We start from the raw sequence: 63,535 nt of genomic DNA on the forward strand, positions 1-63,535 counted from the left end.
GTCATGTCTATACTGCAGTCATGCTGGCATTCTTTTATTTTAAACATTTTTTACATGGATACCAGGGAGTTGTGTAACACACGGGGAGACGGCTCGGGCAACTGTTACGCTAAGTCATGTGGCTTTCGATCCCAGGCTGCCCAATACAGTCGCCCGGCGTGGGGTACGGCCGATTTATACACACTTGCACATGGCATCGCTCAGGGTCAGCAGGTCAAGGCCGTGATTGCGAGTTGCATAGACCACGGATCACGTAGTGCTTTCTAATCCGGGGTCGACATTTATTTTAAATCGTTATAGCTGGTAAAATACGGTAAAAGTACAGTTGAACATCGATTATCCGGCCTTCTCTGGGCAGACAACTTTCAGGCGGTGTTCAGATAAGGCAAATGTTCTGGATAAGAAAAAACTGTCACTCACACACTTTCAGTGGTTATTACTAGCCGCACGACCTTTTTACTTTTTACTTTTCAAAATTTTCGTATTTTTTGAATGGCTCACTACGTGCACAGTGCGTACTCTACGGCACGTGCGCCCAAAAAAACTGTTACGGATAATCGAATGGTCGGATAGTCGATGTGCGGATAATCGATGTTCAACTGTAGTTTCTCTTGGCATTCCACTTTTCTTGCACCGTTGAGCCAGTAGCGTTGCATGGTTTATTAGTGACTGTCTTGCATGACTATGGCTTTGCACACCCTGCATATATAGAGTGTCTTGCAATGCATGACCATGGCTTCACATACCCTGCATGATATAGAGTGGTATAGAGTGTCTTGCATGACTATGGCTTTACCCACCCCGGCGTATGTGTATGCAGAGTGTCAACAATCACCCCAAGGAGGAGGTCAAGGCAAAGATACATGTGAAGGGTGGATTCCTGGGCCTGGGCAGCTGGGTGGATCGCTGCAAGGATGCGCCAGGGACCGATGACACCACGTGTGGCTACGCCTTCAACGGCACCAGTGGCGAGCGCATACGAGACAGCCAGGCGAGTACCTCTGCAATGCCAGCATGATGCATGCACTTGACCTTCTTGAACCTCTGCAATGTCGGCATGCGCTTGACTCTGAGGCCTCGTTTACACGACAACGATTGAAAAACGTTTTTGTCAAAAACGTTTTCAAAAGAATACGCTTCCACAGATGTTGATAAGAGCGTTTACACGACAACGCTGAAAAACGTTTCAAACGAAAAACGGCTTCAAAGTGTTTTTCAATCGTTTTCGTTCCGTTTCGTTCTCGTGTAAACGGCAAAAACGTTTTACTAGTACGAGCCTTGTACTCAAAACATGCCGCAGCCAGCCTGCGCCAGGCCAACTTATTGCACATCACCATTGCGTGCCGAAAAACATGTTGCAGTATACGCGATTATCGTTTTCGTGTAAACAGCAAAAACGTTTCGAAAACGATTGAAAAACGTTTTTCAATCGTTGTCGTGTAAATGAGGCCTGAGTTGAGCTTCATGTATCTCTGCAATGCCGGAATGCTTGACAGGCGCGTACGCAGGGTCACCTCTAGGGGGTTTCCAAGCGAATCGCAAACACTGACTCGTTTTAACCCTTTCTAAAGAGCCCTACAAAATTTTCAAAATTATGCATTTTTTCGTGTTCTTTTTGGATCATAACTTCAGTTCTATTCATTATCTTAGGCTTCCTGGAAGTGGAAAGGTAGACCTACCAGGGAGAAAATGAGTTTGACCATGATAGCCAGGACTCAGTACAGCCATCTACATATCCAGTGCTATGTGCGATAGCGGTAGAGTGCAGCGACGGTGCGAAAAAATGCCCCAAACTGCACTGGGCTTCGGCGCGAAGGCCCAAACGCGTCCTGCTCCAGCGATTTCGTTTTCTTGATCGCAGAGTTTCGATTCTTTTGCTGTGTACTCTTGAAAATATCACACGTGAAGCCCCTGCAAATTTGAGCAAGTCAGCGTGACGAAAAGTCTCAAATTCTCGATACTCGAGAGTCGCACTGCGCGCTTTTGAAATTGCAAGATCGCGGCTCAACTTACGAACGATTTATCTCAAGAGACATTGCTCTCAGCGCGTCGTAAATAGGTTCAACCGATAGCTGAGAGTTTTCTATTCGATCTGGATATTTGGATCGTTGGATTTGAGCGAGATTTGACTGAGTTACGATCTGTTGAAGTTTTGCATTCTTGCCAGATCGATCGTGAGCCCTACCAAAATATGCCCAAAACCGTTGCTCGTTTGGAACATTTGGGGGGTTCCGGGCAACGGGAACCCCCCCCCCCCCCTCCCCCCCTGCGTACGCGCCTGCTTGACTTTCATGAACCTCTGCAATGCATGCGCTTGAGCTTCATGAATCTCTGCAATGCCGGCATGCTTGACCTTCACGAACCTCTGCAATGCCTGCCTGCATGCGCTTGAGCTTCATGAACACTTTTTCCGATTTGTCCCCTTGGACTCCTTCTATCTACGCACACAGTTCTTTAAGGGTCGTCCATAATAATTATTATCGAACTTTTTTCACAAAACGAAATAATTTCGTTATGGGGTGGGAGGGGGTTGACCAATTTCGTTTCAGAAAACATTGATACATATGCATGCCCATAGGAGCAGTTACACACTTGCAACTTTTGTTGTATTATGCATGCATATGTCAAATTTTTTACGTTCTGAGGGGGAGGGAGGGGTTGGGTCTAAACTAAAATAATTCGTTTGGTGAAAAACGTTCGATAATTACGGACGGCCCCTTAACGCCTGTCATGGCAGAGATTTTCACACAAGAGCGCGGGAACATCCCGAGGACAAGTTCAGCTCCAACCATGTTGCAATGGAATATTTAAAAGCTCGGATGGCCGAAATCACAGTCTGACGTGCGGTTCATCCTCCAAATGTCAGCAAAGATGAGAACGTTGGGCCTGAAATTGCAGGTTGGGGTTGCAGCTTAGACCCCGGTACTTCGGCACGAGCTACCTTTTAATTGAAAATGCATGTGGTGCAGACCAAGCTGAATAACTGTTAGTGGCAGTTAGGCATCGGCAGCTAATGTTAGCATTATAAGTAGCTCAATATGCTTGTTTTAGTAAACTAGTAAACTAGCACTGCCGAGCACTAAAGCGGCATATCTGCAGCAAACTGGCATATTGGCATATTGGCATATTGGCATATTGGCATATTGGCATATTGGCATATTGGCTACTTTTGCTGTCAACTACTTTAAAATAGTCAAACAAAAAACTGGTCACACTCGCAGTCTGCAGTCGGCTGTGACTGAGGTGTGGTGTCTCCTGCGTCATCTGAATGCCCCCACCTATTCCCAGCTACTGTAGCTGTATCCAGAACTACAGTGCGCTCTACGTGTACCTGTAGGTCAACGTGGCATGTTTATCCATTTACAAGGAGAACATCTCGCAACAATGAATGATGTGTTGTTGCGCCGGTCTGAAAGCTACATTTTGGAAGCCAGGTGGTTCGGGCAGCCAGTCCCCACCGCAGTAGTTACTGCACTACCTTCTAGGTTTCACTCCTAGTAAAGCTGTACTTCATTTCGAAAGAAAGTCACCTTAGTCACCTTAGTCACCTTAGTCCATTAGTCACCTTAGTCACCTTAGTCCATTAGTCACCTTAGTCACCTTAGTCCATTAGTCACCTTAGTCACCTTAGTCCATTAGTCACCTTAGTCACCTTAGTCCATTAGTCACCTTAGTCGGTCTTCCTTCCACTTTTGTTCCAGTGTCCATGATTTAGCGGGAGCGGCCAGGTATGGATGATGGCGGAGGTAGTTCTAATGGTGAAAACTTAACAAGTCATGTGAAATGGTTAAAAATGTGTCAGAGTCAGACCAATTGGATGACACTGAACCAGAAAATTTGCCAAAATCGAAAGGAGCTTGAATATCGGATTCAAGATCATGTGAACTGACCTCAAAGCCGCAGCAAACCAGGGCAAGAATGAGTCAAGGACAGTCTCCGAAGGTTGTGCAGATCAGCCCTGCCGCTAGAGTTACGGAGTTCCCTTGATAGTTTCTGACCATCTCTACTGGAAAGTTGTTTTGTGAAGTGTGTCACCTTGTAGTGATGCCAAAAAACGCATAACGACACATTGCGTCGGAGCGATATCGCCGCAGCAACTAGCAGAAGGAGAAAGCTAAGATACATCAATGAACTCGATCCGTCTCATGGAAGCCGTACCAGGATAGGGATAGTGAGCAGATAGACGACACAAGCCTCACCTTGTAGCCGCTTACAAGGGCGCTGCAGCTGCCGCTGCTTCCAATAATGTTGATCATCTGGCATGGTGGAAAGATCAAGATTACCTCGCTAATTGGCAGAAGGTTGTGAAGGTATGCTCACCATCCCACCCTCATCTACAGCTCCTGAAAGAGTATTCTTCTCCTCCTCGAGGGAGCAAAGTCATACCCAGGCCCGCCGGAAGGCGGGCGAAGTTGGTCCTGTATGGGGGGGGGGGGATCTCCCCCGGACATTTTTGAAAAATCCGGTCACAAATAGCAGAATTTGGCCCTTTCACAAGTTTTCAGAGCCAACTACAGGGAATAATTTTGCATGGATATCAATGTACAATGTATGGCCCACTATGGGTGCATATGCATACATGTACATATACATGTATTTTTAGTTTGACAGCATATTACAAGGTGGTGGAACACCATGTTCGGAAACTGTGCGCCGTACTACAACCATCCACCTTGTAATATGCTGTCAAACTAAAAAGCGTGTTTCTACAAGACAAGGTTTATCTAATACCATGTGTATGTATGTATGTATGTATGCATGATCGATATTACATGTACATGTACCCAGAATATGTTCTCCCCGGTTTTAGACGAATCTTAGTGGGTGACCTGAGCCAGACGGTTGCAAACCAACAACCTTCCAACTTGGAAGGCTCAGGTTCGGAAAGGTCCAAGAGGGGAAGGAAAGCGCAAGTTGGAGCTAGGTGTCAGGTCGCCGAATGTCTCAGTACTCCTTGTCAGTTTTGTGCCATTTTGTCGCACTCGCTGACTGTACAAGATCTGGTTACGTTGGTGGACAGTTAGTCATTACTCGTTACATTTTGTCCTCCTTTTTTCACAATAATAATAATTAACGCAATAAATAGAGTAAGCTGCGCACTCACGAAAATTTGTCCTTATACAGTAGTAAAATAGCTGTAGCATCGCGATCATCGCCTCTGGCAATGGTCATCTAACGTGTCTAAGGTGTGTACTGCCGAGGTACGGCAATAACTAATCCTGCTCGCGCTTTTCATGCTATTCTTTCTATCCCCGCGCACAGGGATACTGCTGCGCATGCAAAAGTAACGGCCAGCGTCCGTACATGCGCGGCGCTGACGCGTCGGTGCGTTGCTGGGGCCGGGGGGAGAGCGGCCGGCTGACCCCGAATCTGAAAAGAAAAAGGGCTTCAGCCCACTGCCTGCGCTTTTCCAAACTCTGGTGAGCCTGACATCACTGGCCGTACATGGTGCAGCGTGGCACGCACACACACACACACACGTGTCTTCATGCCTGCGCTTGCATACTTGCTATTGGCTATTGCTCTTCTTAGACATCTGTATTCTCCCGATAGCGAGTGACCAACAAGAGAGCTGTTGCTGTTCCGGTTGCTGTTGTTCTTGTACTTGTTCTTGTTCGTTTTTTTTCTTCAATGCAGATGCAGTGTTTGTGGCGGTGGCTGTGATGTTTCCCTATGTGTTCAGGTACCATGCATATGAGCTTCTACCAGCAATCATGAACTTCACCATTGCACTGAAAGTCACCTACAGGTCACCAAACAGTATGAAAACACAGCTGATCACCATCTCGCCAAGTCGACCCATCGGCGCTACCAGCGATCGCAAGGTTTGTGCAATAGCTAGGTCATGCATCTGATACTGGTGGTGGTGGTGGTGGTGGTGGTGGTGATGATGATGGTCGGATGATGGTCGGATGCCTCACATGCGCTCTGTGCAGAGAACCTGCAGTCTTTCGTCATTCTGAATTGAGAAGGAACGAACTGGGCATGTGTACTCAGTATCCATGGTCTTCAGAGCAATGCCGGATATAGAGTTCATGTGTTGCAGTCATAGACTCCGACAAGCAGCTAGACTGTGTGTGTGTGTGTGTGTGACTTCATGGCAGCAGCAGATCTCGTCCATGTGCGGCTACAGACAGTACTGTGGGATGCCAAAGAACGCGGGGCGGGGCGGGAGGGGGGGGGGGGTCAGTCTCCTAGGCTATAGGCCATTCCTATTTTCAATGCACTACAGCCTACTAGTATCCCCTGTCCGATCACCATGTGCATACCGGTATGCCATGGTTGTGCTTGATGAAATCCTCCTAGCCTGTTCGTTCTCCGTCGTCCGACAGTACCGTAGTACGTACATGAAGTCTTGAGGTATGCAGAACTCTGCAACTTGCCCACCTACCTAACTCAGGTCCTGTAGTGTTTTGTATTCTGCAATAGAATGATCAGCTGATCACAGATGTTTTCACTGGTACTACTGCACTGCACTAGGTTGTTGCGGAGTTCCTCGGAGACCTCGCACCTGCTGAATACTTCATCAACCTGCAGAACAAGTACTTGCTGGTACCGAACATCCGTGACAAGCTGAACGACAAGCAGGCGTTTGACCTTGGCTTGGAGCCACTGGAAGTTCTCCAAGTGAATCATGGCATGCCGTACTGGATGCTGGTGGACCGAGATCGGGTGGACTTCAGCGGCCGCTCGTGCAACAAGATTGGCGTCTCCTACACCGGCTTCAAGTTTGAGCAGCGCAGGTGCTACAGTCGGCCATACAGGTACAAACAGGTACATGTATGCTGTGAGAGTAATCTTAGTTAGACGTTGCTCATTTCCATGCTATATGGTGTATGTGCTACCCTGCCCCCCCCCCCACCCTGCCCCCACCCCCCCCCCCTTCCCCCGAGGAGAGTCATAGTGTGCACCTTTAGCAAGTGTTTGCTGTCGTCACAGTAGAGCAATACACAGTGGAGCAATACACAGTAGAGCAATACACAGTAGAGCAATACACAGTAGAGCAATACACAGTAGGGCAATACACAGTGGAGCAATACACAGTGGAGCAATACACAGTAGAGCAATACACGTTTGCGGCATGCAGTACATTTGCGTTGTCAAGAAATGTACTGCCGATTCACGAAGCATTCGTGATTTCATGTCCTCACCTGGAACATAATGAAAGACTGAGCTTGAGCACAAAATCTCAATTTCTCAATTGTGATGCTTGTAGCGTTTTGCATCTAAACTCTAGAATAATGATATTTTCCACACTGGTGCAGAGCTAGAGAGGGGTTTGCAGCAATTTAAATTCCCCATGAAAGTAGTGTATGGTCGTGGAAACAGCTGAAATGTATGATCTCTCGGGGGGGGGGGGGGGGGGCGTTAGCCACTTTACACTTACTTGAAGTGTTTGAAGTATTCCTACATAAAAGGACCTGTCAGTAACTGACTAAGAAAGAAAGGACCTGTCAGTAACTGACTAAGAAAGAAAGGACCTGTCAGTAACTGACTAAGAAAGAAAGGACCTGTCAATAACTGACTAAGAAAGAAAGGACCTGTCAATAACTGACTAAGAAAGAAAGGACCTGTCAATAACTGACTAAGAAAGAAAGGACCTGTCAGTAACTGACTAAGAAAGAAAGGACCTGTCAATAACTGACTAAGAAAGAAAGGACCTGTCAGTAACTGACTAAGAAAGAAAGGACCTGTCAATAACTGACTAAGAAAGAAAGGACCTGTCAGTAACTGACTAAGAAAGAAAGGACCTGTCAGTAACTGACTAAGAAAGAAAGGACCTGTCAATAACTGACTAAGAAAGAAAGGACCTGTCAGTAACTGACTAAGAAAGAAAGGACCTGTCAGTAACTGACTAAGAAAGAAAGGACCTGTCAATAACTGACTAAGAAAGAAAGGACCTGTCAGTAACTGACTAAGAAAGAAAGGACCTGTCAGTAACTGACTAAGAAAGAAAGGACCTGTCAGTAACTGACTAAGAAAGAAAGGACCTGTCAGTAACTGACTAAGAAAGAAAGGACCTGTCAGTAACTGACTAAGAAAGAAAGGACCTGTCAATAACTGACTAAGAAAGAAAGGACCTGTCAATAACTGACTAAGAAAGAAAGGACCTGTCAATAACTGACTAAGAAAGAAAGGACCTGTCAGTAACTGACTAAGAAAGAAAGGACCTGTCAATAACTGACTAAGAAAGAAAGGACCTGTCAGTAACTGACTAAGAAAGAAAGGACCTGTCAATAACTGACTAAGAAAGAAAGGACCTGTCAGTAACTGACTAAGAAAGAAAGGACCTGTCAGTAACTGACTAAGAAAGAAAGGACCTGTCAGTAACTGACTAAGAAAGAAAGGACCTGTCAGTAACTGACTAAGAAAGAAAGGACCTGTCAGTAACTGACTAAGAAAGAAAGGACCTGTCAATAACTGACTAAGAAAGAAAGGACCTGTCAGTAACTGACTAAGAAAGAAAGGACCTGTCAGTAACTGACTAAGAAAGAAAGGACCTGTCAGTAACTGACTAAGAAAGAAAGGACCTGTCAGTAACTGACTAAGAAAGAAAGGACCTGTCAGTAACTGACTAAGAAAGAAAGGACCTGTCAGTAACTGACTAAGAAAGAAAGGACCTGTCAGTAACTGACTAAGAAAGAAAGGACCTGTCAGTAACTGACTAAGAAAGAAAGGACCTGTCAGTAACTGACTAAGAAAGAAAGGACCTGTCAGTAACTGACTAAGAAAGAAAGGACCTGTCAGTAACTGACTAAGCCCGTATACCCCGTATAGCAAACCCCAAGTTGCCAGCTAGCTAAGCGCGGTGTACTGGTAATCTGGTACATCGGTACTGCTTTTGACGGATTCGACGACTGCCGCTCTTCTGAGCTGGACTGCTCTGTCCTGATCGAGATGCGTATGTAACACTGAGTGTGTGACCCCGTGTGTTTGCTGGCTGCGTGTTACCTGCAGCTGCCTGCACGACCAGCCGCAGGCCTTGTGGAAGCGCGATGTGGTGAGTCGTGTCTCTCATGCAATCAATATACGCTGTTAACTTAACACGGTCACATACCGTGCTGATGTGCCCACTTTGTCGCGGGAAAACATGATAACAGCTGTGCTGTTGTTGCGGGCGCGACACTTGCACAGTGCGAGCCGGGGCCACATAATAAGTACCTGTGCATGCCCAGCTCTCTCTCTCTCTCTCTCTCTCTCTCTCTCTCTCTCTTTCTCCGTCTCTCTCCCTCCCTCTCTTTCTCTTCTCTTCTCTGCTCTCTCCATCTCTATCTCTCACTGTCCCTGTCACCCTCTATGCAGGATCTAGACAGGCAGCATGGTGGCCGAGTCAGGGGCGACTTCCTGGTCAAGAACTTTGGCACCATTCAAGAGGACAAGTTTGGTGCTCTGGAAAACAACACAAACATCACCTACCTGTCCTTCCTGCCCCGGGACCGACGTGAAAGCATAGTGACTATGCAGATTGATGCCGACGATCTCATCATTATCTCCAACAGGTAGGTAGGTGCATGTAGCGGTTACATTGTAGCTACTCTCTATACACTGCGTATACTGTATTGCATAGTTGACTGCATTCTATAGTCTCCTGCTCATGCTAGCTCAGTCTGGCATCCTTGGTAACAACAGGCCCTGATCCCACTAAACCCTAATCCAAAGTGACTGTATGCTGTGCTGCTGGTGCTCAGCACTGCTGCTGCTGCTGTCGTGCTGATAATGATGATTGTGCTTATGTGAAGTCTGATTGCCTTGATCTGGAAATTTACAAAGCACTGCTGAGCAATGCCCGTTTGAAATGAATTGCTGAACGCTGTGCACAGTTTCTGTCACGGATGCATGTACTGCTTCACTGAGTTGTCCAGAGTACTGAAGTAGCCCTGCTGCTTCTGTTCCTGCTGCTGCTGCTGGTGCTGCTTCTGTTCCTGCTGCTGGTGATGGTGTTGGTGTTGGTGCTTCTGTTCCTGCTGCTGCTGCTGCTGCTGCTGCTGCTGCTGCAACCTGCATGTCACCTGACTGCCTATTCAGGAGTCCTGGACTGCTGGTCAGCGTGACGACACACAACTTTAAAAGTCGAACTCGCGACGGAATGATGATGGTGCAGATCCAAAACACCGGTTATGTCGCTGCAGAATATACGGTCAGTTCCGTAGCCAGTGGCACACCCCCAGCCAGTCATAAGTAGAGCGCAGATTGAGCATTTCACTCCTGCTACTGCAGTAGTTGAACACTCTCCTTTGCTGTTTGCAGTACGCAGAGCTCACTGACTTGGCAGTTTGAGCACTCTAGCAAGGTGCATTATGGGCCTGGCTTTGGAATTTCATTTTTCATTGCTATCAGGTTCGGCCTCATTTTTCTCTGTGCTGCGCAGATGGGTCCACAAAGGACGAAACAGCTCCGGCTGTCTGCAGATTGGGCACATGTAGAGTTACATAGGTCTTCAAAGTACTACACCCTCATACACCCTCATACACCCTCATACACCCTCATACACCTTCATACACCCTCATACACCCTCATACACCCTCATACACCCTCATACACCGGCTATGTTGAGTGGCAAAATGTGGACAACATGCTGGCGTATACAATACACATGTAACCTACATCATGGCATTGGAGTTGGGTGGTAGGTCCACAACAAAGTGCAGGTTTTTACCACTGTGGAGTAAACATTGTGTGGTCGTGCTGGTGCTGGTGCTGATGGCGTGTCTTGAACTTCTACAGTGTTTGCGTGCGGAGTTGACGTCTCATTGTGTGTGCTCATGTCCACCCAGTACATGTGCACCCAGTACATGTGCACCCAGTACATGTGCACCCAGTACATGGGAGTACATGTGAGTACATGTCCAGTGGATCAGGCACTGTCAGTTTCCTGTCAGAACTTTCCGGTAGAATAGCCAGCCGAGCAGCAAACATACACGGGCGCACGTAGCTTAGAAACACGGCCATACATGAACTGAGCTGTGCACACCGGCACACTGATCTGCAGGACGGGCGGCGGAAGAAGTTTTTGATTGGTCCGGCCACACCATCGTCCTTCATGCGTTGTGTAAGATATGCTCGGTACACATGACCTCTTCGGCAGTAAAAACACGCTGGTGGCCAAACAGTTGGTCTGGCCATGGCCTGGCCAATCGGACTAGTTCCCCCATTCCTGAACCTTTGCACACATGCTCTGATCTGTGCATACATTGACGATCTGTGCACACCATACATTGATCTAAGCCGCATACATTGATATTGGTGATCTGTGCACACATGCACTGATCTGTGCGTACAATGATGATCTGTACGTACAATGATGATCTGTATGTACAATGATGATCTGTACGTACAATGATGATCTGTGCTTACTTGTACAATGATGATCTGCGCTTGCATTGATAATCTCAGTGCACTGTCATTCTCCTTGTCCCCAGGTAAGCGTAACAAACTGCAGCGATGGCATTGCAGGTATTGCTGCCCAGGTGGCCACGGTACAGCCCGGGCAGAGCCGCATGCTCACCTTCCAGCTGCACCAGAGCATACAAGATGAACGTGTCAACTACTGCCTTGGTGAGTAAGTGCAATGTCAACTACTGCCTTGGTGAGTAGCTGGAATGCATCATGTCCGCACTGATGTGCATCATGCAGGGCCGCCGGAACCGCTCAGGCTGGTCCGGCCATGGTCGGACCACTTTCCCAGCTGCATGGTCCATGTGATTCACGCAAAACCGGTGTAAAAACTTATTCAGAGGTACATGACTGTATACTGTGGACATTGTCATGTGCTTCCAAGTACATTGTAGCTCAGAACTCCGTGACGAAGATTGAAGATTGTTCTGCAGCACGACCTCCTGAGCTTACCTGCGCCTTCCACCAAAGTAGCACCAGTCACTCCTATCAAAAATGCAGCATGCACTAGTCAACATTGGAAACGAGCGAAAACATCGCACAACACAGAAGGAGACTCGATCCAAAGAGATAAGATCGAGGAAGCCGAAACATAGAATCGTTCGTTCGATAATGAGGCAGTCGATGGGAGAGGTCGGCACGAGATCATAGTTACTAAATAGGTTAAAAAAACGTTCTTTTTTTACCTATTCCTTACAGTGCACTAGTGCACGCTACTAGTGCTCAACCTCTTGAATGCTCTTGAAGTTTAGCGTTAATTAAAAGTAAAAAAGAGGACCATAAGTTTACAATTTATCCGTTTTGTCCAACACTAACGGTTTTAAGCAGAATACTGTTGAGTCAAAAATGTGCAACAATTAGCACAAATCTCATCAGCCAGTTTTTGTGCTAATTGTTGCACATGTTTGACTCAACAGTATTCTGCTTATAACTGTTAGTGTTGGACAAAACGGATAGCTTGTAACCTTATGGTCCTCTTTTTTTTTGATTTTAATCCTTGGCTCTCCATCCGAGTTAATTAAAAGGAGCAACTTATATTCGGGAAAATAGGCAATGTGTCTAGCCACCGCCAGGGCCCATGGCTACTATTGGTGTCGGGGTCCCAACGCATCCCAACACTCAACAGTATACTATCAGTTATAGTTACATTACATTATATTACTGAAACGGAAAGCCATCTTTGTCTCCAACAAAAGCAACAACTCGCGGAGCAACCAAAGAACAACTAAACTGAAAAGAAGAACCACATGGTTCAAAACCAATACACAAACCCGGCCCGTATCGCGTATGCCAGCGACACGTGCATGAAAGCAAGTACAGAATGCAGAAAAGTAGCTTGCATGAAAAGTGCGTAGTGTTCACACCTGTATGCTCACCCGCACTACAACTCGCGTACTATACAAGGGACTAGTACTGCGCAGTAGGCACGCATTCAAATAAGCTGTAGACATGCACTGCATAAATCTCCAAGTCCTCGTACAAACTGTGGAGTGCTGCAAAGGTACAAATAAATAAATATCAAACAAATATCAATGTGCAGGTCAGCGACAGCTACAGCACAATTGTTTGCTTGTATGTGCTGGAGCATGAACTTCAGGTGAAAAGTTCATGGCTGCTACAATGTACATGTACATTCATTCTGTATTAGGGGTGAAAGTTGGCATTGAGATCCCAAGTTCGAGTACTCTGATCTTCTCCGATCGAATATTCGAGTATTCGAGTATTCTTGATACCATAAAAATCGCACGCCAAGGGCCTTAAAATCACATGTTACGACCCTGATTGAATCAATTGGCAGTCCTTTTCTCGAGTGTATTGTTTGGTGGGTCATTTGGGCTCTCTCTCTACTCGTGTACAAATGTTCACCACACACTCTGCACATCAATGTCTGCTGACTGCTGTTCTGAAACTGCAGACTCCTGTGGTAAATGCACGTACCATGTATGAGCGAGTACTCTGATATATTCCGAGTACGATTATATTTGAAAAATCCAAACGAGTATTCGAATATTCGGTATAATTGTTTCACCGAATCTGTATACATGTGTGTGTGTGTGTGTGTGTGTGTGTGTGTGTGTGTGTGTGTGTGTGTGTGTGTGTGTGTGTGTGTGTATGTGTGTGTGCGTGTGCACCATGTCTGTACGTATTCAGTCAAATTGTTTGATCAGGCACAAGCTGAAATCGACTCGAAGGCTGCCTTCTTCACCACTCTTTCGGATTGTGAGTGTCTTGGTCGGTCGGCCACCTGTGGTAAATGTGAGGTAGGTAAGCTGGCTTCAAGCCTAAGTATCAGACCTTCGCCATTACAGTACAGCACTGGTATCACATCAAACAAATCATGTGCATGTAGACTAACGGCTAGATGACAAAACCGCACAATCAAATCATTGACCTTGGGATCATTGTTTGCTTGGCCTGGGGCTGCCAATGTAAATGTACACAACATGTGTTTAATAATAATAGTCTTCCATCAGCAGTTGTTCTTGATCTTGATCTTGTTCCTGTTTCAAATATATTTTTTTAATTTTATTCCAGTGGTGGCATGTGGCCAATTTGTTGTTGTTGTTGTTGTTGTTGTTGTTGTTGTTGTTGTTGTTGTTGTTGTTGTTGTTGTTGTTGTTGTTGTTGTTGTTGTTGTTGTTGTTGTTGTTGTTGTTGTTGTTGTGGCTGGTTCAGTGTGATGGTACGAATGGAGAGAAGTACACATTGGACGTGATCGACGTTGCCACAAACCGCAGCGTGAAAGCGGCAGTGGGCATCTGCGGCTTGTCGGACGACTGGCTGCCGGACTTCTCCAACTTCACGCGCATCATGGAACAGCCGCCGCCGACCCTGTCCAGCCAGTTTCTAGCATATCTGCAGCGGTGGTATGTCCTGCTGGCAATCGGCGTGCTCGCACTCATCCTGGCCGGGGCACTGAAAATGTGCTGCGAGGGCTACTGCTTCAAGCGCGACCTGGATTCGCTGATTGTCAACAGGCTCTTCTTCGATGGTCCGCCAAGCCGGCATCGGCCACGCGAGCAGGTCTACTGGTAAGTAACCGTTAAAATAGTTTCTGTGTACCTCTCTCTCCCCTTACATAATCTGCAGACAACATGCTGTTTCGGCCTTTGTGGCCTCATCAGCTCAGAACAGAGAAAATGAGGCCGAACTTATCTGTACCTGCACATGCTCCCCAGTTTGTGCAAAGTAGATACCGGTACATGTACAGTACATGTACAGCACATGGTCATCGTGACATGTACCACCGTAGGCAAAATCTCACGGCTTTCTCTCTTTATCACTCGCCTGATTGCTGTCATTGGTGAGGCATGCTCTGGAAGTCCAGTTTCCCGCCTCACCAGCCATCTTTACCTCCTTCACGGCAAAGATTTAGTCCATCATCGCTATAGATATCTTCTCAGCTGAAGAATCTTTGTGTGTGTGTGTGTGTGTGTGTGTGTGTGTGTGTGTGTGTGTGTGTGTGTGTGTGTGTGTGTGTGTGTGTGTGTGTGTGTGTGTGTATTTCATATCGCAGTCCACATCACGACCGGCCAAAGGATATCCGTCAGATGATAGGCTTCATGTTCTTCGTCTACCTACCCGTGGCAGTGGTCATGTCCGCCATGCTCATGCTGGTGCGTGCCGTCCTGGCTCTGTATCGCCTGTACATGCAGCGTGATATGCTACAAGGCCTGGCACTGCTCTCCACGCACCTCAAGCCTCATCCACAGCATGGCGAGCCGCCTCGCTCCCACCCCACCGTGCCTGCAATGGCCCAGGATGATGATGGCGATGATGACGATGCTACTACTGCTGGCGAAGAAATACAGGGAGGGGAGGGAAGAAGACACTCGGGTGCCACACTCCTTCGCATGACGACACAGAGTGATTCGGATGGCCGGTTGGCCACGTCCGACGGGCCAGAAAACGAGATCTCTTTGAGAAACAGACGGCACCAGCGCTCTGGCCATGCTAGGTCAGAGCAGCCGTTGACGCAATCGAGCGCGCCAATACCCAATGCTGCCGAGTTTGTCCATCTCGACAATAGCAACATGCAGCATGAAAGCCAAACGCAGCCCAACTCAGACTTGGACTCAGACTCCGGCCACGGCGCTCGACAGCCGTTGTTGACACATTCCCAAACAGTGTCATCGGCAGACTCTAGCAAGCAGACATGACCATGGGAGATGAGCCACTTTTACAATATTCACATACTAGTACCCAGAAAATAATAATGAAAGACTATGATACTGGGGTCAGGACAAATGAGACAACTCCTGAACAGGGGCTGCATCGAGCAGGAGTTACAGGTCAGAAGATGCCGCAATAGCTTAGTACAAGTCATAGCTTAGTACAAGCACAGCTAGCTATGCTTGGTAGTGTGAGTGGGCCGGTGTTTCTAGACAGCCACGGTAATCAAGCCGCCATGTGGAAGTGTGAATGCTTGAGGCAAGATGAGAAATCAACACTCGCCGGTCTTTAGTGGATCACTTCTACCTTGTGACACATGTACTTGTACTTCAAAAGGAAGAAAGAAGGACTGTGCTGGTACCGGTAGTTGAAGCCACGCCGCGTCCTTCAAGAACTGATGGCTTGGCAGGTTTCTGCTCTGTAAAGCCAATTAAACATCTCATGCAGCAAACATCAGAAACACTTAGGACACTGGAAAAACCGGAGTTGAGTCCCTTCTGCTGCTGCTGCTGCTGCTGCTGCTGCTTTCATTGGTTTTCTCAGTCATCGTTTGCTTGCGAAGTCACACATTGTACTGGATGTAGTACAGTAATCCTGCAGGCATGTTACCTACAGGTTCACTGTACGTACACACAGTCTACACTGTACAAACATACAGGAGGCCATGAGATGTCAATACACTTCAGATTTCACAACCGTATGTATACTTCGAAGTATACATACTCGCTCGCTTTGCCAGTATGTGCTCATTCTATTTTCTTTGAATCGTTCCTTGCAGTGTTTCCGCACCGATGGGTGTACTTGTAGTAGGCACATGCACGCACGTACGCGCACACATATACGCACACACGCACACACACACTTTCTCTCTCTCTCTCTCTCTCTCTCTCTCTCTCTTTCTCTCTGTTGATTATTTCTGTGTCTCCGTCTCATCCATTCGTACTTCGGTGTATGCCATTGAGGGTCAAATCACGAGAGAGACATGACAAGCCCTACGTTATTGCCCAGTAAGTCAAAGGAGCTTTCCAACCCAGTTCATTTAACACCTGCAACAGCCAATTGATTTTTCTTTTCACCACGAGTTGTGGACGTAAAATGAATAATGAAGTTTCCGGTAAAGTCCGCGGCTTCCACACATGCATACGTGCTCATGACTGTACATAATATTACTTATATTAGTATAGTGTACATGTAGCTGTGCAGGCAACATCATGAACACACCCTTCGCTTGCTGATAACCTCTACCATAGAAAAACCCAAGATTGTTAGTAATGGAGGGTTGGTGGGGGTGCCAGTTAGAGGCATTGGAGTTTGCATGTTCTCACAGCAGTGGTCATGTATATGAACAACAGAAAAAATAGTTCATGCTGACCGTTTAACTTATGCATGTCATCTTGACAGACGAATGTCAACAGTCACCGGAATGTTTTTTTTTTAACGGATAAAACATAATTATAACGTGTGTAAGGGGTAGCATTGGTTATGACAACGACACAATGACAATCATGGCAATGCTATAAAGCCGAGCTGCAAGCCATATACGTACATGTAGGAGTAAGAAATACAATAATACCATAAAGACACTGGAGTATAGGGCTGAGTAAAGTTGAATGCTGATCTGATCTGATCACATAGGTGACACAGAGAGGTATATGGCAGTTATTTATGAGGCACATGGACGGGTAAAAGACATAACACATGGACATGGTGCTGTACAGGATTACAATCAGCAGCAGCAGCAGCAGCAACATCAGCAGAGGCAGCAGCAGCAACATCAGCAGCAGCAGCAACAACATCAGCAGCAGCAGCAGCAACAACATCAGCAGCAGCAGCAGCAGCAGCAACATCAGCAGGGGCAGCAACAACATCAGCAGGGGCAGCAGCAGCAGCAACATCAGCAGGGGCAGCAGCAGCAACATCAGTAGCAGCAGCAACAACATCAGCAGGGGCAGCAGCAGCAACATCAGCAGGGGCAGCAGCAGCAGCAACATCAGCAGCAGCAGCAACAACATCAGCAGGGGCAGCAGCAGCAGCAACATCACCAGCAGCAGCAACATCAGCAGCAGCAGCAGCAGCAGCGGTGGGTGGACAGAGCAAAGCGGCTAAGATCGGCAGCAGCGTCGCCCCGTCATGGTAGCAAGTGACAAGTTAGCTTGTCCTGGCCGTGGTGCCGGCCGGCAAGATTTACAGAATGGCACTCACGAGAAGTATAAGCGGGTTGCCTCTGCAGTGAGAGTTTCGTCTGGGCAGTACGGACACTTTAACCTGTCCACACACAGAAAAGAAGACAACAAAAAAAGGATTAGGGAGACAAGTGAAGCAGCTACACCACTCCGCCTGCTACACACCATCATTGCAGTTGCAATGGTTGCACATGGTGAAGCCGCAGCCAGAGGGCACTGTGATTATGAGTACAGCCTAACAGTAGAAGGACACCATCTACTCTACCTTACAATCTACTCTACCTTACAATGTGCGCATACTGTTACACGGTCTTCATTTTCATTTTCCATTTTGCAAGACATTGGGAAAGTATGGGATTCGATTTTTTCTATCTGGTCTGCAAAAGGTCTTGGATTTCTGCGGAATGTTGCATTCGTGCAGCCTGCCGATGCGTAACCCTCAGCCAACCCTCAGTACCACCAGCAGCCCTCAGTACCCTCAGCCAACCCTCAGTACCACCAGCAACCCTCAGTACCACCAGCAACCCTCAGTACCACCACCAGCAACCCTCAGTACCACCAGCAACCCTCAGTACCACCTGCAACCCTCAGTACCACCAGCAACCCTCAGGACCACCAGCAACCCTCAGTACCACCACCAACCGGTGAACCCTCAGTACCACCACCAACCCTCAGTACCACCAGCAACACACAGCAGCACACAGCACACTTACCGCATGCCGGCACGTAACTTGTCCTCGGCCTCCTTGGATATGACATGTCCGCAGCGGAGACGCATTGGCTCCGTGTTCTCGCGCCGTAAGATAGGGCAGGCAAAGAGGCTATGGAAAAGGCACCTGTCACCCAGGTCAACTTCAACCTGCCACAAGGACACACCCATACACACACCCATGCACACACAAACACACGCACGCACACACGCGTGCACACACATACGCACGTACGCACACACACACACACACACACACACACACACACACACACGCATGCATGTATGCACACACGCACACAATAACACCAACAAGAATGATGCGGAATGGGTTAACGTTATAAATACACATGTAAAAATGTTACAGTGTGCGAGACTTAGACCGAGTTTCCTGCATTCGCAGGAACACCACCACCCTCAAGGATCACGGTGCAGATGCAGCTCAGCGGTGGGAGGTGAGTAGATTGGGCCCACCGCAAAGTGACCAAAGACTGAAAATCCCATTCGCTGCATCCATGTTACCCTAAAGCAAGGCCACGCATTGCCCCCCCCCCCCCCCCCCCCTGCTGCACCCCGAGGCAAAGCGTCCTGTTCCAGTTTGCATTTTGTACTGCAGCGAATATTCAGGGTGTACGGCAAGGGGCAGGGATTCCTGGCCTGTTTTTCACAACTAGACATGCAGTTTATACTTAGGCAAATGTGTGGTGCAGGTACATGTACTGACGTGTCTAAAGTGGCAAAGGAGAGCAGCAGTGTACACTGCAGAATGCTGCAACGGGACTTTCCACCTCGCTACAAATACAGGGGGGAAAAGTAGAGCAAAGCATTCAGCATTCATGCAACGTGTTGGCTAAGATCCATGGAACAGTTAAAACTGCACACAGGAGTTGACTCCGGAGTGAACGCTACAAGAGTGCATGTAGTTTGCTGCAGTATCGCACTATATCGGCAAACCGATGTCGGGACATACCATCAGCTCGTTGCGATCCAGTTCGTCGTCCGCCTCGACTCTCAGCACTTTGGTCTTCTCCATTTTTTGGTGCATGTCGACAATGTGTGGGAATGATTTTGTGCCAGCGTATATACTGCATGGTTAAAACGATCACAGACACGCAACCGTACATTTCTTAGAGCATGACAGCAATGAGGCAAGATACCGTAAGCTATAATTGGTAAAAAAAAACTGCATGTACGCCTATTGATGGCACACTCCAGCTCTTGATTCGGCAGCCCAGTGGGTATTGCGTTGAGAGAATACTATCCGCAGCGTAAATAGAAGAGGTGTGTTATGCACATTGCACTTTGCACATTGCACACACACACACACACACACACACACACACACACACACACTCACACACACACACACACACTCACACACACACACACACACTCACACACACACACACACACACACACACACACACACACACACACTCACACACTCACACACACACACACACACACACACACACACACACACACACACACACACACACTCACACACACACTCACACACACACACTCACACACACACACACACACACACACACACACACACACACACACACACACACACACACACACACACACACACACACAAGCACATGCACATGCACATGCACAGACATTGGGCAAGACAACACACACACACAGACAGCCTTATATCACGCACTCTTAAGTTGCCCATGCTCAGAACTGCCTTTGCCGATTACACCCTCTAGCTCGCTGTGTGGATAACTCCGCCTGTTTTAAGAAACTGTTACGCCAATGTCTTGCTTTTTTACGCTAGTACTTATGACTTTCAGCTATGCAAAATTTATGCAAAAGTTGGGCACCCATCTTCTGTTGCCTCAACCATTCGTTCTATCGTGGACATGATCACCTATCCAATAGTCTATTATATTAATTATTCTTATCTTTTTACATCTTTCCCTCGAGTGGATCGATTGTTATTAGGCAATTGTCTGTTATAGCCACCACTATAAATAAAATACAATCCAATCCACACGTGCATGCACACGCACGCACACACACACACACGCGCACACGCACACACACACACACACACACACACACACACACACATGTACACACACACACACACATGTACACACACACGCGCAAATGCAAGCCACCATCCCATTCCCACCTGAAAGCAAAGACAAGTGAGAAGACACTGGAGGCTGCCGTTGCTATGTACAGATAAGAGGATACAGACAGGTTAGGCTGACACGGGCCACGAGTTGCTTACCAGGTAGACAGCGGACTATCCACGCTCTTGCCAAACAGTTGTGTAGCCACACGCAGGAATGAGTTACGCACATCATCCCAAACGGCGGGGCTCACAAAGTCTTTGTACGGAGAATTAGCAAGGCGTTGGCGATACACAAAACTACCGGCAAGACGGCGTATACCTGCACACACACACACACACACAGATACAGACACACACACACACACAGACACACCCACACATACACCCCCACACACATACATACACCCCCCCCCCCACACACACACATACGCATACGCACACACGCACGCACACACACACACACACACACACACTGACAGAGGTGATGTGATTACACAGTTGAGATGCTTTGGCAAAGTCACGGCACAGCGGCGACTGCTAGTGATGCACCACTAGCGACTCACTCTGTATACATGTACATAGCACACATAAGCGGTTCCGCAGTATACTTAGCACACATAACCGGTTCCGCAGTATTACCGGTACTTAGCACACATAACCGGTTCCGCAGTATACTTAGCACACATAAGCGGTTCCGTAATTCTGCGGACTCATCATTCAAACATACGAGTCGGATGCAGGTTTTTGAGCTCCGATGAAATGCTTCTTGTAGACCTTTTGTCATCACACACCGAATGCTGCACGCCACTATTCAAGGCATTAAAATTAAAAGTAGTTCCACATTTGTAATTTTAATGCCTTGAATAGTGGTGTGCAGCATTCCCTGGTTCACATACACCTAACGTTACTTCAAACAAAAGAAATTGAAGTACACACATGCACTGGCGGTGCACGTGCACCTACACACATGCAATGGTATGGCCTGGACTGAAGGTATGGCCGGGACTGAACTGAACTCACCTGGCTGCACTGATGACGTGTTCAGGGCCCGCTCGAACGACTGGAAGTAGTCGATGGCAACTTGCAAGTCTCCCGGCACCAGCGAGATGAAGTGCAGCGACATCAGCTTGAACTTGATCGTGTTGATCTGCTCCTTGTGTTCTCGCGGCATTTGCTGTGCGGTGGAGTTCTCAAAATCCCTAATAAGCCTGGGTCACAGCATTATAGAAGTCATACACAAAATAGGCATCAGGGTCTCCGACAGAAGAAGATACCGGTAAACAGGCTTGGTGTAGAAGGACAGATAAAGTGGCTGCTGCTGCTCCTGATTTTTTAAAGCAATATGCAGCAAGCATCTGTGCCGTTGAGCAGTGGCGTCCTCATGCTGCACAGAGGGAATGTGCCGGAAGAGCTTGCCCCCCCCCCCCCACACACACACAAAGCACATACATGTACAGTCAACTTGGCTAATAACGACTGCGGATATAACGACAATTCGCGAATAACGACTGCGGATATAACGACAATTCGCGAATAACGACTGCGGATATAACGACAATTCGCGAATAACGAGAGCAAAGTCCCATCTATAACTGTACTACCTATAATGAGACTTCGGGTATAAGGACACTTCGCGAATAAGGACACTTTTCTGATGCCCGGTCGAGTGTCGTTATACGCAAAGTTGACTGTGATACAATCATAATTATGTTTCCAAATCAAGGCCAAACCGCAGATAAAGAACTACACCGCAGATTAAGAACTACTCGCATCCATTACACTTCGGAGCTCCGGCTTCGAATGTGACAGTGTGTTTGGCCTAATTCGCTCCTAAAACCATAGCAATTCAAAGAAAATTTTCAAACTCCGCCACCATATTACTCCCGAACTCCAGACCTTCTTTGGCCTTTTTCTTTGCTCCACATGGTGGACGTTTCTTCTTCGATTTATTTTTGAGTCATTGCAGTTTGTAGTCCGATTTGTGGCGTGCCCCTTTCCGGTGACATGGATGGGGTTATGGATGATGGTACCCTGGAAAGTTCCAGTGGTGACCAGGTTCCGAGCGGCTCTGGTGCCAGTTCAGCGAGATCTGGGTCACTCAGGGCGTCTGCTCCTGAAAATTTGGCTTCTGAGGATCAGCGAGATCTTCTTGCCGCCGGGCCTCCGGCTCAGGCATTGGAGCCTTCTGTCAGTTCGGAAGATCAGCGAGATCTTACCCTGACTATGACTAAGCCTCAGGCTTTTGATCCACGTGCCGAGGTGGACACATCCGGCAAGTACCTTATACGAGCTCCGTCTGTCATCACAGACTACATAGAAACTCATTTCCGTCGTGCCCTGACGGACGAAGAGCGAAAGTCTATGCTCACGTTGCATCCGCGTCCTGCCACGGAAGCGTTGATTGCCCCCAAGATCGATGAGTCGGTAAAGAGCTGGATAGGGCACCAGCTGCCTAAAGTTGCTGATGGGAGACTTTCTTTGGTGCAGCAAGCATTGCATGTGTCGGTGGGCCCACTGACGTGCACCTGGGCTTCACTACTGGACACTGACCATGACACTGTCGAGGTGGCAGACGTAATGACCATTGTACAGCGTACACTCGTTCTGATGGGCAATGTCAATGCCTTACTCACCCAGGCACGGCAGCAGACGGTCTTGGAGGCTGGTGGCAAAGAGGTAGCCACATTAATGAAGGGTGAGATGCCTGAGAAAGGCAAATGCTTGTTTGGAGACAAGTTCACGGCGACTTTGACCGAAAAGGTCAAGGCGTCAACAGCTTTGCGGGATGCGGTTCGCCTAACTAAGCCCGCTAGTGCAGCCCCGGCAAGAGCCAGGCCGCCTTTTCGTTCCGGGGGTTTGGCGCCCAACGGGGCCGGGCCCCATTCTCACTTCAGTCGCGCTATCGCGACAGCAACCGGTCCGGGCCACCCCACAGTTCCGGCAGGGGTTATCCAGATCACGGCCGCCGATTCCGGCCTTACCCACCACGGTCCCAGCCACAGCAGCAGCAGCAGCATTCCGGCCCGCCTCCGCAGCGGAGATCAAACCCGTCGGCTTAGCAGCCCGGGGTTGTCCTGCAGATCAGCGAGAAGTTCCTGCGATAGTGCAGAATGCGCGGCTGAATCTGCACAGCCTACCGGATTCCTCTCCGGCAGGCCGAATTTGTCATGCATTGCACAATTGGAAATTAATCACACAGGACCCGTGGGTCCTAGCAGCAGTGGAAGGCTATCGCCTATCAATGAGCAGCCAGCCACACCAGGATCGGTTGCCACAGCCATACCATCTGGCACCAGCAGAGCAAACAGGATTAGACGAGCAATTCCAGAAGATGCTGTCTCTAAGAGCCATACAGAGAGCACCGCAAGAGCCAGGGATGGAGTATCTGAGCCAGCACTTTGTCATCCCAAAGTCCGACGGTCGTTGGCGGGCTGTATTCAATCTGAAAGCCCTCAACCAGCATGTGTGGACAGAGCATTTCAAGATGGAGTCACTCCATCATGCCGTCGATCTTCTCCAGCAAGGTTACTTCATGTGCAAGCTGGACCTCAAGGATGCGTTCCATTCTGTCCGCATCCACCCGTACAGCCGAAGATGGCTCCGTTTTCGCTGGCGGGAAGAGACATGGCAATACCGATGCTTGCCGTTCGGGCTCTCGGATGCCCCCCCCCCCCCCCGCACTTTCACCAAGATCCTGGCACCGGTGGCAGCATTTCTCAGATCTCTGGGAATCCTCCTAGTGGTGTATCTGGACGACTGGTTGTTCATAGCTGCCACAGCAGAGGCAGCCAAGCAATCGGTGAACGCAGCAGCATTTCTGTTGGAGCACCTGGGCTTCATCATCTCCAGGGACAAATCGATCCTGACGCCAGTGCAATCTCTGGAGTTCCTCGGCATAACAGTCAACTCGCTGTCCATGGAGTTTCATCTTCCAGATTGGAAGTACGAGGGCATACGCAAGGACTGTCGCCAAATGCTGAACAAAGGCACTGCCAGCCTCTCGGCACTACGGCATTTGCTAGGGAAGATGCAAGACGCGACAAAGGCGGTACCACTAGCGCAAGCGAGGTCCCGGATGTTGCAGTTTGTTCAGAACCAGATAACGGACGAACAGGAGATCATTGCCTTACTGGACGATGCCCAAGATGACCTCTCATGGTGGATTCACCTGACTCCAGCACAACGGTGCAGGCCAGTTCAGATCGCACCGCCCTCCCTGACTCTGACCACCGACGCATCCAACCATGGTTGGGGTGCGACGTGCAACGGCCAAGTCACAGGCGGCCCTTGGACAATCCACGACGATCGGCACATCAACTGGAAAGAGTTGAAAGCGGTCTTTCTGGGGCTGAAGACGCTGTGTCCCGACCTGACAGATCTAACGCTTCGTCTGGAGATCGACAACACCACGGCCGTAGCGTATATCAATCGGCAAGGGGGCACACACTCGTTCCCGGTGTGCCAGTTGGCGAGGGAGATCTGGGATTGGGCGTATGCTCGTCGGCTGTTCCTGGTTGCAGTGCATGTGCCGGGTGCCAGCAACACGACCGCAGATTACCTCTCCCGTCATCTACTGGTGGACAGCAGCGATTGGAAGCTGGACAGCGACCTGTTTCACTTGATTGTGACGCACGAGGGTCCACTTCTCTGCGATTTGTTCGCATCGAGACACAACAGCCAACTTCCCCAGTATGTCAGCTGGTATCCGGACCCGGACGCAGTAGCAGTGGATGCGCTTTCGCTGCCCAGCCACATGTGGGAGGACGGCTATCTCTTTCCCCCGATAGCATTAGTCAGCCGTTGTCTCCAGTTCATCCAGTACCACCAAATTGCCAATGCCGTACTAGTAGCACCAGCATGGAAGGGTCAGGCGTATTATCCCCAGCTGTTGTCCATGTTACGGAGCCACCCGTGGCGGCTGCCGGAGATACAGGATCCCGTGTTGGGTCCATTCGGCGAATCACATCCGATGGAGGCCAACCGGCTGCAACTAGCCGTCTGGCCATTATCCGGGAGGCCTTTCAGCACACGCTTCCCGTCTATGGGTTTCATCGTGGCGCTCATCAACCCAGTCCAGCTACGAGTCGGCCTGGAACATCTGGATTCGCTGGTGTCAGCGGGAATCGCTTGATCCCTTGGAAGCTGATGAAGTGCGGGTAGCCAACTTTCTAGCTTCCCAATTCGAGAGCGGCAAGCAGTATGGAACACTGAATGTCTATCGTTCAGCACTTTCGTCCGCGTTACCGGTGCGTGCAGATGAGTTGCCCATTGGCCAGTCCCCTACAGTTCGGCGCGTCATGGCCGGTGTCTATAACGAGCGCCCTCCGCAACCGCGCTACAGTGAGACCTGGTGTGTTGCATCTGTCCTGCAATACCTTGCCAGTCTTGATAATCAATCTGTCTCACTTGGCCAGCTGTCTGAGAAGCTGGTGATGCTCATCGCCCTGACCAGAGTCCCAAGAGTCTCAACGTTGCATGCACTCTCCATACAGAGTATGCATAGGAAGCCGGATGGCGTGCAGTTCATCTTGACACGCCCCACTAAGATCCAAAGGGTAGGCTCCGCACCAAAAGAGTTTGTGCTGCCTCGGTTTGCACAGGCGTCTACACTCTGCCCAGTGGTCTGTCTGGATGAGTATTTGTCCCGCACTATTTCTTTGCGGTCTGCTGCTGACATTGGGCTCTTTGTATCAACTCGCCCTCCTCATCAGGTTGTCAGCTCTGCTACGCTTGCTCGCTGGCTAAAGACCGTGCTCAAGGCAGCGGGCATCTCGAGCACATTTACAGCGCATTCAACTCGTGGTGCTTCCACAACGGCGGCTACTGTGGCAGGTGTCACGATGGCTGAGGTACTCGCCGAAGCTGATTGGAGTGGTCAGCATACTTTCATTGAGCACTATTATCGTCCCAGTTCACAGCTGTTCACGGATGCTGTCCTCTCGTCTGGCAATGAGATAACCTCTCATCATGACTCTCGTCAATCATGACTCTGTTCACTCTAGCTCTCTCTCTCTCTCTGGCTCACTTTCGTGCAATATTTGCTCTGCGGACAACTTTGGCTCAGTTGTCGCGCTTTCCTCTGCTTTGGTCTTTATGCAAGTTTGGACCATTCCTGGTATGACCCGTTCTGTTTCCATTAGGGTCCTGTGTAGTTACTAGTATATAAATATAGCACTGTCTGGTAGACTTGTTCTCTGTTGTACCTAATGGCCAACGCAGGTTGAGTTCCATCAGGCTTGTGCTCTGGGTATATCACTTTGAACATCACACTGTCACATTCGAAGCCGGAGCTCCGAAGTGTAATTGAAGATTCCGCAAGGACTGCTTGCAGTCTGATGTGGAATCTGAGTTACACGAGGAGTGGAGGCAGAGAATGTGACAGTGTGTTCCCTCCCAGTTGTCAGTGATGTCTGTGAATAGACTTATTCCCTCCCACACTGTCACATACATGTAAGTCAAGAGCTCCGAAAAAGGCCAAAGAAGGTCTGAAGTTCGGGAGTAATAATGGTGGCGGAGTTTGAAAAATTTCTTTGAATTGCTATGGTTTTAGGAGCGAATTAGGCCAAACACACTGTCACATTCTCTGCCTCCACTCCTCATGTAACTCAGATTCCACATCAGACTGCAAGCAGTCCTTGCGGAATCTTCAATTATTAACAACCTACTCAAGAGCTGGTAGAACATCATGGTCTCTCAGAGCGCCCATTATCTCGTTGATTTGGACATATTCCTTGCTGACTCCACCTTCCTGCATGTCCGCTTCCTGTATGCAAAATTCGCATTATACATATGAAGAACTCCAAATTTGAGAAAATGAGATTTTCAGCTCAGTGTAATCAAAAGGTCGAGAGGCATCACCAGGCAAAATTTCACATTCAAAATCTGACTAGAACCATTTCAAAACTGGAACCCAAATATGGATTTAATAATCGCACATAAAATGAATCCTTTTTGGCCATTATCCGAAAAGTGATGAAATGGATTCAGCGGGTTTTGCATCTCAGGTCTTCACATGTACACACACACACACACACACACACACACACACACACACACACCACACACACCACACACACACACACACACACACACACACACACACACACACACATACACACACATGCAAGAATGCACGTACAAAATATGTGTATTCCCGCATGTACGCACACACACACATGGACGTACTTGCACACACTTACACATAGACGTGCATGGACGCACTCACACACGCACATACACACACGGCAAGTAAGTGCGCTAGCAAATCGGGAAGAGAGAGAGAGAGAGAGAGAGAGAGAGAGAGAGAGAGAGAGAGAGAGAGAGAGGAGGGAGGGAGGGAGGGAGGGAGGGAGGGAGGGAGGGAGGGAGGGAGGGAGGGAGAGAGAGAGAGAGAGAGAGAGAGAGAGAGAGAGAGAGAGAGAGAGAGAGAGAGAGAGAGAGAGAGAGAGAGAGAGAGAGAGAGAGAGAGAGAGAGAGAGAGAGAGAGAGAGAGAGAGAAGGACAATACCACACTCAATAAATACATGACAAATAAATAGACAATCCGTCTAAGTTGCAAGACTGCAGAGACTGCTGGCCTTACTTCGCAGAATTGGCGGTTGATGTCCACGCGACTCTGTCGAATCAGATGTTCGCAGATACAGCGGTCCAGTAGCTTCCGTTTGTCCTTCTCGATCGGACGTGGCACGCACGCAAGAGTGAAGTCTGAAAAGAAATGCTATCAACAAGCAGATAGCATTGCACACAGAGCATCCGTACCACTATCAGACCTACTCCATCCGTACCACTATCAGACCTACTCCATCCGTACCACTATCAGACCTACTCCATCCGTACCACTATCAGACCTACTCCATCCGTACCACTATCCGACGTACTCCATCCGTACCACTATCAGACCTACTCCATCCGTACCACTATCAGACCTACTCCATCCGTACCACTATCAGACGTACTCCATCCGTACCACTATCAGACGTACTCCATCCGTACCACTATCAGACCTACTCCAGAGCTAGCTTGCACAGTGTAGTACACATGCAACGTGGCTACATGACTACAGCGCGTAGCAGAGCAGAGCCCTGCAGTGGCCAGTATGACCCTGTGAGGGGTGATGACCATGATAATGCACTGACTATTCTGACTGGTGATGATTAGGGCTGAGTCGGGTAGCATTTTCTTCGGGTATGGGGTTCGGGTAGTTTTCCACGGGTTGCACGGGTACCCGATCGGGTAATGTTTCCATGCTAACACCACAATGCACCCCTTCCCTTACACACTGGGTAGACATGCGGAGTTTTACATGAATTTGTACACGTGCACTGTACATGATGTCATCTGCGACTTCGGGTTTTCGGGTACTATTCGGTACCCGTCTACCCGTACACACCACTAGTGATAATGGTGATACAGTGACCAGTATGACTGATGACGACTATGCTACAATGACCAGTATGACTCATGATAACCATGCTGCAATGAGTCATTGACGAGTAGGACTGATGATGACGACGCTTAAGCGGGATTCACAGAAGCTTTTTTGCGATGCGACGCGATCTGCGACGGACGCGTGCGATGCGAACTCGCGAAATACCATTCACAGAAGAAGTCAGTGATGCGACAACATCTTGCTGATTTGGCTACGTCACCATGATATTTGCGCGGTTTGATACAACTTGTACAAATTTATAGGCAACTCTTGAACCTTTGTACAACTTTGCTGTAGAAAAGGTCAAAATCGTACGCCAAATCGCTTGTCGCATCGCATCGCATCGCAAAAGTTGAGCCAAGCTCACCTTCTGCGATGGCCTGCGATGGCCCAGTTGCGGCAGTTGCGTGGGGTGCGACGTGGCTGCGATTTGGGGTTTTCCCGGTTTCGCGGCTGTCGCATCGCGTGTCGCATCGCAAAAAAGCTTCTGTGAATCCCGCTTTATTCAGTTAGAGTGGATCAGTGGTAAGTACAAAGCCACTTGAGGAAGAGGAGCAACTGAATACATGCAATCCTGGCTGTATACAAAGGTAGGCAGTACTGCTGCAGCAATGGCGCTCCATGAACACAGCATGCAGTCAGCAATGGTGCTAGGTGAACAGTTGAACACAAAGTGCAAGTCTGTTCACAACTGGTGGCAACAGAGGGAAGCAAGTTTCTTGATTTAGTGTGGGCTGATGATCGCCTTCCAGTGTATGCTACAGTGTAGTCCTAGCTCTCTGCACCTCGCCAGCACTTCCACATGCACCCACCTGTCAGGTGTGCAGCATGCCTGCTCAGTTTCAATTGCCCCACACTCTAAAGTCTAAAGTTCTCTCTAAACACATGTTACAGTCAAGCTTCATAGTACGTTGTCTTCAGAGTAGAGTATTTCATACTGCACATGTACATGTATATCTTCCCGAATGGCTAAACCTACCCTAAACCTACCCTAAACCTACCCTAAACCTACCCTAAACCTACCCTAAACCTACCCTAAACCTACCCTAAAAGCAACCCTAAAAGCAACCCTAAAAGCAAGCAAGCACAACCCCGTGGGGGACTATTCTAACAGCCCAATTCTGTCACAAAAGTAAAGAACAGAGCACAGCAAGGGGAGAAAAAACCCCAGAGAGGACAGATTACATAGAACTGCTGTGGGTACCTTGTCCACGGCCTTTCCGGTCTTGGAGATTTCGCCGTGGTATTTCTTGTGACTCTGCGCACAGCCTTCGCTGGCTTTGCGTGCATTTTGTTGTAGTGACGCCATGTCCTCGGCACTGACATCCTGCGCTGTGCGGCGGAGAGCGCGTTGACACGATCGAATGATGGACAGAGAACACAGCAAGCAGCATGACCCATTGCACACGCACAGCAGGTAGAGTACAATAGAGCCTCAGCAGACATGACTCAAGCACCAACATGTCCTCACTCGGGATACATTTGCAATGCAGTCCCATAAGTTTCAACTAAGTATTGTAACCGTAAACGCATACTTCTGCCAAGATACATGCAGTATTACAGGAAAAGACGTGCCCTCCACCTGGAATGTTTTTCTGAATTCGGGAGGTCAACAGCTTGACTGTTTGGCCTTTAAGCTAACCCTTTTACAGCTACAGGGGTGTGCCAGCCACTGGACAAAATGCTACAAATCTGGCAAATGGCCAGCTCCGCATCTTTATGGTCCTGGCAATTGGGCTTTTGAACTTTTGGGAAATGGAGGCCAAGACAACTACCATCACATTGACTAACTTGATACAGCACCCAAAAGAAGAACCAAAGCGGCATATGACTCGCAAGTTCGCCCAAATTGCATAACTACGGCCGAGTCGACAATTTCAGCTGAAACATGGCGCGAAAAGAAGACGAAAAAGACGGATCATGTAGCAGAGAAAGTTAGGTAAGAGATCAAATCAAGCATGTTCTTTGGCAACCATGATGGCTTTAAACGCAACCCTCAGGGCTGCGTCCTCATGCCAGATTCAGTTGCCGTGACCTTCTGAACGTACTTGATTACATTTCGTGCGCCCTGAAATGTAACTGTACCTGTAACTATCATACCTAAGTGTGCATGTGTGTCGACCTTCATGCAATAACTTGTTCTCTTGTCATGATGCATGTAACACTGTTGCTCCAGCTAGTTCCGCTAGTGTTGTCCGCGCTAGCGCGTTGTTCTCCTAGCGCCTGATCATGTATCGATGCAGCGCAGTGCATGCAGAGATCAGGTGATTGTTGTGTGACGTGCGTGTGGAGCTGGTGCGTGACACGTGCTGGTCATTTTGATACTCCGCCATTTTTTCCTTGCCTTCGTTTGGGAACTGGTCTTCGTTCTTCTTTGTACTCGACTTAAGTTTTAGTTTTGTTGCTCTCCCAAAATACAATGTGAACCATTACTCTCTGGCTGTTGCGTGTGTCTGTTGGAGGGAGTGACTAGTTTACAACGTGGTGCTGAAACCCGGGATTGAACTAGGGCCGTCGTGAGTTGCGACTGCGGAGTTCAGGATGTTGAGTCTGAAAGTCGACGGTTTTGTCAAGCCCTTTCGGGGCAAGAACAATGAGAGCTGGCAACAGTTCTGGGCAAAGTTTCTCGTTCTTGCGGAAATTCAGGGCTGGGATGACGAAGCCAAGCACATGAAGCATTTTCCTCTGTTTCTTGCGGATGACGCGTTCCTGGTATTTCAGAGAATGGCGGATGCGGACTGAAAGAAGCAGGACGAGGTGGTCAAATTGATGCTATCGTCCTTCAGTATGACGAAGTCGGCTGCGTACGAGGCGTTTGTGGTCCGGAAGATGAAGCGTGATGAGCCCACCGATGCATTTGTTGCGGGTCTCAAGCGCCTCGCGGAGTTATCTGGTCACAAGGTGACAGACGACAAAGACCCTGTGGTAGTTCAGCAGTTTTTGAAAGGCCTCCCTGCCGACTACAACCGGCAAGTGCGGCTCAGTCTCGTGGGAAAAGACATGTCGATAAGCGACTGTGTGTCTATTGTTCGAGCTCTGAGAATTCCAGATGCCAGGGGAGGTGACGATGTGTCAGCTGCCGCCTCGTCGGGTGGTGCAGCGGCCAGGAGTGGTCCTACCAGTACCAAGTCACACTCACAAGCTGGATCTAGCGCGAAGCCCTCGGGCCTCTGTTTCAAGTGTGGCGAGCCTGGGCACATCCGCAGGAATTGTCCGAGCAGAAGAGCAGGCGGAGGTGGAAGGAGCCAGCCGATTACCTGTTTGTTCTGCGACAGTGCAGGCCATGTAAAGGCTGAATGCCCTGAGAGGAGAGAATGGCTGGCAAGGAAGGACAGGACTGCAGCTGCCGTGGGAAGTGCTCACCCACAGCCAGCTCGGGCGGAGAACGACTCATGCCTAGTCTCCCTGGCCTCTCCTGGAAAGCTGCCTCGTATATACGTGGATGTGTCTGTTGGAGCGGCGAAATCGAGTGTTCGTGCGCGGGCGGTCATAGACACCGGTTCAATTCGTCCGCTTATCTCGCGGTCCTTCGCCACTCAGCATGGCATCAGCCTTTCACCCACGGCTGCTCCACCCATACTTGCCTTGGATGGTAGTCCCCTAAAGCTAGTGGGGTCAGCTGCCGTTCGGTTGGCCTGTTCTGACGGTGCAGTCTCTCTGCCCAGCCTGGAAGTGCGTATGTGGTCGCCAATCTGAGCATGGTTAACGCTGATGTGCTCGTCGGCAATGGTGTGGTCACTGGCAGTGGCGGGCTTTGACTGAAGTACTCCCGTGATGGTGCCTTGATCGGCGTGGAATTTGGCTACCAACGAGTCGATCCAGAGGACAGCATGAGAGCCTGTGGTGCGTCTTCGAGCGGCGATCGCCACCCATTTCCCAATGTACTTGTGCAGCGTGATGGTGATGATCACTGCGTCGCTGCGTAGTTTGCATTGACGCGTCCAACATCGGTCTTGGCGTCATCCTGGAGACCGATGGCTCTGTCGTGGAGGATCGTTCTTGGCTGAGACCCCACAGTGACGCGCATCACATCAACATCATGGAGCAAGACCCTCCAAGAGTCACCGAACTGGCGTGCTGACCTCGATGTGCTGCTGTTTTATTACCGCAATCGTCCGCACAGCTCGACCCACTTGTCACCCATGGTGGCAATGAGCGGATGGCAACCTCGACATATCATCGTTGATGACGTCAAGGAAGCGTGCGACATGACCCAGTGGGCCTCAGAGTTGTCGTCACGTGTAGCTAGTGTGCGGAATATCATCGAGACGGAGCTCTCAGCCCGGGATTTCATTGACTCACCGAACGAGCCCTGCGTGTACTCTGTGGGTGATCCTGTCCTGTTACTGCGGCCTGGACGAAGGCAGAAGCGACTATCCACGTATGAGCCTGGATGGAGTGTTGCGGGTATCGTCTCGCCATCGACTGTGGTCATGGGCAGACAAGATGAGCGCCAGCACCCAAAGACCGTGAACGTCGATCTGCTGAAGCCTGATTCGCCTGACAACCCTGTGATGAGCACGACGGCCGCTGAGAGTCAAGCAGATTACAGCGCGGCAGCCGATGCTAACGAAGAACCAGACCTACTCGGCATGGAATTGATGCCAGGCTAAGCAGACTTTCCGGATGGTAATCGCTACGGCTTGCGAGATCGAAACGCGACCCAGCCCCCGGCCCGTTACAGTTAAAACGGCCAAGAGTTTTATTGCATTCTTGTCGCCAGGTGATGGGGTGAAATGTAACTGTACCTGTAACTATCATACCTAACTGTGCATGTGTGTGGACCTTCATGCAATATCTTGTTCTCTTGTCATGATGCATGTAACACTGTTGCTCCAGCTAGTTCCGCTAGTGTTGTCCGCGCTAGCGCTTTGTTCTCCTAGCGCCTGATCATGTATCGATGCAGCGCAGTGCATGCAGTGATCAGGTGATTGTTGTGTCGTGCGTGTGGAGCTGTTGCATAACACGTGCTGGTCATTTTGATACTCCGCCATGTTTTTCCTTGCCTTCGTTTGGGAACTGGTCTTCTTTCTTCTTTGTACTCGACTTAAGTTTTAGTTTTGTTGCTCTCCCAAAATACAATGTGAACCATTACTCTCTGGCTGTTGTGTGTGTCTGTTGGAGGGAGTGATTAGTTTACAGCCCACAATGGTTTCCTCGATTTCAACAGAAATCTGTGATATCCGCGACATAAATTTTGAAGAATCGGCCAGGAAAGCTGCAAAGCCTACCATATTTCACACGCAAGATTGAGAACTGAAAAGCTTGTTGCCATAGGGAATTCCCCTACAGAATCAATTAGCGCCAAGAGTACACAACCAAGAGTGGGTTTTTTTCTTCTCAAGCTGGGATTGGTTTACATACTGCGAAACAATTTCATTGCGCCGTTCTTTGGCAGAAGTATGATCAAGTGCGTATGCTTCCAGGCGCGTGTCTTGTTGATACGGTGTCAGTTCATCGGGTTCAAGACACATGGATCTATCGTCAGTTGTTCTCCTTTGACAATCGAAATTCGTTGTACTTTTACTGACCTCCAGTTACGCATGATTTCATCAGTGAGCCGCATGGCCGCGAAAGACTGATGGCATTAAAAATCCCGCAGTAGGCTGGGGCAGCGTTGAGTTGCACCCTCTTGCCAGTCTTGGCTATGTACTCTTGTTAGCACACCATCAGAAATACTGCCCCTCGGCATCCTCCATGGATCCACCGCTTTCCCATGACATGGACTGTGTAACCCATACAAGATCTGGTTGTGTGTGCATTTTTGTTTGTTTGTGTGCGCGTGTGTTTTTTATTTTATTTTTTTACAAAGACCACATTTTAAAAATGCCAAACATGAAGCACGCAGTCACGCACAACATGAATCATGGCAGTGGTGGTGAAGTTTAGGGAGCTCCGCCGACCTGGGGTCTCGACTTCATGGCCACCTAGACGCACCAGGTTATGTGTGGTGTGGTGTGTGTGCATGCGTGTGCATGGTGGATGTATTCTCACCTTTTTTGTACAACTAAATTACTGTCTCCTTGTTCTCTCTATTCTCCTCACTCATACTCTATTTAGAACTTTATTGGGCAATGAACCTACGTGCACAGTCAAAAAGAAGTAGTATAAACAATGTTACCTTCCTCAAATTTCTCCAAAAGCTTGGTGGTGCTCTCCAGCACAGCGTCAATCTGCTTCAAAGAAGAACCTTTCCACTCTGCAAGCTTTTTCTCAGCTTTCAGCAGCTCTTTTATAACAGCCGCACAATTTTCAGCCATGGTGAAAGTATCGCTCTCGAAGAGCTGTAGTTGTTCAAGTGGGCGATTATACAATATCGTGAAGTTCTGCTTTGTTTTCTTCACGGTCCAAGAATCACGGAGCAATAACAAAAAAATCAGTTCGAACTAAATCATAAATGTCATGTAGACTAAAAATTCATTGGCGCTGTTCACTGCACAGACTGCTGGATGCTGATATCATAATCAGCCTACGCGACTCAGTCCTACATGATCATACATGGCCAGCAAGGCTCCCCAAGTAAAGCCAAGGCAAGACTCGCCAAGAGTGTAGCTACCGTGGTATGGTGTAGACTCTACAAAGACTACAAAAGTACATGAAGAGTAGAACGTCAATAGCAGAGAGTCGTAAAATATTTTACGACCCTGGTCAAATATTCTGTAGAAATGGCATACCGGTTTTATGGATTTACAACATACATGTACTCATACTACTGTATTCGTCAAATACAGCATTTAAAATACAGGTATTTGACGACTCCCGATCCCTGATATCTGGATATTCACCATACTTCCTGTCCTGATCTATGTAGATCTACACTAGTACTGTGTCACTAGTATTATAATATCACCGGATTAGGGATCGGAGCCGGGGGGGTCACTTGGCACGAACATTGTGCGGGTGATCCTTCGGAGCCCGGGGGGGGGGGGGGGGGGTCACTTGGCATGTTTGATTGATTGATTGATTTTTATTTAAGGATTGTCCAAAGGCCGCAGAGGCCTATCGAGGGGATGTACATTGTGCGGGTGATCCTTATACCGGGATTTAATTTCCGGCCCAAGGGGGGGATCCCCCGTCGGTTTCCGAGGAAGCCGTAACTTTTTTCGCTCCAAACTATTTTTCCGGGGTCCATCTACTCACAAGAAGTCGTTTTGCACACCTTTTTGCCCATCCCTGTACAACTGAGTCCAGCTATGTCCGCGCAGAGGTAGGTGGATCCCTAACCCGGGTTCTACTCTACAGTCTACCACAATGTAGAATAGAAAAATATTTAGGTGAGGGCCCGGGGCGCCCGAGGTCGATACCATCATACCTGGAGGCGCACCCAGTTAACCCCAGGAGTTGAAGGCAAAAAAAAGTATGATGACTGTAAAGTGACTGTATCAACAGCAACGGCACAACTACAGCTTCCCCTCTTCTCCTCCCCTCCCCTACCCCCCCCCCCCCGTGGATTTTAGGAATAGGAAAGCTACCACACTACCATGTTGCGAGGCATGCTCCGAACAAAGACACTCCACTAAAACCCACAACGGTGGTACCAAGAGTACATAACCCCGGGGGGTTATGTACTCTTGGTGGTACGAGTAGTAGGACATGCCACTGCAGACAGATTTGTTGATGCTGTTTCAGAAGAATAGACAGGTAATGACTCTATTTTATTATAATGTAAGTGTAGATATTACTAGTGAGTAGAAAAGCCAGCGAGAATAGAGAACCAATATAGAGAGAAAGGTAACGCAACATCAAAAACACAAAATACAGGTGCTGGCAAGTTGCAGTCATAGCCAAAACACACGGACGGCGACTAAAAAAACGGACGATTCGGCATCAACTACCTCAACACAGTCATAAAAAAATGACTTATGTTTAATAGTGTCAATGACACAAGCACGATCCAGGAAAAAGGACACAAAAAAGCCGGAACGAAGCCGGAACGGCAACAGCAGCAACAAAAAATCATTTCACGACGAGACATGAGCAGGACCAAAAGCAGGGCAAGGGAAAACGGGTAAAACTGCAATACATGTATCACCTGCAGGGGGATGCACTGTCCCCACAAGTCCATAGTAAGAGCTAGGGTTCAGTCGATGATAACAGCTAATATAGTACTTTTAAAAAGGAGATAAAAGACGAATAAAAAAAGAGAACAAGCGTATAGCACAATGGCCAATACTCGAGATTGGGCACATGTCCAATGGTGCAAGGGAATAAGATCGGGAATGTGAACGAAGGAGCACCACACATCAAACACAACAAAATACATGACAAGATCACCAGCGTCCGCGAATCGGACAAGAAATAGACAGGAGAAAAAGCCCAGCATCAAACAGGCAACAAGACATGGCAAAACGTCCTCTGGCCTGACATAAATAGTACCCTCCAAGAGGGTTAGTGCTGAAATGAAACAGAACCGGCAGATTTGGGGCCAGTTCCATGACCAGAATACGCCTGACGCACAAGAGATAAAACACGCTTAAAAAAATAGCCAGTGAGCTTGGCACGCTTTCTATGAAGATGCAGTGTGCATGAAAATAGACACAAGACAGGAGGTAGGTAAAGCGAATAATAAAAAAATATAGACAAGATATACAGGCAACGTACAAACGAGACAGCATTCAAAAAAATGCCCCACAGTTGGTGGGGAGCAGGCAGACATACCTGGCCAATAGCACAGCATTATACACATAACGTCAGCTGATCATCATACATCTGTCTCCACTGATGGCTCTGGCTCGGAGTCAGAGGAAAATCCCTCAATGTGTTCTAAAAGGCTCTCCTCGAGTCTGACATCAAGAAGGGACAGCAAGAGATCGGCGCCGAACCCAGCCCGATCCTCACTGGTTCCAGCTTGCAAGTCACTATCAGACGAGTTCAGCAGCGATTCATCATCCAGGAGCCTGTCACGCGTGAACAAGAACCAGAGGCAAGGGAGAAAAAAAAAGACCAGACGAGTCACACAGACTTCGGAGACCATCAAACTAAACCGCCAAAACACAGACTGACAAGAACAAAATAGAAAGATAAGTGTAGGCGACGCTCGGCTGACTCCGTCATAGTAGTGAATGCTGTCTGATAAGCGCTTAGTGTGTGAACCTTTTGAAAGTTGCAGCAGAACACCTTTCATTTCCACTGTCACAGCCTGTGTGTCGACAAAGGTTTATATTTTATATTTTTGTATAACCCTTTGGTGCCTGACTGGGCATGCGCTGCGTGCTATGTGCACGGATCACATCGATCCAAACTTGAAATTTTCAAATGCAACCCCACAGCTTTCTTTAGGCTGTACTCACACTACTTGAAAAGTTGACGCAAATGTCGCGTTCAAAACTAGACAAAAAGTACTTGAAAAGCCTTTCCAAGCACACTGCACTCCAGTGACGACTTAAAACATTTTTGTCAGCAAATTACCATGGAGAAACATGATTGTCATGTGGTGTAGTTTTGCAAATCCCGAGGCACGTTCCTTCAATTTTTCTGCGCTCGATCAACTTATTTGCAATTTTCAGTTCATGAGAAAATAGAAACAGTTATATCTTGCTTGGATCATGGAGTTCGTTCGCCATACCTCGCGAAGAAGTAGCACATCGTCGACGTCGACGGATGAAGAAGTTTGTTTGTATTTATTCCATTTCCAGATCCGAAACGACTGCGCACTCTCCAGGTTTCGTGGATGAAAACCTCCTTGCCTATTTCAGTGAAATGTCGTCTTCTGCTACTGTGGCAACTTCGCTGGCCTCCATTGTACTTTTGTTGGTGACAGTTGGGCCGACAGCTCTGGACAGCACATCCTCAGAATGAGTACGGTCAGACGACTGGGTTTCGGGAAGATGAGGTGCTGGGAACTTGGGAAGACGTCAAGCCAACATCACCAGGGTGGTGGAAGAATGCATGGATCAGCAACTTTCGCATGGAACAGTGCACGCTTCTGTTTCTCGTGCAACGATATGGTAATCTTCTTGAGCGGCAACGCACTCATTTGAGACGGACTATTCCAGGGTGCAAGCGTCTCGCCATTGCCCTATATTTCCTGGCTCAAGGCGAAACGTATGCGGAAGTCGCTGCACTGTTTCAGGTCGGCCAGAGTACTGTGACATCCATTGCCCACCAAGTCGTCACTACCCTAGTTGGACCACTGAGTGCTCACACAATTTTGTTTCCAACAGGCCGTCAGTTGAATCGGACGATGAGACGGTTTGAGGAGCTATGTGGATTGCCAATGTGTTGCGGGGCAGTAGATGGCACATTCCAACAAATTGTGAAGCCAGACGAGTATGGTGATGCATACTGGTGCTATAAGGGTTACTCTGCTATTCTGCTCCTGGCGCGTGTCGACAGCAAGGGTCTATTTACCTTTGTAGACATTGGAGCGGCAGGGAGTATCGGTGATGCAGCTATTTACAACCAAAGTCAGCTCAAGCACAATATTGCCTGCAGCAAGTGGTTGAACGCGCCCACGTGGAATTGTGGTAATGCTGTCGTGCGCCCCTTCCTCGTTGGTGATAGTGCTTTTGCGCTGGAACCAACTATACTCAAGATTTGGAAGGACACTGGTAACCTCTCCCAGCAGCAGACCGCATTCAATGCAGCTCAAATCCGCACTCGCCTCGTTGTAGAGTGTGCGTTTGGTCGCCTGAAGAAAATATTCAGCATTGTTGCTCACTCCAACCTGAAAGACCCCCACTTTGCCAGCCAAGTCGGCTTATTGTGCTGCGCTCTCCACAACGTCATTGAGCGTAAACGGTTTGGGCACCTCCCTCGCTACAGAAATTTCAAAGTTCCTAAACCTGTAGCCGTGAATTCCTCGAGCGCTGAGGTTATTCGCAATGGTCTTGGTCAATATCTCCGCGAGCCGCTTTAGACTGCCATGCTTCTTTCCGTTGTGTTGTTGCACATAGCTTGCAGGTATTATAATTTTATTTTTATTTGCATAGAGAGAGAGAGAGAGAGAGAGAGAGAGAGAGAGAGAGAGAGAGAGAGAGAGAGAGAGAGAGAGAGAGAGAGAGAGCGAGAGGGAGAGAGCGAGAGAGAGAGAGAGAGAATGTCGCAGAACAAGGGAGACAAAGGAAGGCGTACAACCTTACCCTGGCAAGATGAATTCACCAGTCGGCGCTGGGGTGTTCATCAGGCACTCCCAGCTATTGGAAGGGAACTGGACTGAAGATCCCCGATGCTGCTGTTGCTGCACCAACAGCTGCTGTTGTTGCTGTTGGTGCTGTTGCTGCTGCTGCCCACTACCACCAGCAGCACCAGCAGTACTTGAAGATGCAGCAGCGGCAGCGGCACGAAGTCCAGAACCGGCAAAGCGTGGATTCGACAGATACCTGTACAGCGGACCACTGGGGTCAGCATGGCGTGCTTCTGCCGCCAGGCGCTCGCGTAATCGGTCCGAATGAGCGCCCTGCAAGACTGAAACGTTGCAGCGCAGAAAGAAGACAAATGGGGAAACATCAAAAGAATGGTCGGAATCAAGAATGCACCACTGCACAGGCGAGGAAATGATGGATCACCTACATGCGCACCACAAAAAGACTATGCATATTGGCTCAGCATAATTATGATATGCCCGTGATGAAACAAATCATGCAGAAAGTTGAAACATCGGGCATGTTGTCTACCCAGCGGATGGGAAGTCTAGCATGGCCGGCGGTCACTCTGAATAGACTCCACAAGCCACAGGCACAATACCTCGGCGAGCATCTACATGATCTACAAAGTGGGGCAAAGCTCGCTGTATGGCTCGCAGGTAGAGCACTCTGACTTTGACGCTTCAAACGAAATTGTTTTATTTTTGAAAGAAGGCCTGTTGTTTCCAAGACCTCATTGTGACCGGGTCTGACAGTCACTCTGAGCTGTGCTGATGAGCCCTAGCAAAGTTGAAACTTGAAACGCATCTGTTCGAAAATAGCGTACTACAAAGTTACGTAGAACACACGACTACGACCACCACCATTGCAGCAGCAGCAGCAGCACTATGTAGCAGCAGCAGCAGCAGCAGCAGCAGCAGCACTATGTAGCAGCAGCACTATGTAGCAGCAGCACTATGTAGCAGCAGCAGCAGCAGCAGCACTATGTAGCAGCAGCAGCACTATGTAGTAGCAGCAGCACTATGTAGCAGCAGCAGCACTATGTAGTAGCAGCAGCACTATGTAGCAGCAGCACTATGTAGCAGCAGCACTATGTAGCAGCAGCACTATGTAGCAGCAGCACTATGTAGCAGCAGCACTATGTAGCAGCAGCACTATGCAGCAGCAGCACTATGTAGCAGCAGCACTATGTAGCAGCAGCACTATGCAGCAGCAGCACTATGTAGCAGCAGCACTATGCAGCAGCAGCACTATGCAGCAGCAGCACTATGTAGCAGCAGGACTATGTAGCAGCAGCACTATGTAGTAGCAGCAGCACTATGCAGCAGCAGCACTATGCAGCAGCAGCACTATGTAGCAGCGGCACTATGTAGCAGCAGCACTATGCAGCAGCAGCACTATGTAGCAGCAGCACTATGCAGCAGCAGCACTATGCAGCAGCAGCACTATGCAGCAGCAGCACTATGTAGCAGCAGCACTATGTAGCAGCGGCACTATGTAGCAGCAGCAGCAGCACTATGTAGCAGCACAAGTGAAATCATCACCAGCAGCAGCCGCCATCGCTAGAGGAACTCAGTGTGTGCAAACCCGTGCTATGTGCGATATCAAAAAAGCATCACCACCAACTGCAGCATCAACAACAGCATCAACTGCAGCAGCAGCAACAACAGCAGCAGCAGCAGCAGCAACAACACCCTTGTTACTTACTGGAATCATGTAATGACAAGTAGTCGCCATAATCCAGGTCCAGATCAGGCCGACCAGATGCCCAGGAGCTCGGCGTTGATGTTGCAGCAGCCGAGGAGGAGTGCGCTGAAGAGCTCGGCCTCGAGGCGCTCGGCATCCACGCCGCTCGCAGTGAGTCCGAGCCGTTCCTGGACTCACTCGGCGTGCTACCGTTGTTGCTAGAGGATGCACAGGACGTGCGCCGCCGTGGTCCACCAGCAGAGGAGTTGCCACCGCTGCCACCAGTACCACTACCAGCTTGATAGTCCTGCGAAGGAGATAAATGTCTGCGAATGTTGGCAATTCGCTCCTCCTGATAGACTCTGGTCAAGGCTTAAACAATAGTGAGGCTGGTCTTGGGCCAGTTGGTAATACACATCGCGCACACAGAACAAACACACGGTCAATGTGGAGCGTCAGCAATGTCAGCTGACTTCAAGACGTCCAGTGGTGTGTGAAGTCAAGCCAGTGAAAAGCCAGCTGAGTCAGTCAGCTGCTGTAAGTTCAGTAGTACATATCTGTGTTCCCAGTGGTTGATGTTCATGATGAATGCGATTCGTCGTCTATTGCCAATAATCTCATTTCTAATCCTGAGTGTTGTGCTATTGCTGGCTTGTCTACTGCAAGTCCCGCATCAAATTTTCGGCCTGTACTGCTGCCGCCTGTATACACTGTCACACTGAACCTTGGAAAACAAGATTTCGGCCGCAACAAATTTTCGGCAATAGCCAAAAATAAATATGCGCCGAATTTTGTTGACTTAGGGGCCATCCGTAATTATCGATCTTTTTCACGAAACGAAAAAGTTTCGTTTATGGGTGGGTGGGTAGCGACTGGTTTCGTTTTGAAAAAACATCGAAAGCGGAAAAATCAACGCTCACTGCCTGCATTGATGCATGCATACATTGTGTACAGTCCGTATCGCCTATAAGGTTGGCGGCTATAGTAATATACCGGATATAGTGATCAATTTCTGAAATTCATTTTCATTTGCCATAACTAAGTATACACAGTTATCGCGTATAGTAATAATCGTCTGTAGTAATATATCGCCTATAGTGATCAAATTCTTATTTCAAAAGACCTGTATTACATTATGTTTGCATCGGTTATAGTGATTGATGTAAAATCAAGCGATGTTAGAGGAGAACAGGGTGTTACTTCTTCGTGAAGAACTTGTCCAGTGAGTGTTGTTTGGTGAGTTTTGCTTGCACAAGTTGCCAAAATATGCCTCCATCGTGAGGAAATGCTGATTTTCTGTGTCAGGAGCTACAGCCAGCTACATGACATTGTACATGTATGTAGTGCGTATGTGCACGGCGCGCTGAGTCGTTTGACACCCCACTCGCATACATTGCATGCAGTATCGGTCATAGTAATATATCGCTTATAGTGATAAAATGCTCAAAATCAAACACCAACGCTATAGCCTCAGTATACTATAGGCGATACTGACATCGAAGTAGATCGACAGTTGACTCTACGTCGCGCGGCCAAGCAAGTAGGGAGGTTCTGCTATACGTGAAAAGTAGAGAAATCACGTAGAGAGCAGGTGTCTGGGTTAGAGTCTACGGCTTCGCGTGTTTTGGCTCCAGATTTCTACGCGGAGATGGGGTTCTCTACGTTGTGGCACACGCGGAGAAAATGCGTACGGATTTGCTGGGTATCGATCAACTGCATGCAGAAAACTGCCAAATATGGAAGGGGAAATTCCCAGTACACATTCCACGTGACTTCTCTAGGTGAAACGTAGAGCAGAATAGCATTTCTTTACGTTACGGGAACGCGAAGAAAGTTCGCGTGATTCTTTGCGTCGCGTTCCCAAAACGTAGAGCAGAACCTCCCTAGTGCTGCATGGATGCACTGATACCACTCTGTACTCAGTGCAGTGAGTTCCTTTCGTCCTCGGATGACTTCTCCGACGAGGACTTAGCAGTCATCATGGTCATTCACTCTGGGACCGACGACAGATAGATAAATACTTCGTTCCAGCCGCCGATGCAAGAGAATTTCAAATTACGGAGCGGGGCGCAAGCCAAGTAAATTCTCACGCAAATATGGGGAGCGCCAGCCGTCGAAGACGATGTCGTCGTAATGTACCTGAAAGAATCTGATCGTGCTTATGGTGGGGAAGCCATGGAGAGTGATCCCCGTGTCGACAGTCTTCCAGAGACGGAAATTTAGGCCATCGACTTTCTACGTACCCGATTGACGGCAGCGCAGCGCGGCGTGCGTGCGACCTTACGGAGCTTTCCGACAGCGATTCTGGGGCGATGCTGCTCTCATCTGCGATCGAGGCACGACCACTGAAGTCTGTGATAGCTATGGCGTTTGTTTCCGCTCCGAAGTCGACTTGTTTTGGCAGTATCATGTCAATGTCGGAACTCTGACGATTTGCAAGTGTACAATTCCCGTGTTTAGACGTAGAGGTGCCAGCGTATGTGTGTGGTAGGTGAAAGTAAATGTTGTCATGGTCAAGAAGTAGTACCAGACTTCAAAGAAAACATAACTTGCTTGCACAATCACACAAAATGTGGCCTCGCTGTGTTGCAACAGCCAATCAAGATCATTTTCTGCACGAAGTCTCAAGTCAATAGACAATAAATATTTTCGTTTCAGGGGGGTGGGTGGGTGGGGGTGGGTCATAACTAAACTTTTTCGTTTCGTGAAAAAGATCGATAATTACGGATGGCCCCTTACAGTATACTGTCCCCGGCCCGGGGGGAAATCGCGGTTCCAAGGATGCAATTTTTCCGCTCTTTTGAGGATTTCTTCTGAATCCGAAATTTCCGTGATTTTTGAAGTTGTTGCATGAAAACATCGAAAGACTGTGTTCAGGAGGACACTGCTAGTTATTGTTGTGCATTGTCATCCAGTATGTATTCTAATAATAGCACAGCCACAGTATTCCAGGTAGCTTCTAAATGTAGGTGTTTGGACAAGGACGGAGAGTTGGTTAGTAGTTTCCTGCCATATTGAATACTTCTGCAATATTGGCCGTTTTTACCTTTGTGCATTGACGTGCCTCAGACGGCGACCACCCGGTGATTGTCTGAGCGGTTATCTGCGGTTATTCTTTGTTAACCGTGCAGCGGAATTGTTCACTGTATTGTTTATTCCAATTGTTTCCTTTCGTCTGTGTTTGGCTCCTGATGTGCTGGCTGTGTGCTTTCAACCTACCATAAGAATCGCTGCGCTCCCATTATTCCATCAGATGATGATGCGATGAAGCATTCTTGCAGTTGTTGCTAGAGTCGGTGTTACGTTTATTTCTTGTACTTTGTGTGAAAAGATCGAAGAACAACACCTATCGAAAGGCGTGTGTTGTATGAGTGTCTACAGGGACATTATTAGCAGTTCGAAACTGAATAGAAGGGGCGTTCTCCATCACTCCGAGGCCTTGTTGTTGTGGATTGCAGATAGCGGATTCGGCGGATCTCGTGACCCTCCATAACAGACTGTGCTTGGATCACATGATCGAGGTCTGGTCACTCCGGGGTCTGTACATATGGTAGCAGATCTCTCTATTGGGTTGGTTTACGCGTGCGGGATTTATAGCCAGTCAAGCGCACTACAGCAATTACTGCTGATGTAACGCACCGCTACGTCAACGAACGCGTCAGGCGAAATAGCACGTCATAGTACATTTGAGATCAGCGGGAAGAAGATGACGACGTCCACTAATTTAGTATCTGTACACACGAATCTGCTGTGTGTGTGTGACTCTGTATTATCATCTTCTGTGGTTCCATGCCTAGCATGTACGTCTGAACCATCCTGCAAAGTTTGAATGACGTAGGTTGAGCGATCGCTCCGCGAAACATACTTTTTGAAATTCCTTCATAGTATATCTTCCACCATTGAAATTTCGAATTTCTCCAAAAAAAGTGCTGAGAGGGGTGGCTTGCAACCTCGATATGGCCTGTTCCAGGCATGCTTTGGAGCCATCTTCTGTTGAAGTAGTGGCGGGGATCTGCCCTGCAACTGCTACAACAAAAAATGATTCGATCTGAGAAAGGGTGAGACCGCGAATCTCGGTTGAATATTGAGTATTTCAAGCCTTTTCACGACGAAGATGGAGTTCTTTTTGGAGATGGACGTCGCGGCAAAGGACATGGTGTCCGACTTCTGGCGTCTGGTGAAGCCAGGGATCATTTGTCCAGTCAGGTCGGCAGCCTAACCGTCGGTAAGCTTGTGCTTGGATCCCGTTCTGCTTGATGTGGTAGATCACAAACAATTTGATATCGCACAAATTGATCTCAACATCGTGCGTACAGTATTTTATATTCAGAAAATCCCAAAGTGTCTCTGTGTGGCCGTCCTATGCCACGAGAAACTCCAATCAGGCTCCTATGTCCTCTGCCTTCATGATTTAATGTCCACTTCGTTTGAACAACGAACACAACAATTGAGGGCGGCTTTGCAATGAAAAATACAGCTATACTGGAGCTGAAAAAAAAAAGAAAAAAACGTGCTCAGGATGAGACTCGAGTACACGCATACTCTCCCAGCAGGTGAAACGCAATTTTTTGTGAAAAAATGCGTGTCGCCGACTGACCAGTAATTTCGCCTGACGGTTATTTGCTTGAATACCAATTCAAAGAACAAGCGACTAATCTACTAACCCCTGCAATCCTTGTTCTGCAAGATGTAATGTCTCTCCATGCACCAGCCTCTAGACACTGATAATGCAGTACTACCCTGTATCATTATCTGCATCTGAGCACGTCCATGCACCGGCATTCTGAATACCCGTGGCGCACAGTTAGATTGAACAAAATTACTGTAAGTCTGTTGCGGGACTCTGCGCCTTCAAAGCCATGCCCTTATACATGTATTCGAAACACCACTGCTTTTCTGGCTATTTTGGATGTGACACGGCCTAACCACAACCCCATGGCATAAAAATCAATCCACACACAAAAATTCAATCTACATCCATTTTCTAGAAGTTTTACCTTTTTCTGGTGGGCTGAAAACAAGGCCAGCAAAGTACTTGTTGCTTAGTTCTTACAAAAACATATTTCAAGGGTTATCTCATTTATCAAGCTGTGATACATCCCTGCATTTCTCTAGACACGTGGGCTCCACTGAAGTTATTAACTATACCCATACATCCTCAAAACACGCTGTAAGTCGCTAGGCTACACCAATCCCTGCATTTGACAACCAAGAGAGTCCGTACACATGCAGACGAACACGTGTGGTTAAGGATACCGTGCTGTTAGACCTGCCGGGTGCAGAAGCTTGATCGCCCAGGTGAGAGCCCAGGTGATTAGCAAGCGCGTGGATCATGGTATTCGTCCCATACCCCGGCGTGGTGGCACACACAGGGCAGATCTGCAGTGGAAAGAACAAAAAAACACAGATTTCAGAGGCGCTACATACATGACATGCCCGTTACGCGAACCCGTCGAATTTATTTTATTTTTATTTTTACATACATGAACATGACGAAAAAAAAAGATGATGAAGAGCGATTGACACGGCCTCACACCAGCACTAATATCAGTACAAGGCTAAACGGTACAGTGCTGCTCAATGAAATCCAGTCGAGTCACACAAGTACGCGCTAGGCATTGCACCGGCGGCCTAGACCTGCCAACATTGGGCTGCGAAATGGCGCAAGGCGAAAACTCGACTCACGCGGCCGGATTTCATCGAGCAGCAACGTAACCACACTGCCACAGCCTGCAGTTTGACCCGGAGAGGCTAGAAGACACACCATGCAGCCGCAACAAATAAAACAGAGTAAATCAATTCCTCCACGAAGCATACAGTACGCAGACGGGTGTGATCCAATCGAATCAATAAAGTGTGCCCCAGTTTAGATATATTCGGTACCTACCACGTCTCTATGAGAGCGACCATGCTCAGTGATCACGTGTTCACGCAAGCGACTGACGGTGAAGCCCATCGAGGCACAAATGGGACATGTGAAAGTGTGCGACTTCTGATAGGAGAGATTCTCACCAGCAAAATGAATATCTAATGTAAATAGAGAGAGGCAGAGAGAGAGAGAGAAGAGAGAGAGAGAGAGAGAGAGAGAGAGAGAGAAAAGAGAGAGAGAGAGAGAGAGAGAGAGAGAGAGAGAGAGAGAGAGAGAGAGAGAGAGGAGAGAGAGTTATGGCGGCTCTAGAGAGTGCTCGATGCACCTAGGTGTAGAGGAAAAAAGCTATTCGGCAATCTACTTTAGTATTTGAGCACATTGCTCCTGCCAGTGTATGTGAGTGCAGGTTTCTCCAAGACTCTTCGGTTTGTGATGGAGAAGGATAGTATGAAAAGCGTCATATCCGCTACGAGGATGGTGAAAAACTCACGGGAAGTGCGGCATATGTGTCATTATACTGCATAAAATGCCACAGAACAATCTGCTTTGAAATGCGCGCTTTAGCGCGCGCCGAAAATGAAAATTAGGCGTGCGAAAACCGCCAAATGGGTGGTTCACAACTTGTACCATGAAGTCGCAGAAAGGAGCGGCAGAACGGTGTGTTTTTGTTGTTTACACGGCAATCGTGCCTGAAATACACTATATTGACGGACATGAAAGTGACAGGATGAAGAAAGTAGTACCACGAGAAAGCCGATAAAAAGCTCCACACCATGGGCATTTCCACAAAGAATGAAAAGTGAAAATCAAAATAGATATGCCAGGATGAAGTTGTGAAGAGAGAACAGAAACGGGTCCATTGCACAATCTTGTGGATTTTCACCATGCCACACAGCGTGTTCTCCAAGGTCGTCACCTCCTACAGAGACCAAATTTGAATCCTTTTAACCCTTTACTGTCCGATTAAAATGTATACAAGCCCACGCAACCACAAAATCTGAAACTAAAATTAGACGTAACTTTGGTTTGAATTTGACGATTTCCACGATCTTGGGCATCCTGGAAAGGTCTTGACGAGACGAACGCAATGAGCCCACACTCGGCGCCACAGGATGCACTGGTCCAGCGCTGCAAGCCAGGGAACGCGCAAAAGCGCTGAGCTCATGCTCGAGATCGATCTCAATCCACTATGTCACCCCTGTTGCTCGTATCGAGCTCAAATATTTTCGTAGAGACTCCCGGGAACCTGCTTTTGAATTTGAATCGGTGTAGCCTTGCCAACAGGTGACGTAAACAGGGAAAATCCCAGCCGTTGACATGCGCGTCGCGCTCTCAACGCACATTTCCCGGGACCAGAATTACGAGTGCGATAACTCAGCAACCGCTCTTCGTATCGCTTCGGGAATTGTTCGAGGCGACAGCTGAGACTTTTCTCTTCGACCTACATATTTCAATCTCTCCAAAAGACCTAGATTTGAGCAAGTTACGATAATTTCAAAATGCCTACCATCGATCCTTGTATGTACGGACAGTAAAGGGTTAATGTGGTTTATATATATATATATATATATATATATATGCTATCAGCTTCAGCCTCATTTTCTCTGTGCTGCGCTGACGAGTCCACAAAGGACGAAACAGTTCTGTCCGCAGATTGAGTATATATATATATGGCTACAAGCGAAGGTCCCTGGTTCGAGTCCTGGTGGTGACAGTCAATTTTTTCTTCAGACTTTTCCCGTTTGTCTCTTTCCCTCAAACCAGTTAATATTTTATGACTTGGGGCTCCCCACGTGCTAGTTTGTACGTGAAGTGTGTGGATTACAGTGAGGGCTGCGTCCCACCCGCCTGTGTGGATTCATAGGAAGTGTGAGTTACGAAGTCTGAAGAAAATGTTGAACGGCCTCTGCTGGGATGACGACTACACCATAGCTCAGTGGTTAGAGCATCGCTGGCTACAAGCGAAGGTCCCTGGTTCGAGTCCTGGTGGTGACAGTCAATTTTTTCTTCAGACTTTTCCCGTTTGTCTCTTTCCCTCAAACCAGTTAATATTTTATGACTTGGGGCTCCCCGCGTGCTAGTTTGTACGTGAAGTGTGTGGGTTACAGTGAGGGCTGCGTCCCACCCGCCGGTGTGGATTCATAGGAAGTGTGAGTTACGAAGTCTGAAGAAAATGTTGAACGGCCTCTGCTGGGATGACGACTACACCATAGCTCAGTGGTTAGAGCATCGCTGGCTACAAGCGAAGGTCCCTGGTTCGAGTCCTGGTGGTGACAGTCAATTTTTTCTTCAGACTTTTCCCGTTTGTCTCTTTCCCTCAAACCAGTTAATATTTTATGACTTGGGGCTCCCCGCGTGCTAGTTTGTACGTGAAGTGTGTGGGTTACAGTGAGGGCTGCGTCCCACCCGCCGGTGTGGATTCATAGGAAGTGTGAGTTACGAAGTCTGAAGAAAATGTTGAACGGCCTCTGCTGGGATGACGACTACACCATAGCTCAGTGGTTAGAGCATCGCTGGCTACAAGCGAAGGTCCCTGGTTCGAGTCCTGGTGGTGACAGTCAATTTTTTCTTCAGACTTTCCCGTTTGTCTCTTTCCCTCAAACCAGTTAATATTTTATGACTTGGGGCTCCCCGCGTGCTAGTTTGTACGTGAAGTGTGTGGGTTACAGTGAGGGCTGCGTCCCACCCGCCTGTGTGGATTCATAGGAAGTGTGAGTTACGAAGTCTGAAGAAAATGTTGAACGGCCTCTGCTGGGATGACGACTACACCATAGCTCAGTGGTTAGAGCATCGCTGGCTACAAGCGAAGGTCCCTGGTTCGAGTCCTGGTGGTGACAGTCAATTTTTTCTTCAGACTTTTCCCGTTTGTCTCTTTCCCTCAAACCAGTTAATATATATATATATATATACACAATCTGCGGACAGAACTGTTTCGTCCTTTGTGGACTCATCAGCGCAGCACAGAGGAAATGAGGCCGAACCTGATAGCAATGGAAATAAAAATTTCCAATCAGGCCCGAACGTACCTTGCCAGAGTGCTCAAACTAACAAGTCAGTGAGCTCTGCATAAAGCAAACAGCAAAGGCACTACCCCACGCAAGAGTGCTCAACTGCTACAAGAGCAGGAGCGAAATACTCAATCTGCGTATATATATACCCAATGCTGTAGACAGCAAGCTGTTTCGGCCATAAAGGCCTCATCAGTACAGCTACGAGCTAAATAGGCCGAGCTACCAGCCATGGTGCAAAGGAGGCACCACAGACATTAAGGTAGCTCGTCGCTCTAGCGCCAGAGTGCTCAAACTACAAAATGTAGCGGGCATTGCGCGATGCAGCAGCACTAGAGCAGCCTACTGAGAGTGCTCAACAAGGCGAAAGCCGAGGAGCGTGATATATATATATATATATTAACTGGTTTGAGGGAAAGAGACAAACGGGAAAAGTCTGAAGAAATAATTGACTGTCACCATATATACTGCATACACACAGTGTGAGCTGACAATAATGTGTCTGACTGCTTTCAACTAAGTGATCTTCCAAAATGGGTACCTACTACCTAGCCAATGTCGATCTACAAAACGAGGTTTCCTTGTATGAACTGCGTGACGCTGCGCAGGTGAACTACTTGATTGAACAGCATGACTGTTACCGTGATGGACGGAATCCGATGGAAGCTGCCACATTCCTGTGTCGCTTGTCACAGGGGAAGTTTCTGGGGGCAATGTGCCCCAAGATCGATGTATGTGGGCAGGACTGCAGCGACTTCGAGGAACTGTCCAGCGCCGATAGCGGTCTGCTGATCCACATCATCAACGGCAAAACGGAAATGTTTTCTTATTTCGACCGCGACCTACGAAACGGGAACTGTCAACGTTGATAACGTCTTATGGTAACAAGATGTCAGTCTCCAAGTATGTACGCCTTGTATCAACAATCAGTTCATTAGACACGACTCCGGGAAGATATTTACAAGCCCTGCTGTCAGGCTCCGCGTGCAAGCCAAACACCGTATTACCTTCAACGTTAAAGTCGAGTTCGACGAGGCGACAGATTCTGCGAACAGTGTCACCTGTACTAAAAGTCCCAGGAAGAGGCCCAGAGCGGCGAATGATACGGAGTCCGACTGAATGGTGAAAGTTGAAACGGTATGCTTCTCTCTCTCTCTCTCTCTCTCTCTCTCTCTCTCTCTCTCTCTCTCTCTCTCTCTCTCTCTCTCTCTCTCTCTCTCTCTCTCCCTCCTTCCCTCCCCCCCCCCCTCTCTCTCTCTCTCATTTATCTAACAGTATCAGATACAAATTAATATACTAGTACAGATGTCATATCCTGGGAATGCTTTGAGCGCGTGGGCAGCATAAAAAGAAACTCAGGAAAACAAATTTGAAATGTTTACGATGAAGGAGTGAGAAATGGCTGACGAGGAGAGAATTTTCTCGGATACCCAGCGATGGGGAGCATTTGAAGCACCCTGGCGTTGGATATGTGATCTCAGTAGTGTCCAGTTTGAGCTCATTGTACGCAGCTCGTGGAGAGCTTTCCAGAATGCCCAAGAGTGTGAAAATTGGTTGAAGGTAAAGGGCTAAAGAGCCGCGTAAAAAATCAAGTCTTGTTTCGCGCTTTTTGGTGTAAACGTACTCGTGCACGCCACGATTATCGTGAAAGTGGGCCCCCAGCTCGCTTGCACTTTTCAGCCACTTTTCTCGTTCACAGGTAAAATACCATAGCAACTTTCGGGTGCACGTGGATTTGCCTGTCGTGTGAATACCCCATTACTACTTGCACAGCTACAGCATTTTAGTATTTTTACTGTTGCTATGTGCGGGCACGTACCCGGGGGGTTACACGGTTCGGACAAACCCCCCTTTCTGTCAGCCGACTGAACGATTTTTTGGTTTTTCGTTGCCCTGCGCTGCGCGCGGGCGTCGCGCCGTGCTGTCAACTAGTCGTCAAGTCCCAGATTCCAGTGGCGTAGCCAGGGGGGGGGGGGGGGGGGGGTGCTTTGGGTGCCCAAGCACCCCCCTCAAAAATTTCAGGTACCATTTTCGTACTGCTGTGGATCTACGCCCGCCCGCGATCGAGACTCGACGTCGACAAGATCGACGCCACACGACGCTGCGCTGCACGACGGGGCCCGGCCAACTGTATTACTAGTAGCGCATGCAGGTTGCACTTGAGACTGCATGCATGGTTGCACATGCAGTCATGTTCTCGCCGGTGACAGGCGCAGTAGTGCTAAATTATTAATTTTTAGTACAATGTAGTACTACCGGTACTGTAATTTGAACTAGTACTACCGTGGTAGTATAGTTGTGTGTAGATCTTTGCCTTTGAATGTGAGTTTGGTCGTTTTCGGATGCACTGCGCATTGTACAACTACCGGTATATAGACTCGCACTTTGTGTAGCTAGACTTGGTAGAAGTGAAAGAGAAGTGTCAACGTCGTTTTGTGATCCGCAAGTCGAATGGATTCTTATGAAAATGTCGATCTTGAAGTATTTCAGTCGAGGGAAGTCGAAGAGACCAGATACCAGTAGCAGCAGTGCCAGTGCCATTTCCGAATCTGACGAATCTAATTGCGAAATTGTCGAAGTCGAAGACTCGGAAGAGCCGCAGTTGTCGCCCTTGGCTGTACCAGTAGCAGTCGTCCGAAATGACATCGGTACCTTCATGGAGGACATTGCGAAGGGTGCACCGCTCGACGACGACGTGATGTTTGCCCTGCTAAAGGACCATGTCCAACCGGATAGTTCGTTTGTTTTCCCGAAGAATGGTGGCCGGTCTTTTCAGCCCCGCTGGCTCGATGTATACAAGCCATGGCTGGTGTTTAGCCCTTCGCTTTCCGGCGGAGTCTGCGTTCCATGCTGTCTATTTGCAAATGCATTCCGAGGATCGTCGCTCGGTGTTTTGGCAAGACGTCCCTTGACGAACTTTCGGAAAGCACTGGCGCTCCTGGATGAGCATATGGGGAAAGCCTACCACCAGGACGCTGTGGTAAGAGCTGACGGCTTCCTCGGTGTCATGGAGGGGAAAACGAAGGACATAGCACAGCTGACCAATGATGGACTCGCGGCTAGGGTAGCTGCGAATCGCGCCAAGTTGGAGGCGATAATCAAAATCCTGATCTTGTGCGGCAGACAAAATATTCCTCTGCGAGGTCACAGAGACGCCAGCACAAACAAGGAGGCCGCGGATTCCGCAAACTGTGGAAATTTCTGGGCTTTGATGGACTTCAGAGTGGAGGCTGGTGACAAGATCCTAGCTGGTCATATTGTTTCTGCCCCAGCCAATGCAACGTACACGTCAGGAGATATCCAGAACCAACTGATCGACATCATTGGTGACCAGATTGCCCAGAGGATTGTTGATCGGGTCAAGGATGCTGGATGGTTCACGGTCATCGCTGATGAGGTGACAGATGTGGCAAACAAGGAGCAACTCAGCTTGGTGTTACGGTACGTGGACCTATCGACAAAGGTGGTTCGAGAGGATTTTGTCGTGTTCGTTGAGTGTGCAGCAGGAGTTACCGGAGAGGCCCTCGCTAAGCTGATCACGGATACCATCACCAGTCTTGGCCTTGACCTTGGCAAGCTCCGTGGACAGAGCTATGACGGAGCAGGCAACATGGCAGGAGCCAGGAAAGGTGCCGCTGCCCGTATCACAGAGAAGTACCCCCGAGCTTTGTACCTGCACTGTGCCTCGCACTGCCTGAACTTGGTGGTCGTCTCGTCTCTGCAAGATCGTTTGGTGCAGAATATGATGGGCGTCGTCACCCGAGTAGCAGTTTTCTTCGACTCCCATCCGAAACGCCAGAAAGCGCTCGAGGCCGCTTTGAATGATGCAGACGAGGAACCTGATACATCCAAGGTAAAGGATCTCTGCAGGACACGGTGGGTGCAGCGACTTGATGCACTGGAATCCTTCCTGGCCCTTCACCCCATGCTTGTGGTCTGCTTCAATGCAATCCTGGATGAAGGTCCCCAGGCGTGGTCAAGAGATTCCATTACGGATGCGAATGGTTTGCTGACGGCTATCACCAACACCGACTTTATCGCAGCCTTAGTTATTGTCAACAAGTGCCTTCATTACGTGCGTGGCATCACCTCCAGTCTCCAAGCAGAAGCCAAGGACTTGATTGCAGCAATGCACGATGTGAGTTCCGTCACAACCACACTGGCAGAAGTCCGAAGAAATGTGGACAAGTACCATGGTGAGTGGTTTGAAGTGGTGAAGTCCGTATGTGAGGCAGTGCACGTTACGCCATCACTTCCTAGGCTGTGTGGTCGCCAGACCCAACGGAACAACGTTCAGGCCGATGCGCCCGTCCAGTACTACCGACGTGCCCTGACAGTGCCCATTCTGGACCACATGGTGTCGGAGATAGAGGCCAGGTTCACGCCGCACCACTCGACCGCACTCCAGGGCTTCTGTGCCATCCCAGCACTGCTGCTAAAGATGTCCATGGACGCTGCGAAGTCCCAAGTACAGGAGCTGGTGAAGCTGTATGACGACGACTTTGTGTCTGGCCGTAGTATGGAGGCTGAGCTCCACTGCTGGCGCGTGAAGTGGGTGAAGGCAAAGGCAGAGCACGGTGAAGCTAGCTTGCCGACCTCGGTATCAGCAGCGCTACCCCACGCTTCCCAGATGTTCCCGAACATCCGCTGCCTTCTGCAACTTCTTGCAACCTTGCCAGTGACGTCTTGCTCGTCCGAACGGTCCTTCAGCGCCCTGAAACTGGTCAAGGACCGGCAGAGATCAGTGATGAAGAACTCCCGGCTGACTGGCCTCACCTTGCTGCAGGTTCATCATGACATTCCAGTTGACGTGGGTGCGGTCATCGATGAGTTTGCTCGCCGCCATCCACGACGAATGCAGCTGGTGAATGTATTGCACAGTGAATGATGCAGCGTACTGTGGTACATCTCACTCTGGCACATCTGGACTGTAAATACAAATCTCATGAGGCGGATTGAACATGAGCACTCGTCGGCAGACATACGTAACCTCTAATACCTGTATAATAAGATTTCCCCTGTATTATAAAATTTTCCTATCCTGGCTGGTATAATGTGCAGCAGTGTCCTGGTGATTACATGTATTCAATCGTGGATTGAACGAACTTCAACAATTGTCTGTATTATATTCTGGGTCTAACCACACCCTGTCAATCTCTTACCATCCAACTTCTGTAGCAAAGTACTGTGCGTTTCATACGATTATCTGACTTTTTATTGAATCATTGGTGGAATGGAAAATAATGAAATAGATGCAAAAATGAAGGATTTGGCACTCAATATCGAAAAAAATTCCGCGGGAGGGCCGCCGGACCCCCCCCCCCCATTTTTCGCGCCCTTTGGGCGCAGGCCCACACTTCCAGTGAGCACCCCCCTCAGCCACAATCCTGGCTACGCCCCTGGATTCTACGACTACTTGACGTTTTCATGCACTGCGCGTGCGCTGAAACACGCAACGCGCGCTAGAGTTGGTTGACGTGACGTAGCTATTTACTACAATGGACCCCATGTAACCGCCCCCCCCCCCCCCCAACCGACCCTGCATACGCGCCTGATGTGGGTTGCAAGGCTTTCCATGCCACCCAGTCAGTAGTGCCACAGGGCCGGTACATGTATGCTGCTATTATGCATACATTACAATGAAGGGCAGCTTTGAAGCTCCAGACCTCAGCCTTTAGAATCTTCCCTAAATATTCTGTGCTATCTTTAGTCGAAGTAGAGGTAAACAATCTCCAAAAGGCTTACCAAAATCAGTTTTTGTCAGAATGCACTGCACAGCATGATCCTTGGTATGATTTCCAGACGCTAGGCCACCATCGTAACACGTGGCACATAAGTCGTAATCGTAGCAGATCAAACACTTGTAGCGCTTTCCTGCGAAATTGTGTACATTGCACACGTCGCATGTGACCCCTGCGAAAGATCAGAACAAAGAGTTCAACTGCGGGAATGCATGACTGGATCACTTCAGCAGGCGGAAAACAAGCCCCAACTCACCTTCATGCCGCGCTCGAGACATTTTCTATCAAAATTTCCAGGACGTTCGCGTCGTGCTGCTGATATGAATGACCTGATCAGCAGCAAATATTTCAACTCCCAGGAAAAATAAAGGGCGAGGGATAATTATTATTGTTGTAGACCCAGTACAGACGACAAAGAGCACTGCAACTGAACGGTTTGATGCTACTCTTATCTGGGGACTGGCAGCGCACCACCCTAGATCTTTCAGGACTGTCTGAATTAACACGAAGAGAGTAGAACTGCTCACACAATTATCAGATTTACGATCTACAACAGTAGGATATCACTCAGCTCATCGATCATCTGCTCAGTGCTAGTGACTCATGTTTTTTTTTAGCAAATAAAATAATAATTTTAAAAGTTTAATTTAAAATAATTATAATACGGAGCATCAGCAAATCGAATATTCGAGTGAAATTCGAGAATCGTCACGAAAAGCACTCACAGTCCATCATCAAGCGTGCAAAAAACAGATCTCTCCCACTAATCGAGACTTAGGGTGCGTTCTTATATTCTCTGGCTTCTAGAAGAAGAAGAAAAGAGAAGTCGAAGAAACTGGGATTACTCAAGAACGGGTCTCGAAGAATTCCGAGATATTTTCCACATGTCAAGCAAAATGAAGCGTCAAAGGGGCCGCGATCTTGGGTGATGAATGTATGTGCGTATGCGAAAAGGGAAATGCGTCCACTCATGCCACTCATGCTGAACACGTGGCTTTTAGTCGTAGTTCGCATGCGCTGATCCCTAACCGCGGGAATTAGTTTCAACCACCTCTGAAGCTTGGAGAGCTTGGAGAGCTTTGGAGAGCCTCCTAAAAGTCGGAGAGGATATAAGAACAGTTCTCGAACTTTTCGGAGAGTCTCCAACTTTTCCGAGAGGATTTAAGAACGCACCCTTAGGGCCTGGTCAGACTGCGGCAACTTTTGGTTGCCTGACGAAAAAAGAACAGCGTCCAGAATTTGAATCGCGATCACACTACACATGTGGGGAGAATGAAAATTCAAACTTCATTTCGAGCGTCAAGTGGTAATCTCCACGAACGACGTCAAATTCCTTCACCTTGGGATCGCCAACACCTTCAGTGCAATCCTTGAAACCATCCTTATGAGTTTTGTTGTTGTCCGTGGCCAATTAGCTCCTCGATATCGAGATGAAAAAATCAGTGATTATCAGCGTCAATGGCGTATCAGCGTCAAATCCTGTTTGGAGCGGAAAAGCGTGGCCCGTTCTTGCTTTTTTTTTGGAGCGTCAACTCTCGCTTTTGCCGCTCTGGCGGCAAGTTACTATGGAGATTCGGATTATAATCCTAGGATTATTTCGATTTTGGGCCTGGTCAGACTGCGGCAAAATCGAAATAATCCTAGGATTATAATCCGAATCTCCATAGTAACTTGCCGCCAGAGCGGCAAAAGCGAGAGTTGACGCTCCAAAAAAAAAGCAAGAACGGACCACGCTTTTCCGCTCCAAACAGGATTTGACGCTGATACGCCATTGACGCTGATAATCACTGATTTTTTCATCTCGATATCGAGGAGCTAATTGGCCACGGACAACAACAAAACTCATAAGGATGGTTGCAAGGATTGCACTGAAGGTGTTGGCGATCCCCAAGGTGAAGGAATTTGACGTCGTTCGTGGAGATTACCACTTGACGCTCGAAATGAAGTTTGAATTTTCACTCTCCCGACATGTGTAGTGTGACCGCGATTCAAATTCTGGACGCTGTTCTGTTTTCGTCAGGCAACCAAAATTTGCCGCAGTCTGACCAGGCCCTTTGCCGCAGTCTGACCAGGCCCTAAGGGCCGATTCCCACTACGGTACCGTGAGTGCCGTGCCGACGATTTGGGTAGGTCACGTGTACTCCACGGTACGAGCTTGAAGCTGAGAGTGATTTACACCTGCGCCCAATCATTCCGTGCATTCCGTCGGCAGGCCGGATCACCATTTTTATCAATTTCTGACTTTGGTCCTGAGGGAAAATAGCGGGGGAGATGACTGGAGAAAGCTCAAGAATCAACCAATCGAAAAGCCAAAAGCCAAGAAAAAACTTCGTACCACAAATACAAAAGAAAGAAAAAACTTCCTTTCAGGGAGTAGTAAAATACCTACTACTCACTGCATTCGACCTCACGGAATACCACGGCATGCCATTTCCACCCCCCAGAGACCCTCGGCACCGGAATGTCCACGGCGCGGTACGGCAGGAGCCACGGAATGAACTCGCGCCAAAACTGCCCCTCACGTGAGCAAATCACCATGGGTACTCACGGCACGGCACTCACGGTACCGTAGTGGGAATCGGCCCTAAGGGCCTGGTCAGACTGCGGCAAAATCGAAATAATCCTAGGATTATAATCCGAATCTCCATAGTAACTTGCCGCCAGAGCGGCAAAAGCGAGAGTTGACGCTCCAAAAAAAAAGCAAGAACGGACCACGCTTTTCCGCTCCAAACAGGATTTGACGCTGATACGCCATTGCCGCTGATAATCACTGATTTTTTCATCTCGATATCGAAGAGCTAATTGGCCACGGACAACAACAAAACTCATAAGGATAGTTGCAAGGATTGCACTGAAGGTGTTGGCGATCCCCAAGGTGAAGGAATTTGACGTCGTTCGTGGAGATTACCACTTGACGCTCGAAATGAAGTTTGAATTTTCACTCTCCCCACATGTGTAGTGTGATCGCGATTCAAATTCTGGACGCTGTTCTGTTTTCGTCAGGCAACCAAAATTTGCCGCAGTCTGACCAGGCCCTAACACTGATTTTTGCACTTTTGGGCCCAAATAAGTCTTGATGACGGCAAAAATAATTGTCAACTGAATACGGAAGTGAATGAATTTGGTCGAAAGTGTCGAACCACCTTCATGACGAGCAACCGTTTGTGGCCACTGTTTGTGAAATTGGAGCTTGTTATGGTGTGTCTCGGCAGGGAATTTTTTCATGGCGATCAGGAAACGTTTTCCACATCGAAATCAGTGGATATGAAATTTAGATGTTCAAACAACGAGTTTTCTACGTCGAAAGGAAGTTGGAGCACCATCGAGTTTGATTATTCCGATTTCTTTGGTGGGCTAAGGTAAGGGTAATTAACTACTGGACATAAAAATCTCACCTGTTCACGCCCTGTATAATCCAACTTCGACCTTCAAAGTGGAGGTACTCAAACAACATAAACCATACATGCCGTATACATAAACCGGCCATTTCAAGTGGGCATGAAAACACGCAAATGCACAGCTGTGTATAACTTACAGTACATGCACATGTATGTACGTACACTGTAGACCCTAGTTTGTGTTCCTCTGTGTCTCTCGGTGTGTTCGACGACTGTAAGCGTAAGGAGAACGTTGCCGTTGTACGCGCTCTTGTGTGTAGTATGTGTGCTGCGTCCCCTGAGTCGCTGTCTAGTATGAGATATCGGTACATGTACATGTAGCTGGCCTGGTGGTGCGTATTGCCTTGATGTGGATCACCTAACTCGTGGCCTTCTAAAGCAAGTCAAACGCATGCCGTTTCAGATTTATGGTCTCGTGGTGTGTGTGTGTGTGTGTGTGTGTGTGTGTGTGTGTGTGTGTGTGTGTGTGTGTGTGTGTGTGTGTGTGTGTGTGTGTGTGGTGTATGTGTATGAGAGAGAGAGAGAGAGAGAGAGAGAGAGAGTCTGTCTGTCGTGCTCACAATATCTCGTTTTCTGCTTATGATGCTATGTGTTATTAATTAAATGACACATACAAATTTTGTAGAAGATTAGAGGTGATTGTCCTCTTCGCGTTCCTCTCTGCTTCGCCTGCGTTATCAGCACTGGTTTCTGCTCTTCACACGTACATGTCACCCCCGCACACACACACGCGCGCACGCATGCTCATGTATACGGGTTTTTTGAAAGATATAAAGTGCCGTGTACGTGTTGTGTGCGTCTAATGCATTCACACGAACTTCAACGGTCTATGCATATACCATGCACGTGTCACTTCTCCTTTGAGGAAAGAAACCCAAAGCATATCAATGCAATCACATACAGCCAACTACTTTGCGTATAACGACCCCCGGCGGGGCATCAGAAAAGTATCCATTTTGGCGAAGTGTCCTTATACCCTAAGTCTCATTATAATTATGTACATGTACATGTATACAGGTAGAATGGACTTTGCTCAGGGAATGGAAATTCTGTCATTATCCGCGAATTGTCGTTATATCCGCAATCGTTATTAGCGAAGTTGACTGTACATGCATACATCCTTTAAGTTTGTGAATGTACAACGTACGTTTGTCTTGTTTATGCTGTGTGTCACTTGCTCTGCCACCCGTGTTGCGTTCTCTGTTTCGGCTATTGCTACTGCACTGTTCTAGTCAGAGATTAGTGTTGATAGGGAAACCGAGTGCGAACCTGGCTAGCCTTTGTTGGTGCGTACCCGTGCTTGTTTGTATTCCTCCGACGGTGTGGCACGCGCATGTGATGTATGCGAACTTGCGAAGTGTCCGGCATGTACGAACTGTGTGTGCGTGCATCTGCAGCACGGAGGTTTGGCATGTTTGTGCTCCACTTGTGCATGTAGGATTCAAACGTGTGCTACGCACGCGTGTGGGGCACACCCATTACGTCTGCGGCACCGTGACATGGCCAGTATGTGATGTGCGACACGGGTGTGCAGGAGTGGCGCATGGGCGTGTTCGCACTGCGGCACGTCTATACTCAAGCGTATTGTCCACTTTCCTGATCCCAGGAGTGTTTGGATGTGTGGAAAACACCTGAACTGAATAGGGCTTGAAAGTGCTACGTCACAGCATAGCAACAATTTCAAAAATTCAAAAATTGGATCCACTTGGATCCTGTTTTTGTATGGATCCAAGAACATTTCAAGCCGTCTTACTCTCAGCAAGGTGATGTAACCAGTGAAACTGACTGATTTGGCTACTGGGGGCAGGGTTACAACTGGCGGCGAAGTAAAAGTCACCCCTGCATACGACATGAGTGGGTTGCTATGCACCCACATACTGAGGCAATAGCAAAGTCACACCTTAGTGGATCCAAAATAGAAATCTGATGTCAACTTAGTACTCCCTGGCCGTTTTCGACGTCATCACTTTCAAGCCCTATACAGTGGAGTTAGTTTGAACTCTTGTGTGCTTTCTGTGTACAGGTGTATCTGCGGAATTGAGTATGGTGAAGAAATGCGTCTGAAAACCTGGAGCACCATCGATTTGCCATAACCACTACTCGAATGTCCGAGAGCAGGGTCGAGGGCAACCACACTACCGAAAATTACACCTGTTCACGCCCTCCTTTCAGGTTACTGGCTCGTTTTCGCCAACTGCTCCGAATCGTACGAAAAATTCAAATGTTCACGGCCGAATGGCACCATCCCAAAGTCTTTCGGATAATTTTCGATATGCACCTCGCGAACATACCACCTTCCTGCACCCATACACCACAAACAATGCATGCTCCATTCGACGAGGTGGGTGTCATGAGTGTTCTTTCACGTCAGTCGCCTGAAAGTCATTTCAGGGTGAGAATCGTTCTCAAGAAAAAGATCGCAAAAATCAGTGTAAGTCTCGATGGAACGCTTGATCTTTGAGGATGGACCATTTTTCAGGCACTTTTCAGGCAAGTTGCCATGGCGATCACTTTGAGAAACGCGCGAAAGTGAAAAGTGCTTGTTGTCTACAAAGCAACACCAGCACCGGCTGCACCCTCTTTCAAGGCAACTTTTTACCTTTTCAGAACACTTTTCTGACTTTTCTTCAGCCTTTCGATTTTTTCCGAATGTGTTCCCTGTCGTATCTTTCAGTTGTGGTGAGTTGTGAGCTGTCAACAATGCCTAGGGTCATGTTTAGCCAGGAGCTTGAGGGCAAGCTGATCGAGCTTTGGAGCGGACATTTGAGGCGACCTCCGGGCGGTACAGTTCGCAGGAGCTACGCCGGAGGAAATCGCCATCAAGCTGAATTTGTTTGCTGAACAGCTCCGGGAGGAGGCAATCTATACTGCGTCGATCGTCCATTCCAAAATCGACAACATTAAAACGAAGGCGAAAGGACTGTACGAGACACACACAACGAAAACTGCCACCGGAATGCCTGTTGGCGAGGTTGACAAATATTCGACCTATGATCTGGAATCCGCCTACACAGCGCGCGCTAGCGTGGTCAAATTAATTTCAAGATTGGGCACGCGAAAATGGGTGATATTCGAGGATTTGGCCCAACAAAGAGCCTCTCCACTGTACTACCGCCGTTGCTAGATCAAGCACAGGAAAGCCTCACAGTCTAACCTTCAAAGTAAAGTCCCGTGATCGACACTTGTAGGTGTGAATGCAGCTTCACTTTATAAGCCACTTTATGCCTTCAAGGCAAAGCCACTTTCGGCGTAGTGTGGAATCGGCCTTACGGCCTGAATGCTATTTCATTTTTGGCAGCAGACAGATGGAGCATGCTTCCACCTGGATGTCGTCAAGCTAAGCCCCTTTCTGCATTTGTCACAAGCACCAAGTCATTCCTAGGGTTCCCAGTAAAAAGGCAACGCCTGTTGGGAGTTCCCTAGTAAAATAATAAATTCTACTACTACTACTACCAAGAGTACATAACCCCCTCTTGCTACTACTACTAGACCCGCAGCCCGCGCCAGAGTTGTATTATTATGGTATCGACACTGCGTTCATACTACAAAATAGGTACTTTTACCTCTTGAGGGAAGTTATGAAGAGGATTCCCGATATTGTCTTGAAAATCTTGGAAGCTTTTTGTACAGCAACAAGAAGGACGTGCAATGAGCACTGTTTATTTGTCGACATGCATGATTTACATTAAAATGGAAGGGGAACTACTTGCAAAATACTTTGATATGGACAGCTAAAAATGTGAAAAACAGGAAAAAGAAACGAG

At 48.4% G+C, this 63,535-nt stretch overlaps 4 protein-coding genes across 4 annotated transcripts in view; 2 read left to right on the top strand and 2 right to left on the bottom strand.

The window, feature by feature from the left end:
• The window catches only part of LOC135806025 (uncharacterized), a 5,274-nt gene extending 4,256 nt beyond the window's left edge, over positions 1–1,018 (top strand). Inside the window, exon 3 of the mRNA XM_065320160.1 lies at positions 821–1,018. Within this exon, the coding sequence (XP_065176232.1) occupies positions 821–1,018 (198 nt within the window). The remainder of the gene's footprint in view (positions 1–820) is intronic.
• A 4,247-nt stretch (positions 1,019–5,265) lies between these two features.
• LOC135804702 (uncharacterized) lies at positions 5,266–16,811 on the top strand. The gene is made up of 10 exons (XM_065318642.1): positions 5,266–5,420; positions 5,684–5,825; positions 6,481–6,764; positions 8,959–9,001; positions 9,304–9,500; positions 10,027–10,138; positions 11,421–11,556; positions 13,546–13,655; positions 14,071–14,426; positions 14,912–16,811. Exons 1-10 carry the CDS (start codon positions 5,305–5,307, stop codon positions 15,552–15,554), a joined length of 2,139 nt encoding a protein of 712 aa, XP_065174714.1. The 5' UTR covers positions 5,266–5,304; the 3' UTR covers positions 15,555–16,811.
• Positions 16,812–16,975: 164 nt separating this feature from the next.
• Positions 16,976–35,388, bottom strand: LOC135804703 (E3 ubiquitin-protein ligase RMND5A-like). The gene is made up of 9 exons (XM_065318643.1): positions 35,107–35,388; positions 30,190–30,317; positions 28,140–28,274; positions 27,223–27,320; positions 21,578–21,765; positions 20,714–20,876; positions 19,430–19,544; positions 18,464–18,609; positions 16,976–17,832 (listed from the first exon to the last, which is right to left on the bottom strand). Exons 1-9 carry the CDS (start codon positions 35,243–35,245, stop codon positions 17,766–17,768), a joined length of 1,179 nt encoding a protein of 392 aa, XP_065174715.1. The 5' UTR covers positions 35,246–35,388; the 3' UTR covers positions 16,976–17,765.
• A 1,233-nt stretch (positions 35,389–36,621) lies between these two features.
• On the bottom strand, positions 36,622–56,925 carry LOC135804704 (E3 ubiquitin-protein ligase KCMF1-like). Its single transcript, XM_065318644.1, has 7 exons — positions 56,630–56,925; positions 56,378–56,545; positions 47,643–47,782; positions 47,012–47,134; positions 41,777–42,107; positions 40,067–40,391; positions 36,622–37,882 (listed from the first exon to the last, which is right to left on the bottom strand). Exons 1-7 carry the CDS (start codon positions 56,649–56,651, stop codon positions 37,687–37,689), a joined length of 1,305 nt encoding a protein of 434 aa, XP_065174716.1. The 5' UTR covers positions 56,652–56,925; the 3' UTR covers positions 36,622–37,686.
• Between the last annotated feature and the right edge of the window lie 6,610 nt (positions 56,926–63,535).

Source organism: Sycon ciliatum, chromosome 1 (genome assembly GCF_964019385.1).
Source record: "Sycon ciliatum chromosome 1, ocSycCili1.1, whole genome shotgun sequence".
Classification (NCBI taxonomy): Eukaryota; Metazoa; Porifera; class Calcarea; order Leucosolenida; family Sycettidae; genus Sycon; species Sycon ciliatum.

Bases quoted from the DNA above. Each gene is read 5' to 3' on its own strand.
- LOC135804702 (XM_065318642.1), top strand. From the start codon at position 5,305: ATGCGCGGCGCTGACGCGTCGGTGCGTTGCTGGGGCCGGGGGGAGAGC. The intron at 6,765-8,958 runs GTACAAACAGGT...TGTTACCTGCAG, and splicing joins TGCTACAGTCGGCCATACAG to CTGCCTGCACGACCAGCCGC. The intron at 13,656-14,070 runs GTAGGTAAGCTG...TGGCTGGTTCAG, and splicing joins CCACCTGTGGTAAATGTGAG to TGTGATGGTACGAATGGAGA.
- LOC135804703 (XM_065318643.1), bottom strand. From the start codon at position 35,245: ATGGCTGAAAATTGTGCGGCTGTTATAAAAGAGCTGCTGAAAGCTGAG. The intron at 28,275-30,189 runs GTACCCACAGCA...GCTTGTTGATAG, and splicing joins CCGGAAAGGCCGTGGACAAG to CATTTCTTTTCAGACTTCAC. The intron at 18,610-19,429 runs GTATGTCCCGAC...TCCTTGTGGCAG, and splicing joins TGGATCGCAACGAGCTGATG to GTTGAAGTTGACCTGGGTGA.
- LOC135804704 (XM_065318644.1), bottom strand. From the start codon at position 56,651: ATGTCTCGAGCGCGGCATGAAG. The intron at 47,783-56,377 runs GTAAGCCTTTTG...TATTTACATTAG, and splicing joins TCTGACAAAAACTGATTTTG to ATATTCATTTTGCTGGTGAG. The intron at 47,135-47,642 runs GTAGGTACCGAA...TTTCCACTGCAG, and splicing joins GTCGCTCTCATAGAGACGTG to ATCTGCCCTGTGTGTGCCAC.